This window comes from Rutidosis leptorrhynchoides, chromosome 2 (genome assembly GCF_046630445.1).
Source record: "Rutidosis leptorrhynchoides isolate AG116_Rl617_1_P2 chromosome 2, CSIRO_AGI_Rlap_v1, whole genome shotgun sequence".
In the NCBI taxonomy this organism is placed as follows: domain Eukaryota; kingdom Viridiplantae; phylum Streptophyta; class Magnoliopsida; order Asterales; family Asteraceae; genus Rutidosis; species Rutidosis leptorrhynchoides.
In genome coordinates this window covers 423104039-423176127 of record NC_092334.1, presented here as the reverse complement: position 1 = coordinate 423176127, position 72089 = coordinate 423104039, and the positions used below count along the sequence as shown (strand labels likewise).

Genomic DNA, 72089 nt, shown 5'->3' with positions numbered 1-72089 from the left:
AGACAAACTTTCTTTACATCGAAAATTGACAGCATGCATACCATTTCATAATATATCCAACTATAATTGACTTAATAATAATCTTGATGAACTCAACGACTCGAATGCAACGTCTTTTGAAATATGTCATGAATGACTCCAAGTAATATCTCTAAAATGAGCAAATGCACAGCGGAAGATTTCTTTAATACCTGAGAATAAACATGCTTTCAAGTGTCAACCAAAAGGTTGGTGAGTTTATAGGTTTAATCATAAGCAATAAAATTCATCATTTTTGATAGACCACAAGATTTAAATACAGTACACATATCTCGTGTACGAAACCATTTTTCATAATGCTTAGCAGAGTAGGTTCGTATCCTTTTCTCTCCCGTAGGTTGCCTCACGATTTTTAAATAATCGTGCACATATCTCGTGCACAAAACTAATACACATAACCTGTGTATAAAAATCATTCTCTCGATACATAACATTCATTTTACTTTCATAACTTGGCTTGGTAACCGACCTTAACATATAATGCGCATCAATAATATCCCCAAAAACAGAATATCTCGTCTGTATAATATATAAACTTCGAAGTACTAAACACCACGCCCACTAGCCCTTCCGTCTAGTTAACATTCTGGGTGGGGGTGTTAAACCTTGTAGCTACCTTTATGATTCGCGTGAATTAGGGCCATACCCGTTTCTAATTCTTAGGTTACCAAGCAATAATAATCAGGGGAAATATTCACAACAATTATAGGCAATTATAACGTCCAACTAATTTAAAAATAATCCACAGAACTTCTGTCTGTATAATAATTCATTCGAAGAATGTTTTGCTTGTGTCTATCTCGTCAAACATTTATAAAAGCAATTCATGTATTCTCAGTTCAAAATATATTTCAAAAGTATTTAATAAAGCAGTGGTAAAAATAGCGCATGTATTCTCAGTCCCAAAAATGTAAAGAGTAAAAGGGAGCAAATGAACTCACACTATTGTATTTTGTAGTAAAAATACATATGACGACATTGAACAAGTGTAGGGTTGGCCTCGGATTCACGAACCTATATCATTTTAAAATATATATTAACATACGTAATTGTAATCGAACAAATATATGTATCATTATTAATGATGTAATTTATATATATAGTAAATTAATAAGTTTCATTATATGTATTTTCATTTTATATATGGAAATATTAATATAGTTAAGTTATGTAATTTAAATATATTTTTATATATGTATATATCATTTGTTTGTTAAAAATAGTAATGATATTAATATTACTAAATAAGGTATTATTGTTAATAATTATATTAATGATATTAAAAATGATATTTATAATAATAACTGTAAAATATAAATTTTTTCGGTTAATGATACTTTTAATAATGATTTTAGTAATTACATATTAATAACACTCATTATAATATAAATAATCATACTTATAATGATAATAATAATAATAATGATTATGATACTTATAATGATAATTGTATTACTAATAATAATTATAATACTAGTAATAATACTAATAATAATGTTATCATTCATAAAATGATACAAGTATTAATTTTTAATGATAGAAATATTAATGATAATAATAATAATCATAATCCTAATAATGATATTAATACTAAATTAATAATAATAATAATAATAATAATAATAATAATAATAATAATAATAATAATAATACTTATTAATACTAATGATAATATTGTCCCTAAAGTTTATATATAATTATGTTATTAGTAGTAATAATAATTATAATACTTAACAATAACAATAACAACAACAACAACAACAACAACAATAATAATAATAATAATAATAATAATAATAATAATAATAATAATAATAATAATAATAATAATAATAATAATAATAATAATAATAGAAATAAAAATAAAAGTGTATATACCTTTTTGAAAGTTTTTATAAAAATAAATGCCCTAGACCGGACTCGAACCCGCGACCTCTCGAAAACACGTCACCATACCCAAACCATCCATCTGTTTTTTGTTTATCTGATATAGTTGGTATCCTTTTGTTTTTAACCCATATTGATTTTCTTTTCCTTTTCTTCCTTCTTCCTCAAAGGTTATACGACCAATGTTTTAAATCATAATCACAATTAATACAAGACTTGAATTACTTCGTAAATTTGAATATTAAACAACCTGTGATGATTGTTTATATTTATAGAAAAACGGAATTAAAATAAAAAATATACATAAATGAACAAAAACAATTACGCGTAGAACACCATTGAACTTCAACTTTGATTTTGATTTTTAAAAGGTATTAGATCATAAGTCCTACATGAAATAAGTTTTAAATCCCTCATAGAAACTTTTTGGATAATCAATTTCATCAGAAACCTAAAAACGAACACGAATTTCCTCAAAAACAAATTGGTTGACTTTTTGAAAACAAACTTTGACTTCGAAATTCAAACTCAATTCGAAAAATTGAAGGTTGAAACTTTACAGAAAGTTCTAATATAAGTTTCCAAGCATATCTGCATTTATAGATTTTTCAATTTGATTTGAAAACAAGCTTTTTAATTTTTGAGCACAAGAACAGGGTGTTGACGGGTTGCTTCTATTTTTGTTTTAAATTTGACGAGTACAGATAGTTGAAAACAGAAAATGATTGATGAAGAAGGTGGAAATCGAATGATTTAATCAATATCATTGTGTAATTTGTTTGATTTATAGTAAAAAGAGTCGACAGGATTAATTCATTCGTACAGAAAAAATAAAATAAAACAAAAGCCTGATATTGACGCCAAACAGATTTTGGATTATTGTTTTAATTAAGACGTGATTGGTACTGGAATTTGACAATCAAAAATAGTGTGAAAGTTATCTTAAACAGATTTTGATTCCCATTTGTACGTATGATAATAGATTAATAATTAATAATTATAATTATAATAATAATTAAAATTCAAATAATATTAATAATAGAATTAGTATTAATAATATTAATGTTATCAAATAATACTATTAATAATATTATTAATGATAAATATAATAAATTGGATTATTTTCTAATAAATATAACAATATTAATACTAATAATAATAATAATATTGATGAAAAAAAACACAAGTAATCATAATAACTTAAATTTAAAATTTTATTACTAATTATAATAATAATGATATTGGTAATGATAACGATAATATTAGTGATATTAATAGTAATTAAATATATTAAACTTTATATTTATATCTTATATGGTAACATTAGTGATACTGATATAATATTAATATCAATATTTATTTTTAATCATAATGGAAGTAATAATAATCATAATATTTATAATTCTTAATAATAGTTATACTAACAATAATTATAATACAAATACATAATGATAACAATTATAATAACTGATAATAGTTAGATTACAATTATAATAAAAACTGATATTGATTTTGATATTAGTATTAGTAAAGTAATAACATGGTTATTATAACGACTATAATCTTAACTTGTATTTACACTTTATATATACGATTTATTAATTATGTATTATTTAATAATTATATATATAGTAGCTTACATTGAGTATTAAATTCTTACATATATACATATTATAATAATTATCTATAGAAATCATACATATATATAAATTCATTTTAAGTACAACTTAATTATTTTATATCTTATTTTACATATTCAATTTTAAATGTTTAAATTATATTTTATAATATCAAATTATTATATATATTACATTTATGTATATATACATATTTATTTACAAATAATTGTTCGTGAATCGTCGAGGACAGTCAAAGGTATAAATGAATCTATGTAAACAGTTCAGAGTTTTCGAGACTCAATTTAATAGACTTTGCTTATCCTATCGAAACCATATAAAGATTAAGTTTAAATTTGATCGGAAATTTCCCGGTCGTCACAGTAGCTTGGTTCAATGATTTGTTTTTCTGTTCTGGCATTTAAGCTACCGTCAAATTGACATGGAAGCTTAATTTTCGGTAGATGATTGAAGCTTAAAACGAGTGTATTGATTTTGGATCTACACCGTTAGCTCTGATACCATGTTAGAATATGAATATGATCGTGTATTGAATTATAATCAGTTTGATACAATTGTATTGTGTTTATTTACAAAGGCTAAGTGTTGTTATTATACTAAAACAACTCTAACAGCTATTTCTAGTTTTGGTTAGGCTCCATTTGTATTTTTGGAACCACCATTTACAATAAAGTAACGGTGCAGATTCCTTGTGATCACTTTGCTGGCTAGTATCCGTTTGATTGTCTTGACTTACTGACTTTTGATCTTGTGACTTGTCTAAATTGGGAAAGGATGAAACTAGGTTTCTGATCCCAAAGTCAACTTACCTAAAATAATAAGTTGACCATTTGTTGAGTTATTCTAACAGGTTTCCAGTAGCATCCCAATTAAAATGGATAACCTAACTAACTTGTTGTAAGTCGAAGATAGTAGTTCGATCCGGAACTCGAATATAATAAGCTTCGTGTATTTACTAGGAGGGCAAACTAAATTAATTTGAGTGGTATGTTCGAAATGGAGAAAAGCTCTCAACTAGGAACATGTATATTGTTAAAATATATGATGACCAACTTGAATGTATGTTTCGTATGGTGCTTGTTTAATTTGAATTGAATTTGATAGGAATTGATTGATAAAGATTTTAGGGTTTCAAGCTAGATGTTATTGGGAATGGTAAAATGCAGAATCAAAGGGGTGAGTTAAAAATTTACCCTCACATGCAAAAACATGTGACGGGATTTAACCAAAAAAGTTAATGATCGCTAGTCGAATGCACTATATAACAAAACAAAAACAAAAAACAAAAAAAAAGATGAGGACCAAACCAGCAGTTTTTAAAAAAGTTAACAATCCTTGTGATAGGATGTTTTGTTATCTAGTTTCAAGTTTAGCCATTTATGGTATGGTGTTTTGGTTTCTTTCATTTTTCGTTGAAAGGTTCATTGTGATATAGTTATTCTTTTTTTTCTTGAAGAAAGAGAAAAAAAAAACTTTCCGAGTTTTTGTGACCATGTGAACATGTAATTTAAAAAGGATAGAAGGTTGGAAATTAGCTCTAAGATAATTATGTAGTGTTACAATACAAATTAATTCGAAGCCTATACTTTAGGGACTCACACTTTTCTAGTCATAGTTCATCGTTCTGATATCTTGAACTATTTCTGCATACCTGTGATGACCCGTCCAAATTCATTTGGACGAATACATCATTCATTGATTTCATAGTGAGATTTTGACCTCTATATGATACGTTTTGTAAACATTGCATTCTTTTGAAAAGGCACACCATAAATGAATATATAAATCCAAGGTTTTCGACATCTGATGATTTCTACGTATAGACAATCACCGTATATAATAGTTTTTAACAATACATCCGTTGAGAATACAGTCAAATAAGATACATGATGATGATTTTGTGAATGCAAAGTTTTCTTGAATAAAGCATGTATGACCCATACACATAGCTTGTATAACGTATAAGCAAACAGCGAAAGACTTCTAGGAACCTGAGAATAAACATGCTTAAAAGTGTCAACACAAAGGTTGGTGAGTTCATAGTTTTAATGTTGCGCATAATCTGTATATAAAGGTGGATCACAAGATTTCAGTTGTTTCATCCGAAACGCTTATCAAAATATTCTATGAAATTGAGCATCTTGGTAACTAAGCTTTAACGTTATAATAAGTACCCCTGTTTTAACATACATGCAACCAACATGTACAATACACGCAATCTAACATGTACTAAACTCAAATAGCATACATCTGTTTTATAGTTCAGGCTAGGGTTTCTATACCTAGAACAGACGGGGATGTCAAGCCCTATGGATCCATATATAACTACTCGCGCCCACCAGTTCTTATAACTGGCAGTTACTAGTTACCAAAGCTAAGGGATTTTTGGTTCAAACTCGGTGTAGAATTTAATATGTACTTGTATCCATTGCGTTTAAAATAAAGTGCATGTATTCTCAGCCCAAAAATATAGATTGAAAAAGCAATTAAAAAGGGAGCAAATGAAACTCACCTTAGCAGCACATAAGGTCATTCACCGAAATGTGACCGAAACTCGAAAAGCAAAATGATCGTAGATCTCAGCCTAGAGAACATATGTTGGTCAATACATGTCTAACAAACTAGGTCATGTCATAGTGTATCACAATCCTAATGCTCGAGACCGACATGCAAAAGCTAACAAAAGTCATCTCAAAAGTCAACCTGACCCAATATGATCTTTAAATCTATACGTGTTTATTAACATAGTATAAGTCTTGATAATTGAACGAATTTATAGTTTATCCAACTCAAAATATTATTTATTTCAAGAGCTATATTATATTTGAATTATCATGGCAATCGAAAATATTTTATTATTTCACATAGCTTTTCAATACTTGTAAAATCAGATTATAGTGTTTATAAAGCTTTAAAACATGATAAGACAGTCAACTTTAACAATTGTTCAACAAAACGAGACGTGCCTTATATAGAAATTCATTTATCCGATTAGTAATATCTAAAAATCCAATTTATCAATCTCATAGACAAGTTGTTTTAATTTTCAGTTTCAAACACAATTTCAATTACCGTCAAACATAATTCAGTTGACCATATCTTTTAATCCGTTCATCGAAATCACGCGATTTCTAAATGAAAAGTTAATAATTTTTCGCCAGCTTTTCAATAACATGCATATCATATACTTTATATCAGTAGTATATGTATTAAATTCGTGATTCATCATAAAACTATCTAATGACAAAATTTAGTGTAACGACCCGTCAAAATCACTATTGATGCGGCACGTTAATCATTGATTCCACAGTGAGGTTTTGACCTCTATATGATACGTTTTGATAAAATATTGCATTCATTAAAATAAGTGACTTTCTAAACATAGAAAGTTATAAGCATGTGGGTGAGTACTTAGGTATAAGCAAATCCCCAAAATACATAAGTCTTTATTTTACAGGTTGACATCATAGTTAAATTATTTATTACACAACGTAGTTTTGTTTCGAATACAATAAACTTTATACAAAGCATGTGAGACTCCATGCAGGCAACAAGCACATCATAGTGGAAGCAATATAAGGACCTGAGAATAAAACATGCTAAAAAGTCAACACGAATGTTGGTGAGTTATATGTTTAATTGCTCGAGTCATAAATATATATAAAGATGCACCACAAGATTTCATCAAAAGTTTATCAATAGATTCTACGTAACAGAGCACCCTGGTAACTAAACTTAACGCTATAATGATAATTACCCTATTTGTTTTAATACACCCAAACCAACGTGTCATCACATTTCATAATACAACCATAAAACTTCTCATTCATTATAAATCGTCCACACAATTTTTACTATCTAATAACTATTCATTATTATTACAAACAAGGAAAGGATGCCTCTCGGGGCATCTGAGAATGATTCGAACCGTATGATACGTCCGTTAAAAGGCTAGCGCTCTAGCTCGGATGGGAATGTCAAGCCCTATGGATCCATATACAATTATTCGCGCCCACCAGTTCATATCCTATGTACTGGCAGCTACTAGTTACCAAAGCTAAGGGATTTTTGGTTTAACTCAATGTAGAATTAAGTATGTACTTGTATCCATTGCGTTTAAAATAAATTGAATGTATTCTCAGCCCAAAAATATTTAAAGCATTTTAAAAAGGGATCTATAAACTCACTGTTCAATATTGAGGTTCAATATTGTAGGCAAATTACGTAGACGTAAAGATAGTGGATGACTGTATGGTTGGTCTTGGATTCACGAACAATACCCCGAATAATACCCAATATTTCCTTGGCTTAAAACGGTTTGAAACTCAAATTAAAACACCCTCGTATATACCTTATTATTTTTAAACTTAAATTAAAATTATAATTATAAAATAAATATTAATATATTGATAGATTGAGAGATTCAGAAAGAAAGAAAAGTGTACATAATTCATCGATAAGAGGCTGGCTTTTATAGGCATTTTTGATTTTTACAGCTCCGCGATCGTGGAGCTTTTGTGCCTTACCGCTCCGCGATTGCGAAGGTGCGCATTTCCAGCTCACACATTTTTGTTCACTAGCTTGTCGACATAATTTTATATTTATATATAATATATATAATTTATTTTAATTAATTATATATTATATTATATTCTCATGCATAGTTGCCTTGTAACAATTGCTCCATTGTCTTGTACGTTGATGCCCGATTTATATCCCGGTTCCGGTTTTTCGAACGTCCTTTCGTACGCTTAGAAAACTTGCACTTTACATTTCGCGATAAATACCTTTATCAATAATTAGACTTATTTGCCAATAAATTATCTTATTTGAAATGTAACTTATACACTTTAATATTTTGGTCATTTGCTTCATTAAATCTGTGACGACCCGGAGATTTCCGACCAAATTTAAACTTAATCTTTATATATGATTTCGACACGATAAGAAAAGTCTATAATGTTGAGTCTCAAAAACATTGAACTGTGTTCATGTATACATTTGACCTTTGACTATTATATATATATATATATATATATATATATATATATATATATATATATATATATATATATATATATATATATATATATATATATATATATATATATATATATATATTCACACAAATATAAATATAAGAATATTTATAATATTTTAAAAATTAATAAAGTATACTTTAATCATTTGAAATAAAATATAAAATAATATATAGAGTAATTAAGTTGTTATTGAAATAAATATTATATGAATTATATGTATAATTAATATTACATGTATATGGTAAAATACATAAAATGCATATATATTAAATATAAAAGACATGTTAAAAATTAAATAATTAATAAATATTAATATTAATATATCAAATGTAAATACAAGTTAAAATATATTTATAAATATTATTATTATTATTACTTTCATAAATATTAATATAAATATATGTATTATGATTATTATTAATCTAATATAATATGTAGATATAAAATTTGATACAATTAAATTGTTATACTATTAAGGTTATTAAAAATAACCATTTCTATTTAAAAATTATTATCATTATTACTTTTATCATAAATTTTATTATTAATTTTTGTTATTTCGATATAATTATGATTATTAATTCTAATATTGTTTTATTAGTAATATTTTGATTATAAATGGTATTATTATTATTTATGATATTAATAATACTAATATTTTTTTGTAAATGTATTATTATTAGTTATTATTATTAGAATTATTATTATTAATATAATTATAATTATTAAATAATAGTATTACTTATATAAAAATTATATATATATATATGAATGGAAATCTAAATCAGTTTCCTATGGCTTTCTCACTGTGATTGATTGTTACTTTATATCTAGCTAGTACAAATTAAGATCCAAAACAGTAGAATAATCCAAAATCCGTTTAACATCGTTATCAATTTCTGTATTTATTCATTTGTTCTTGTCTGATTATATGATAACTGGATCGATGGGGATTAGCTATAACACAAGCTTTCACTCTATTTTTTTTTTTTTTGAAAAACTCATTCCATTCCTTACTTACTTTATCAATTACGATTACTAATTATCTGATTATTTGAAGAATTAAACTAAAAAAATAGAAACTGAACCAAGTAGTCTGTTCGTTACATCTTATTTTTTTCAAACCTCAAATTCGAGTCGTATTTCAAAAACCTTAAATGTAGTGTTGTTATAAATTCCCTACTCAAATTTCTGCAAAATTACAACCTCCAATTCATTCTAACGAGTGTGAATTTTCGAGGTCAAAGTTTTAATTTAAAAAGTCAAAAGTTTTGTTTATGAAGAAATTCGAAGTTGTTTATAAGTTTCTGTTTCAATTGGGTAATTAGAAAGTTTCTAAGATGGATTTGAAACCTACTTCATGAAGAAACTTGAGTCTAAAACGTTATTAATTTTGAAATTGGGTTTAGAGTGTTCATCGTGACTTAAAATTACTGCTGCTTCGTTTTTTTTTTATTTATTTTTTCTGTTAAATCAATTCAAGGGTAACTGATTGTTTCCATTGTAATTTCACATCTTAATCCATCCTTTAAAAGTATTACACTGATTGATAAATGGGTTTCTTGATCGATTGTTTTGAGAAGAAGGAGAAGAAAAGGGAAACCAAAAAAACTGAGTTAAATAAAATTCTGTGGTGTTTATAATCAGAAAAACTGAAGCAGTCGAATGGTTTGTGAGTGTGTCGGGGTAGCGAGGGGTCTCGAGTTCGAGCCATGGCAGCGTCACTTTATCTGTTTTTGGGCCGATTTTTATGAGGTAGCTTCCTTAATATTATTATTACTACTATTATTAGTATTATTATTATTATTATTATTATTATTATTATTATTATTATTATTATTATTATTATTATTATTTATAAATTGCTATTTTTATGTTAAAAATTAGGATATGATTATTATTATTACCATTTTAGTTAATAATAAGTAATATCACTAAATATTATTATTATTATTATTATTATTATTATTATTATTATTATTATTATTATTATTATTATTATTGCTATAAGTATTATTAATATGCTGATTATTGTTAAATTGTATCATTTATGAAATATAGATATTGCTACTAATATATGTATTAATATTATTATGATTAGGGTTATTATTATTACGGGATATAATACAAGTTATCATTTTTCTCATTAATATTAGTACTAGTATCACTTTTATAACTATTAGTATTATTATTATTAAACAAAGGTATCATTATTAACAATATCTTTATTAATATTATCATTTTTAACAAAGTTATTATCATTATTATTAGTAAATCATTAATATCATAACTACCAAAAACAATAAAATTAGTATTGTTACAAGTACTATTATTAATATCATTGTTATTATCATTAATAGGGTTATTATTAACATATGTATATTATTAAGGATATTATCATTATTTATTTTTACTAATATTAACTTAGTATAATAGAACTACTGTTTTGATAAACAAATTATATACATACATAAAAATATATATTTAACACATAAAACAAAACAAAATTTAATATTTTTATATATAAACAAAATGAACATATAAAACTTATATATATATTATTAACATAAAAATGATATAACTAATACATACATACATATATATATATATATATATATATATATATATATATATATATATATATATATATATATATATATGTGTGTGTGTGTGTGTGTGTGTGTGTGTGTGTGTGTGTGTGTGTGTGTGTGTGTGTATGTACAATTACAACTATGAATATTAATAAATACACAAATGATATAGGTTCGTGAATTCGAGGCCAACCCTGCATTGTTCAATATATTCATATGTATTTTTACTACAAAATACATTAGGTGAGTTTCATTTGCTCTCTTTTTAAATGCTTTTGCAATATATATTTTTGGGACTGAGAATACATGCGCTGCTTTTATAAATGTTTTACGAAATAGACACAAGTACTTAAATTACATTCTATGGTTGGATTATTAACCGAATATCGCCCTTCAAGTCTGGTAACCTACGAATTTAGGGAAATGGCCCCTGATTGATGCGAATCCTAAAGATAGATCTATGGACCTTGACAAGTCCCATTCGGGGTACGAATACTTTAGTACTTCCAGATTATTATACAAATGAGAGGTTCTGTTTTTGGGATATTCTATGCATTAAGTTAACGTCGGTTACCAGGTGTTCAATCCATATGAATGATTTTTATCTCTATGCAGTTTGCGAAATGCGTGATACGAGAATGATGTTTATGAAAATGAAATCTTATGGTCTATTATACTATCTGAAATGATTATTTATGATAAACTAATGAACTCACCAACCTTTTGGTTGACACTTTAAAGCATGTTTATTCTCAGGTATGAAAGAAATATTCCGCTGTGCATTTGCTCATATTAGAGATATTACTTGGAGTCATTCATGACATATTTCAAAAGACGTTGCATTCGAGTCGTTGAGTTCATCAATATTATTACTAGGTCAATTATAGTTGGATATATTATGAAATGGTATGCATGCCGTCAACTTTCGATGTAATGAAAGATTGTCTTTTCAAAAACGAATGCAATGTTTGTAAAATGTATCATATAGAGGTCAATCACCTCGCGATGTAACCAAATGTAATGTATTCGTCCAGATGGATTAGGACGGGTCACTTCAAAATTGTCTTCTTATTATTTACTACAATATAATTAATAGTATTTTAAATCAAAACGTTTTATATCAAAGTTAATATTATATTTAATAACATTGTAAAATATACATATATTTTCGTTTAGAAATATATTAATTTGTACATCTTATGATATATATTTATATATATCGATTAACATATAATTGTTCGTGAATCGTCGAGAGTGATCAAAGGTTACTTGAACGTGTAAACTAGTTCAAAAAGTTTTAAGGCTCAACATAATAGGTCGGTTATCGTGTCGGACACATTCTATCCTATAATTAATTTATTAATGCAAAATTTTCTGGGTCATCACAGTACCCCACCGTTAAAGAAAATTTCGTCCCGAAATTTTGAGTAATACCTGTTTTATGAGCGATATCAGTGAACAAATGTGGATACTTTTGCATCATTTGATCTTCACGTTCCCAAGTAAACTCGGGTCCTCATCTAGCGTTCCAACGAACTCTAACTATCGGTATTTTACTTTATTTTAATTGTTTGACCTCACAGTCCATGATTTCAACAGGTTCTTCGATAAAATGGAGTTTTTCATTGATTCGTATTTCTTCAAGAGGAATTACGACATCCTCTTCAGCTAAACATTTCTTTAAATTTGACACGTGAAATGTGTCGTGAACACTACTAAGTTCTTGCGGTAGCTTTAATCGATAAGCAACTGCTCTAATTCTTTCGGTGATTTCAAAGGGTCCTACATAACTAGGACTTAGCTTTCCTCATTTACCGAATCGTACAACGCCTTTCTAGGGTGACACTTTCATCATGACTTTGTCGCCCATTTGAATTTATAGCGGTTTTCTTCTTACATCAGCATAACTCTTTTAGCGACTCATGGCCGTTTTCAATCGCTGTTGTATTTGAATGATCTTTTCGGTGGTTTCGTGAATAATTTCTGGTCCGGTAAGTTGTCTTTCTCCTACTTCACTCCAACAAATAGGAGATCTGCACTTTCTACCATAAAGTGCTTCAAATGGCGCTGCGTTGATGCTCGTATGATAGCTGTTATTGTATAAAAATTCTGCCAACGGTAAGTGTCGATCCCAACTGGTTCCAAAGTCAATCACGCATGCTCGTAACATGTCTTCCAATGTTTGTATTATTCTTTCACTTTGACCATCTGTCTATGGGTGATAAGCGGTGCTCATATCTAATCGAGTTCCCAATGCTTTTTGTAATGACTGCCAAAAACGTGATGTGAATCGGGTGTCGCGATCAGATATGATGGAGATAGGTACACCATGCCTGGAAACTACTTCCTTCAAATATAGGCGTGCTAATTTCTCCATACTGCCCGTCTCCTTTATTGGTAGAAAGTGAGCTGATTTAGTTAGACGATCAACTATCACCCAAATAGTATCATGACCACTTGCAGTCCTTGGCAATTTCGTAATGAAATCCATGGTTATTCTTTCCCATTTTCACTGCGGAATTTCTGGTTGTTGCAGTAATCCTGACGGCTTTTGGTGCTCAGCTTTGACCTTGGCACATGTCAAACATTTGCTTACATAAGTAGCAATTTCTGTCTTCATATTAGGCCACCAATAGAACTTCTTAAGATCGTGGTACATTTTCCCGTTTCATGGGTGAATTGAGTACCTCATTTTGTGTGCTTCATCTAGTACTAGTTGCCTTAGGTTACCATGTCTTGGTACCCATATCCTACCAGCAAAATACAGGGTTCCATCGGCTTTTACTTCAAGCTGTTTTTCTAACCCTCTGCACATTTCGTCTTTTTCATTTTCTTCTTTTAAAGCCTCTAACTGTGCTGCTTGAATTTGCTTTGTGAGATCAGTACGAATTGTAATATTCAAAGCTCGGACCCTAAGAGGTTTTACTCTCTCTTTCCTGCTTAGAGCGTCAGCTACAACATTAGCCTTTCCGGGGTGGTAACGTATTTCACAATCGTAATCGTTTAACAACTCTACCCAGCAACGTTGCCTCATTTTGAGTTGTTTTTGATCAAAAATACGCTGAAGACTCTTATGGTCGGTGTACACTGTAACTTGGTGCCATATAGATAGTGTCTCCATATTTTGAGTGCAAAAACTACTGCTCCAAGTTCCAAATCCTGCATCGTATAGTTCTTTTCATGAATTTTTAGTTGTCGTGAGGCATATGCGATAACTTTTGTGAGTTGCATTAATACACATCCTAAACCTTGGCGCGAAGCATCACAATAGATCATGAAATCATCATTTCCTTCTGGTAATGACAAAATGGGTGTAGACGTTAACTTCTTCTTTAATAACTGGAATGAGGATTCCTGTTCCGTGGACCAATCATACTTCTTTCCCTTTTGAGTCAATGCAGTTAAGGATTTGGTGATTTTAGAGAAATCTTGAATGAATCTTCGGTAGTAACCAGCAAGACCTAAAAATTGGCGGATTTGTGTTGGAGCCTTCGGTGTTTCCCATTTACTAATGGCTTCGATCTTCGCAGGGTCAACTTTAATTCCATGTTTACTGATAACATGGCCCAAAAACTGTACTTCTTGTAACCAGAAATCACACTTCGAAAATTTTGCGTACATTTCTTCTTTCTTGAGTACCTCCAGTACCAGTCTTAAGTGTTGCTCATGTTCTTCCTTGTTCTTTGAGTAAATCAATATGCCGTTGATAAAAACAATGACAAATTTGTCTAAATACGATCTACAGATGCGATTTATTAGATCCATGAATACTGCTGGAGCATTAGTCAATCCAAAAGGCATGACTAAAAATTCATAGTGACCGTAACGGGTTCTGAACGCGGTTTTAGGAACATCTTCTTCCTTCACTCTCAGCTGATGATATCCGGAGCGTAGATCAATCTTAGAATAAACACTTGATCCTTGCAATTAATCAAACAAATCATCAATCCTCGGTAATGGGTAACGATTTTTGATCGTTAATTTATTTAATTCTCGGTAATCTATGCACATTCTCATAGATCCATCCTTCTTCTTGACGAACTGAATAGGAGCCCCCCAAGGTGAAAAACTGGGATGAATAAATTCACGGTCCGATAATTCTTGCAACTGGTTTTGTAATTCTTGCATTTCTGAAGGTGCAAGTCTATATGGGGATCGGACTACAGGTGCAGCTCCTGGTACGAGATCAATCTGGAATTCTACACATCTGTGTGGAGGTAGCCCCGGTAATTCTTCTGGAAATACTCCGGGATATTCTCTTACAACCGGCATGTCATCAATGCTTCTTTCTTCAGTATAGATCTTCTTTACGTGTCCCATAATAGCATAACAACCTTTTCTTATAGGTTTCTGGGCCTTCATACAGCTGATAAGGTTCAGCTTCGAGTTGTTTTTCTCCCCATAAATCATTAATGACGTTTCATCCTTACGAGGGATGCGGATTGCTTTCTCAGCGCAAACAACTTCCGCTCTTGTTTTGGACATCCAGTCCATGCCAACGATTACGTCAAAACTTCCTAATTCTATGGGTATTAAATCGATTTTGAAGGTTTCACCAGCGAGATTTATTTCGCAACCATGGCAAATTTTATCGGCTTTTATCAGTTTACCATTAGCTAATTCAATAGTATATTTATCGTCTAGAGGCAATGATGCACATTTTAGTTTAGAACTAAAGTCTTTACACATATAACTTCTATCAGCACCCGTATCAAACATAATAGAAGCTAGTTGATTATTAACGGTAAACGTACCCGTGACAAGATCAGGATCCTCACGTGCTTCACTGGCACTAACATTAAATGCCCTCCCACGTGCGGGTTCTTTGTTCTTCTCCTTATCAGGGCATTGATTTATAAAGTGACCAGGCTTCCCGCATCGAAAACATTTCTTGACATCGGTCGGTTTTGTCTTTACTTCAGAAACGGTGGCATAACAATCTTTCGCCACATGTCCTTTCTTGTTGCACTTATCATAGGCCACTTGGCAATAACCTGCATGATGTGTGTAACATCTTTTGCAGAACGGATGGGGTCCCTTATAGTTTGGACTAGCAGTTTCCCCATCTTGTTTACCTTTAAAAGTTTCTCGCTTCTTCAGGTGAGTACTTTTGCCCTTATAATCTTCCCATTTCCTCTTTCCTTTAGTTGTCTTGACTTCGGTAATTGGTGCCTTATCGAACTCTCTATGATCTGGTCCATGAGTTGGTGTGCCACTGTCATGGCTTCCTGCATCGTATTCAGTTTGGACGATGTAACATTTCCTTTGATATTGATCAATAAACCGTTAATATACATTTCTATCTTTCGTTTCTCGTTTGGCACCAATTCGGGACACAACAAGGCTAGTTCCATGAAATGCTTTACATAGTTATTGAGATTCGCGCCGAAAACCTTCAGATTACGTAACTCAGATTCCATTTTTCTGATCTCGTTTTGAGGACAGTACTCCTCGATTAGCATCTTTTTCAGTTCTTCCCAAGAGATATCATATGCCGTATCTACTCCTTCTGCTTTAGCATAATTGTTCCGTCAAGTAAGTGCACCGTCTTGCAACGTGCACGAAGCATATTTTGACTTGTCTCCATCTGCACAATTACTGATTTTGAAAACGGACTCCATCTTTTCAAACCATCGGGTTAGACCGACTGGTCCCTCGGTCCCACTAAACGTCTGTGGTTTGCATCCTTGAAAAGTTTTGTATGAGCATCCGTTTCGTGAGTTTGTGTTCACGGTTGCAGCTTTGGCTGCTGCTTCAGTTGCTGCTTTTGCTGCCTCGGCTGCAGAAATTCTTTCATTCACACGTTTTTCGACTAGTTCCTCAAACTCAGCATCCGACATTTGAGACATGTTTCTTCAATAAACATATAAGATAATTTAGTCACGTAGAATATTATAAATGTAGCGAGTAATTATGGTACATCGTGGCATATTAATAATATGAACCAATTATTATAAAAGCTTTTTCTTCTTATTAGCGTTTTATAATTATTTCTTAGGGTATTACCTACCCGTTAATGTAGTTACCCGGGAATTTCCGACCAAATTTAAATTTTAATCTTTATATGTTTCCGACACGATAAGCAAAATCTGTAATGTTGAGTCTCGAAAAGTTTGAAACTATATTCATGTAATCAATTACCCTTTGACCTTAACTATTCCCGACTATTCATGAACCATTAATTGTAAATAGATATGTGTATATATATATATATATACAAATGGAAACTGGAATTATAAATTTGTAATATTATGCTGTAATATATATATATATATATATATATATATATATATATATATATATATATATATATATATATATATATATATATATATCATTAATAATAAATATTAAAAATTCTATATATTATATAAATGGTGAATAGTAATAAATTGTAATATATTAAATTTAATTACAAGTTTGAAGATAAATATCATTACTTTCATTATTAATATTACTAATGATAATATTAATATTAAAATTTGTATTATTAGTATTATTATATAAAATGAAATTTGATTATTGTTATTATTATTATTGACATTAACAATATTAAGTAGTGTTATTAATATCACTATTAATAATAATATTGTTATCATTCTCATAATGATTATTATTATTAAAGTTATTAAAAATTATCATTTTTTTATTACTATTAATGATATATTTAATATTATTATTATTATTATTATTATTGATATTATTATCAGTATAATTACTTTTATTATTACAGTTATGACTAGTAGTAATATTATTATTAAAATATGTATATATTACTAATACAGAATACAAACAAATACAGATGCATACATAAAATTTCTGTTATATATATAAACAGATAAACTGATATACAGATATTTAAATATATGAACACCGTATATACTTATATAATTACATCAAGGAACGTATTCTGTTTCCTATCACAATCAACTTTTACAAAATTCTTTATCTCCTGCAAGAGTGTACTATATCAGATTCAATTCAATGTCCATTCAGATATACAAAATAAAATGTGTCAGAAATAAAAATCATAGATTGTACTCCAATATCTTTCTGCTGTATATTATTGTGTCTTCTTCTTCTTGGCTAGAATATTAGCTGTCGACAACCTTCATTTACTACGAATCAATCAACCCATCTACAGGATGAAATCTACTTTCTGTTAGCTATCAATATCTATCACCATCTATACAATTACATATACACTTATGGATACAAAGAAAAACAAACTTAAAAAGAACACATACCCATCGAATCATCACCACCCTACGACTCTGTTTGGTACCAAGGTTTGAACCCCATTCGTTCGCTTCTGTTTTCTATTTCTTCAACCTTTACAAGAAACCAATAAACCATAAAACCCCATTGTTGAGTTATTGTTGCAACCGGTTATTCTTCTCTGATTAAACAAACAAACACCACCCTTGAAGCCACACCACAAACCTACGGGAATCACCAACCACTACGGGAATCACCACCACTGTGATCCTCACCACCAGCTTGAATTTTTCTGTTTCGATTTAACAACCAACACCACCACCTCTCTATCCATCTCACTTTCGCTCCTCTTTTCTATATATAATCACGGCATAAAACCCATAACCATCATGAGCTGTGGACTGAAACTTTTTGTTCATCTTTTCTGTTTCAATCAGACTTAATCACCATCCTTTAATATTTTTTTTCTATCTTGTGTTCCCCACTTAATGGACAGCAATAATTATTTTTTTCTTTATTGCTGGACAACACATGGTAAAAGCGTTTTCTTGTATTAATATATTACGCCACCATCAGGCTTTTCTTTTATTAGTTTACAACTCCATCGAATAATTTAAATGGGGAGAACTCTTTTTTTTTTAAACCATCCCATAATGCGTTGATCTATTACAGTATTTATTTATTTATTTTCGTGGAATCTGCCCATCAAACTAAACGAAGCCCAAACCGTATTCACTTGTGAAATATCAATCCATTTAACGGGCCATTAAGTGGCCCAATACAATCACCACACACCAAAGTATCGGTTGCTAAAGGCTCGCTGTGTTCTTGTTTTGACTCTATTAAACAACGATGATAGGGAGGACTATGTTACAGTGATGATAGATGTTACATTTATAATGATAATGATCGATGTGAAAAGAAGATGATGAAGATTAACGATGTATGTACGATACATATTAACGAATAAGTCATGTTGATAATGTTCGTGACTATGATCATGATAGTGGAATAAGGATTATAATGTTATGATACTAATTACGATCATAATAAATTAATGATAAACATTAATAATAACGATACAACAAGATAGAATCGTGATGATGATCTGATGAAATTATCACGATGACTATAATTGTGATTAGGTTACGTTGTTATATGATTAGGGTGAAGAAGATGAAAAGGGAAAACAGGAATATAATCAGGTTAAATATATATGGGTTACACACTAAAACAGAAAAACAGTAGACAGATCCATGGTTTGAGTGTGTATCAGATTAGCGAGAGGTCGCGGGTTCGAGCCCGGTTTGGAGCGTTTCTTTTTAGAACACTTTTTGAGGTAGCTTTTAATTTCAAAAAGTATTATTATTATTATTATTATTATTATTATTATTATTGTTATTATTATTATTATCATTATTTTGATAATATTATAATAAACAAATAGTATTTATATATATATATATATATATATATATATATATATATATATATTTTTACATATATCCTAAGTATACTAATATTTAACTAAAATGTTATTATTATAAAATATTAATTAAGATATAAATAATAGATAAATATATTTTTATTATAATCATATATATAATTATCTAAAATATATAAAATAGTTATAATTAAACTATTTATTAATATAACATACAAATTATAAAGCATATTATTAATAATATATAAAACTTGTTTAAATGTTATTATATGTGTTAATATATATATATATATATATATATATATATATATATACACATACATACATACATATACATCCATACAAAAGGAGTAGTGCAACCTTATTTATGAATGTACATATACTTACATAATAATGGATGACTCGGATGAACAGGGAAGGACACGAAATTAGGAATGACGGAATTATCACATATGATCATCGATGGTCGCTAGATACAAAGGAAATAGGACTATTTCACAATATAATACCACTATTTCACATAAGTTTATTTTACATAAAACATATGTAAGATAAAGTAAAGCACACTAATTAATATTATACACTGCTTGAAGTGATGTCGTAGCGGAAATGGTTTTTAAAAGCGGCGAGGCTTCTTGTTATCAGGTACTGGAATATCGCTTATTCGAGCGGTAGGTTTATATTTTTGTTGAGGTTCTGAGGTACTTGATACCTCAATAAAGTTGGTAAGAGAAGGGTGATTGGGGGTAGCAATATTAGGAGTAACAATTGCTTTATTAATTTTTGGATTTGGCAATTCTGGATTGGTGACTACAGGTTCCTTTTCTTTGTTAACTTCTTTTTCTGTGATCTCCTTTACTTCCTCCTCCTCCTCACTGATCTCACCTAATGAAATGTCTGAGTCATGTGTAGGAGAATATGTACTGGTGGTCGTGAACCGATATCTGCCAGGCATAATCGGCACAACCCGCCCGTCGGCAGTGTATCTGGCCCAATGTCCATGTTCGTTTAGAAATGGACGGTTCTCGTTTATTTCAGGGATCACGGTACCATCGAAATGATACCGTGGCTCTGAAAAACCAGGGATGGGTGGAGCTGGGACCTTCTCTGGGTTTACCTGGAGTTGAGATTCCCCGGCTAACACAATTTCTTCTTTAATAGGTGTTGGAACGTCCTTTTCAGTTGTGGGTAGAATAGATTTAGTTTCTGATTCCGAGTCGTACAAAATGATAGGATTAGAAGAAGTCATCTATCACATAATTGAAACAACAATTACGTTAGCATATAAATATATCATATATAGTGTTTTTGACAAGATGATAAGCAAAATCGGTAAAAACATGTATGGTCATAGTCCAAACTCACTAATGCATCCTAACAATTACCAGTTAAACACACTAATGCAAATTCTGATTCCCTATGACCTCAAGCTCTTATACCAACTGTAACGACCCGTCAAAATCGCTATTGACGCGGCACGTTAATCATTGATTCCACAGAGAGGTTTTGACCTCTATATGATACGTTTTGATAAAATATTGCATTCATTAAAATAAGTGACTTTCTAAACATAGAAAGTTATAAGCATGTGGGCGAGTGCTTAGGTATAAGCAAATCCCCAAAATACATAAGTCTTCATTTTACAAGTTGATATCACAGTCAAATTATTTATTACACAACGTAGTTTTGTTTCGAATGCAATAAACTTTATACAAAGCATGAGAGACTCCATGCAGGCAACAAGCACATCACATCAGAAGCAGTCTAAGGACCTGAGAATAAAACATGCTAAAAAGTCAACACGAATGTTGGGTGAGTTATAGGTTTAATTGCTCGAGTCATAAATACATATAAAGATGGACCACAAGATTTCATCAAAAGTTTATCAATAGATTTTACGTAACAGAGCACCCTGGTAACTAAACTTAACGCTATAATGATATTTACCCTATTCGTTTTAATACACGCAAACCAACGTGTCATAAACTCAAATAACATACGTCCGTTAAAAGGCTAGCTGTGACACCGCTGATTTTTTTATATACGTGGCGGAAGCATTTATTATTTTATTACAAAATAACATTAACTATGTTAATACGACCAGTGTCACGTGTCATTACAAAATACAAGTTTACAAAAGATTATTGTTCAAACAAAGCAAGACAACGTCAGAGTTTCTTCATTGTCAAACATAACATCACCATGTCCTTCTGCTCCCCAAAACACGATATCTACAAAAGCTAATAACCTGCATGAAGGAGATGGAGGGGAATTAGCACAAAGCTAAGTGAGTACGACTAACTACAGGCCATAGCATACATAACTGTCATACTAATCATGTCACATAGTCTAACACACAAACATCACCCAAGTGCCGTCTACAGAGACTCTGGCGGCTCGGCCAAATCATTAACCACCAGCTGATCAGACTGGGGCTTACCAGAAGTTCCTCCACCACCGTATGTATATACATAATCCACACGCGACGGACGCGTCATTCACATATATATACACCACGGCTGTCTAGGCTACCACAGAGGAACCCAACTCGCAGGTTGATCTCTCCTACCGAGGCTAACACACAATAGGGACGCACTGGGCTCCAGCAGACAAGCATCAACTAACATGCAGTCATCACAAGAACTAACTAACCACAACAATAAGTATATCTAACAAGCATGGAAATCATAATATAACATGCTTCTATATACTATATTCTCCAGTTAGTCCCACTCACCAAATACCAGCAACCAGCTCAGATAATTTACTACTGAGCGGCTTCCTTATCTTTTTCACCTGAACATAAGGCAAATCAAGTTAGTTATTGTCTATTCACACCAAATAACACAATATATAAATTTTTGTCAGAAAAAGTATCCGCTAAAAATTTTTGCTTAACACTTGTGCACTTTCAAAAATTACATCAATATCAAAATTTACATCAATATCATCAAAATACAAACGGGCAGCATAACGGCTAAAACTCAACACTTAGCAAAAATTTCTACAGCATAGACCATCGATCGATCGTCAGGGACGGTCGGCCGATCGTCAGGGACGGTCGGCCGATCGTCACTACACCATCGGCCGATCGACCACACTATCGGTCGATCGTTAAAATTACAACCGTTGGTCGAATGACTTCCACCATCGGTCGATAGTCTAGTCCATTGACCGATCGTCACACACAATCGGTCGGTGGTCAGAGACCATCGGCCGATGGTAGTTCATCTGCAGCAGCAGCTACCAAAGTTACGGGTTTCTCACCAAACTCACCAATTCTCGATCTAGAGCTCGTTTTTAACCTCAAAACTTACCAAATCGAAGACACTAAACATGTAGGAACATAAACCCACAAGATTTGGACTCAAACAACATCAAATCTAACTCTTTTGACCCAAAATACACACTTTGTAAAAACTAACACAAAAACTCCATTTTCTCAAAAGATTAAAGCATGAAAACTTGTGATTCTTACCTTGATAGAATCAGTAAAACACAAGGAACAAGATAATGTAAATGATTCGAGCTCTAAAACAAGGATTAGAAATTAGGGTTTGATTGTAGGTGAAAGGGAAGGTACGGGAGTGTTTGGTGAATTTTCTAGAAATGGTAAGAAGAAGACACAGACTAGTCACTTAATTGGGTTAAATTCCCACACTGCAACACACGGGTATTTATCAGTTATTTGATATCTTTCGTACATCATTTGGCAACCCAAACGAAGTCCAAATTAAATAAACAAACCTGTTCTGTAACCCTTGTCACAAACTGATCCTAACCACAATATTATTTAATAATAAATATTAAATAAAAATAAAAGCATATAATAACACAATACTAACTTAAGGGCACTTTAGTAATCTTACATCTAGGCCCGATTGAGAATGTTACAAATCTATCCCCCTTAAGAAGATTCCGTTCTCGGAATCTGGTCAAGGTCAAACAACTGGGGATAGCGCGCCCTCATTAACTCCTCGGTTTCCCACGTCATGTTAGAACCTAAACTGTGTCGCCACTCTATTAATACCATTGGAATCTGCTTCTTTCTTAACTTGGTGACTTTCCTATCTACTATTCGAATTGGCTCTTCTATTAACTTCTTACTTAAATCCACTTTCAAGTCTTTCAGCGGAAGAATCAAACTTTCATCGTCTACTTTACACTTTCTTAAATAACACACATTGAACGTGTTGTGAATTCCTGCTAATTCTGAAGGAAGATCTAAAACAACAGTCTGATCGTTCAGAATTTCTATGATCGAAAATGGCTCAATAAACCTCGGAGCTAGTTTTCCACATTTACCAAATCTGATTACCCCCTTCCACGGTGAAACTTTCAAGTATACACGATCACCTATTTTAAATGTTACCGGACGTCTGCGCGGATCAGCATACATCTTTTGTCGGTCTCTGGCTGCTTTCAATTTCTCACGTACAATTTCGACCTTTTCTGCGGTTATCTGAACAATTTCGGGACCTGCAAATTGTTTCTCACCTGCTTCTAACCAACATGTAGGAGTTCTGCATTTTCGACCATACAACATTTCATTCGGCGGCATCCCAATACTCGAATGATACGAATTTTTGTAAGCAAACTCTATTAATGGAAGATGTGTATCCCAAGAACCACCGTATTCTAAGACACACGCTCTCAACATGTCTTCTAAAGTCTGAATCGTTCGTTCACTCTGGCCGTCTGTCTGTGGATGATAAGCCGTACTCAGATTCACAAGCGTACCCAGATTCTGTTGTAAACTGTTCCAGAAGTTCGATACAAACCTAGTATCTCTGTCGGAAACTATAGACAATGGTACACCATGTCGACTAACTATCTCTTTTAAGTACAACTCTTTCCAAATCACTTAGCGAGGTGGTTTCACGTGTAGCTAAAAAGTGAGCACTCTTTGTCAGATGATCCACTATCACCCAGATCATGTCGTGACCTTTCTGGGTTTGGGGTAACTTAGTTACAAAATCCATCGTTATATGATCCCATTTCCACTGAGGAATTTCTAACTGTCGTAGAGATCCATATGGTTTCTGATGTTCTGCCTTAACTTGCGCACATATATGACACTTTTCGACGAAACCTGCAACATCTGTCTTCATTGTCGGTCACCAATACAATGTTTTCAAATCTTTGTACATCTTTGTACTACCCGGATGCACTGTCAATCTCGATTTATGCGCTTCAGTAAGGATTAAATCCCTCAAATCTCCAAGCAAAGGCACCCAAATACGGTCATTATAGGTCTTTAATCCTTTAGAATCATTGTATAGGTCAAATTTTCTTTTAGTCATGAGCTCAGTCTTTAGATTTTCATCATTCAATGCTACTAACTGAACTGTTTTCAATCGATCGATCAAGTCTGAAACTATATTAATTCTCATAAATCTAACGTTTTCAACTGTTTTTTTGTGACTCAGAGCATCTGCGACCACATTTACTTTACCCGGATGGTACTTAATCTCACAATCGTAGTCTTTAATCAATTCTAAACATCGACGTTGACGCATATTTAATTCTTTCTGCAAAAAGATATACTGAAGGCTCTTATGATCTGTATAGATTTCACAATGTGTGCCATACAAATAGTGTCTCCAAAGCTTCAAAGCAAACACAACTGCAGTTAACTCTAAATCATGAGTAGGGTAGTTTCGTTCATGATTTTTCAACTGTCGTGAAGCATACGCTATGACTTTATTTCTTTCATCAAAACACAACCCAGACCTGCACGTGACGCATCGCAGTAGACTACAAAATCTTCTGTTCCCTCTGGTAAAGCTAAAACCGGTGCTTGACATAACAACTGTTTAAGGGTCTGAAAAGCCTTTTCTTGTTCATCAGTCCATCGAAAGGCTACATCTTTTCTGGTTAACTTATTTAACGGACCTGCTATTTTAGAAAAGTCTTTAATAAATCTGCGGTAATAACCTGCTAAACCCAGAAAACTCTTAATTTCTGCCGACGTTTTCGGCGAGTTCCAATTCATTACAGCTTCTATCTTAGACTGATCTACTTTGATACCATGTTCACAAATCACATGACCCAGAAACTGTACTTCCCGCAACCAAAATTCACATTTGGAGAACTTAGCGTATAATTGTTCCTGTTTCAGAAGTTCTAACACCAACCTCAGATGCGTAGCATGATCTTTCTCGGTTTTCGAATATATCAAGATATCATCTATGAAGACAATCACAAACTTGTCAAGATACTGATGACACACCCTGTTCATTAAATCCATAAACACTGCTGGCGCGTTTGTTAACCCAAATGGCATGACTAAAAATTCATAATGACCATATCTAGTTCTAAACGTTGTTTTCGGTATGTCGGTCTCTGCAACACGTACCTGATGATACCCTGAACGTAAATCAATCTTTGAAAAGTAAGAAGCACCCTGTAACTGATCAAATAAATCATCTATTCTTGGTAACGGATACTTATTTTTGATTATTCTCTTATTCAAATCACGATAATCTATACACATACGAAGCGACCCATCTTTCTTTTTCACAAACAACACAGGAGCACCCCATGGTGAAGAACTTGGTCGAATAAACCCCTTATCTAACAATTCCTGAATCTGAGACATCATTTCTTGGATTTCTAATGGAGGTAATCTGTAAGGAGCTTTTGCAACTGGTGAAGCACCCGGAACTAAATCGATTTTATACTCTACTTCACGTACTAGAGGTAACCCTGGTAAATCATCTGGAAACACTTCGGGAAATTCTGACACAACGGGAATATCGGTCACCTGCTTATTTTCTTTCTTAACATCGATCACGTAGTCTAAGAACGAATCACACCCCTTCGATATCGCCTTCTGAGCTTTCATTAGGAAAACCATAGGAAAGTTAAATCCACTGCGCTCTCCCCTAGCTATCACTCGGGATCCATCGGCCAAACGGAAAGAAATCATATTCTTATCACACTTAATATTAGCCCTATTAGCTCTTAACTAATTCATGTCTATGACTACATCAAAGCTAGGTATAGGCATCAACAAACAGGTTAAAGGAAAGGAATGGCCATCGATTTCGATGGTAATTCCAGACACAGATGATGTGCATGGAACCATTTTACCATCAGCTACTTCTATTTCCAAAGGCGCATCTAACATCCTAACAGGCAACTTCAACTTATCATAGAAGCCTAAGGACATAAATGAATGATTTGCTCCAGAATCAAATAACACACGAGCTGGCAAGGAATTAACCAAGAACATACCGGTAATGACATCATCGGTAGCGGTTGCAGCGTCTACCATCATTTGAAACACTCTTGCCTCTGCTGTTGGAGGATTCTTTCTCTTCTGCCCGGTAGTAGAAGCAGAAGATCCCCCAGAAGTTACTGACCTCGCCCCTGACCCTGCCTCAGAACCGGCTCTTGACGCAGATGGACAATTTACAGATCTATGCCCCTCTTGATGGCAACTCCAACAAACATTAGACTTAAAAGAACAAGTTATTGATTCATGACCTAGCACTCCACATTTCAAACACCTTCTGGTCATTGGAGAACATGGATCGGTATGGGTTGACTTACAAATATTACACCACCCGGACTGACTTGAACCCGATCCACTTATACCAGACTTATTTTCTGTTTAAACCCGCCTGACTTCTTACCACGAAAACCAGATTGCTTACTCGACTGCTGAGTCGACTGTCCACCTGATTGACTTTCTGATTTTCATCCAAATGATCCATCTCTCGAACTTTCTTTTTTCGCTTCCATTACATCACCTTCAGTAACCTTAGCCATCTCATGAGCCTGCACCAAGGATGTTGCAAATCTCACAATGGTTCTGTACTCTGGCTTAATCACCCGCATGAAATGCTGGATTTTATCCTTTTCAGTCGGTACCCATTGTTGAACAAACCTTAACTTCGATGTGAAATCTCTAAAAACTTCATCAATCGTCATACTTTCCGTCATCTTCATACTCAGAAACTCAGTTTTCAATCTTTCCATCTCATACTCAGAACAATACTACTCACGAACCTTAGCAGCAAATTGTTCCCAGGTAATCTGGCTGATCTGTTCCTTGGGTAAATATGTAGTAATAGAATCCCACCATTCCATTGCTTCACCCTTGAGAAGTCTACTTGCAAACAGTACCATAGATTCAGGTTCACAGAAACATGCTTCAAACGCTCGCTCTACTTCTCTTAACCAATTGAGTGTCACTGTAGGGTTTGAGTGACCGTGATATTCTGGAGGTTTGCAATTGATAGTGTTCCAAATGAACATATATTTAATAGCAATATCCTTCCAATATGTAAAGTTTTCAGTTTCAATTGTTCTATTTCAAGTAATATTCGTTTATATTAAATAAGTGCGAAGACAAAAGGCGAAAACGAAGATTTGAAGACGCAAACGTCCAAAAAGCTCAAATGTACAAGATACAATCCAAGTGGTTCAATTTATTGGTAAGAAACGTCTAAAAATGACAAGAGTACAAGTTGCAGAACGCAAAGTACAAGATATTAAATTATACGAAAGGACGTTCGGAAATCCGGAACCGGGACCTGAGCCAACTATCAACGCCCGACGCAACGGACTAAAAATTATGAGTCAACTATGCACAAGAATATAATATAATATTTAAATAATTATACAAATTATTTATATATTATATATATTTAAATAAAACGTCGACAAGCAAATGGCCAAAAATTTGTGAGCTGGATATCGGACCTCCGCACTCGTGGAGCTCTGAAGGCTTAAACCTCCACGATCGCGGAGCACACCAGGATCAAAATTTCCTATAAATTCAACGAGCTTCTGCCGAGTTTTATACATAAGAAAATAATAATAATAATACTCGTCTGTAATAATATATATATATATATATATATATATATATATATATATATATATATATATATATATATATATATATATATATATATATATATAGTATAGTTTTATATTAGATTAGTTTTGGGTTATGCAAAGGTTATTTTACGGGTTTTAAAGTCGGAGCTCTGTCCGTGTAACACTACGCGATAAATAATCAATGTAAGCTATGTTCTCCTTTTTAAATTAATGTTTCGTACTTAAGTTATTATTATGCTTATTTAAGACGAAGTAATCATGATGTTGGGCTAAAATACTAAAATTGGGTAATTGGGCTTTGTACCATAATTGGGGTTTAGACAAAAGAACGACACTTTTGGAAATTAGACTATGGGCTATTAATGGGCTTTATATTTGTTTAAATAAATGATAGTTTGTTAATTTTAATATAAAGAATTACAATTGGACGTACCTATAAATAACCATATACACTCAATCGGACACGATGGGCGGGATATTTATATGTACGAATAATTGTTCATTTAACCGGACACGGGAATGAATTAATAGTCACTAGAATTATTAAAACAGGGGTGAAATTATGTACAAGGACACTTGGCATAATTGATAACAAAGTATTAAAACCTTGGGTTACACGCAGTCGATATCCTGGTGTAATTATTAAACAAAGTATTAAGACCTTGTTACAGTTTAAGTCCCCAATTAGTTGGAATATTTGACTTCGGGTATAAGGATAATTTGACTAGGACACTCGCATTTTATATTTATGACTGATGGACTGTTATGGACAAAAACCAGACGGACATATTAAATAATCCAGGACAAAGGACAATTAACCCATGGGAATAAACTAAAATCAACACGTCGAACATCATGATTACGGAAGTTTAAATAAGTATAATTCTTTTATTTTCATATTTAATTGCACTTTTAATTATCGTACATTTATTTATTGTCATTGTATTTAATTGCACTTTAATTATCGTACTTTTTAATTTTCTCGCACTTTTATTTATCGCAATTTCATTATCGTTATTTACTTTACGTTTTAAATTAAGTTGTATTTATTTTTAATATTTTACATTAGGTTTTAACTGCGACTAAAGTTTTAAAATTGACAAACCAGTCATTAAACGGTAAACCCCCTTTTTATATATTATTATATATTATTATATATTATTATATATATTTTGTACAAATATAGTTATTTAAAATATAGTGTGAAATAAGCCATCTCCCTGTGGAACGAACCGGACTTACTAAAAACTATACTACTCTACGATTAGGTACACTGCCTATAGTGTTGTAGCAAGGTTTAGGTATATCCCATCTATAAATAAATAATTAAAACTTGTGTAATTTGTAACGTATTTCGTAGTAAAAAATAATAGTATTTCTGTACCCCCACGCTACGACATCAGCAATCAAGAAACTGTTTATAGGTACACTTCTTTTTCGTCTCGGGAACTTGAAATGGGTATATCATCAGATTCGGAAATGCCTGGTTAAACGGGAATGGCATTTGGAGGTTTTGGTAGGTGTTTTGAGGAAAATGTGATCGGGAATTGCCACCGGCTTGATTATAAAAGTTAGGAGGAAATGTTGTGTTTAACGCAGTGGTATTTGGGTTCCATTGCGCCGTTCTTGTTCCAATTTCTTAATTTTCTCCTGAGCTTCTAATAATCGGCTTTGAAGGTTTATAACTTCCTATGAGGTTTCCTCTTCCGATGATACATGTACATATTCATCGGGAGCTCGAAAGGTTCCAGTTCTAGGGGCGGCAGGGCCAGTAGCGTTAGCTTCGTTATCTGCCATTAATGCACTACCACAACACTCACACAAAGGCTTAGTATAAACTTTGTTAGTACTAACAACTAACACATAACCTGTCCTAATACTCACTTAACCCATCCCCAACATGTTATGTTTGACATGACTCTTCTATGTTTGGGAACATGACATGTAGATCACAATGCACATGCTGCCAAACTCAGCTCTGATACCAACTTGTGACACCGCTGATTTTTTTTATACGTGGCGGAAGCATTTATTATTTTATTACAAAATAACATTAACTATGTTAATACGACCAGTGTCACGTGTCATTACAAAATACAAGTTTACAAAATATTATTGTTCAAACAAAGCAAGACAACGTCAGAGTTTCTTCATTGTCAAACATAACATCACCATGTCCTTCTGCTCCCCAAAATACGATATCTACAAAAGCTAATAACCTGCATGAAGGAGATGGAGGGGAATTAGCACAAATCTAAGTGAGTACGACTAACTACAGGCCATAGCATACATAACTGTTATACTAATCATGTCACATAGTCTAACACACAAACATCACCCAAGTGCCATCTACAGAGACTCTGGCGGCTCGGCCAAATCATTAACCACCAGCTGATCGGACTGGGGCTTACCAGAAGTTCCTCCACCACCGTATGTATATACATAATCCACACGCGACAGACGCGTCATTCACATATATATACACCACGGCTGTCTAGGCTACCACAGAGGAACCCAACCCGCAGGTTGATCTCTCCTACCGAGGCTAACACACAATAGGGACGCACTGGGCTCCAACAGACAAGCATCAACTAACATGCAGTAATCACAAGAACTAACTAACCACAACAATAAGTATATCTAACAAGCATGGCAATCATAATATAACATGCTTCTATATACTATATTCTCTAGTTAGTCCCACTCACCAAATACCAGCAACCAGCTCAGATAATTTACTACTGAGCGGTTTCCTTATCTTTTTCACCTGAACATAAGGCAAATCAAGTTAGTTATTGTCTATTCACACCAAATAACACAATATATAAATTTTTGTCAGAAAAAGTAACCGCTAAAAATTTTTGCTTAACACTCAATATCAAAATTTACATCAATATCATCAAAATACAAACGGGCAGCATAACGGCAAAAACTCAACACTTAGCAAAAATTTCTACAGCATAGACCATCGGTCGATCGTCAAGGACGGTCGGCCGATCGTCACTACACCATCGGCCGATCGACCACACTATCGGTCGATCGTTAAAATTACAACCATTGGTCGAATGACTTCCACCATCGGTCGATAGTCTAGTCCATCGACCGATCGTCACACACCATCGGTCGGTGGTCAGAGACCATCGGCCGATGGTAGTTCATCTGCAGCAGCAGCTACCAAAGTGACGGGTTTCTCACCAAACTCACCAATTCTCGATCTAGAGCTCGTTTTTAACCTCAAAACTTACCAAATCGAAGACACTAAACATGTAGGAACATAAACCCACAAGATTTGGACTCAAACAACATCAAATCTAACTCTTTTGACCCAAAATACACACTTTGTAAAACTAACACAAAAACTCCATTTTCTCAAAAATTAAAGCATGAAAACTTGTGATTCTTACCTTGATAGAATCAGTAAAACACAAGGAACAAGATAATGTAAATGATTCGAGCTCTAAAACAAGGATTAGAAATTAGGGTTTGATTGTAGGTGAAAGGGAAGGTACGGGAGTGTTTGGTGAATTTTCTAGAAATGGTAAGAAGAAGACACAGACTAGTCACTTAATTGGGTTAAATTCCCACACTGTGCAACACACGGGTATTTATCAGTTATCTGATATCTTTCGTACATCATTTGGCAACCCAAACGAAGTCCAAATTAAATAAACAAATCTGTTCTGTGACCCTTGTCACAAACTGATCCTAACCACAATATTATTTAATAATAAATATTAAATTAAAATAAAAGCATATAATAACACAATACTAACTTAAGGGCACTTTAGTAATCTTACATCTAGGCCCGATTGAGGATGTTACACTAGCGCTCTAGCTCGGACGGGGATGTCAAGCCCTATGGATCCATATACAATTATTCGCGCCCACCATTCCATATCCTATGTACTGGCAGCTACTAGTTACTAAAGCTAAGGGATTTTCGGTTTAACTCAGTGTAGAATTAAGTATGTACTTGTATCCATTGCGTTTAAAATAAATTGCATGTATTCTCAGCTCAAAAATATTTAAAGCATTTTAAAAAGGGATCTAAAAACTCACTATTCAATATTGAGGTTCAATATTGTAGGCAAATTACGTAGACTTAAAGATAGTGGATGACTGTATGGTTGGTCTTGGATTCACGAACAATACCCCGAACAATACCCAATATTTCCTTAGCTTAAAACGGTTTAAAACTCGAATTAAAACACCCTCGTATATACCTTATTATTATTAAACTTAAATTAAAATTAAAATTATAAATTAAATATTAATATATTGATAGATTGAGAGATTCGAAAAGAAAGAAAAATGTACATAATTCGTCGATAAGAGGCTGGCTTTTATAGGCATTTTTGATTTTTTAAGCTCCGCGATCGTAGAGCTTTTGTGCCTTACAGCTCTGCGATTGCGAAGGTGCGCATTTCCAGCTCACACATTTTTATTCACTAGCTTGTCGACATAATTTTATATTTATATATAATATATATAATTTATTTTAATTAATTATATATTATATTTTATTCTCGTGCATAGTTGACTTGTAACAATAGCTCCGTTGTCTTGTATGTTGATGCCCGGTTTATATCCCTGTTTCGGTTTTTCGAACGTCCTTTTGTACGCTTAGAAAACTTGCACTTTACGTTTCACGATAAATACCTTTATCAATAATTAGACTTATTTGCCAATACATTATCTTATTTGAAATGTAACTTATACATTTAATATTTTGGTCATTTGCTTCATTAAATCGTCTTCTTATTATTTACTACAATATAATTAATAGTATTTTAAATCAAAACGTTTTATATCAAAGTTAATATTATTTTTAATAACATTGTAAAATATACATATATTTTCGTTTAGAAATATATTAATTTGTACATCTTGTGATATATATTTATATATATCGATTAACATATAATTGTTCGTGAATCGTCAAGAGTGATCAAAGGTTACTTGAACGTGTAAACTAGTTCAAAAAGTTTTAAGGCTCAACATAATAGGTTCGCTTATCGTGTCGGACACATTCTATCCTATAATTAATTTATTAATGCAAAATTTTCTGGGTCATCACATTTAGCATACAAGCTGTCACAATATACATATAATAATAATAATGTGTAGAATATATATGTATAATATACATATAATAATAATAATGTATATATATATATATATATATATATATATATATATATATATATATATATATATATATATGTATCTATTTACAAATAGTTGTTCGTGAATCGTCAGAAATGGTCGAAGTCAAATGAATGTACGAAAATAGTTCAAAAATTTTGAGATGCCACATAACGGACTTTGCTAATCATGTCAGAATTATGAAATCGTATCGAGAGTTTGATTTAAAATTATTCAAAATTTTCCAGGTCATCACACAAGCATGCATAAACATATATAATTGAGCACTAGACATGGATACACTATTAATATATAAAAGATAAGATATGAATGCTCACGTATCAATATTGTGATTCAATATTGCAGGAAAGTATGTAGACGCAATCGGAAATGATAAACGCTAGGTTGACCTTTGACTCATGATCATAACCCATAACCTCCTTAGCAATAATCCATAATTTCCTTAGATTTGACTTACTCGAAGACTTGTTTTGAAATCATTTGGGCATAACCTCATTGTAATATTTTATGTATAATACTAATAATAATAATACTACTAATAATAATAAGATTAATAATAATAATAATAATCTTAATAATAATAATAATAATGATAATAATAATAATAATAATAATAATTATAATAATAATAATAATAATAATAATAATAATAATAATAATAATAATAATAATAATAATAATAATAATAATAATAATAATAATAATAATAATATAATATAGAGCAAAGAAATTGAGAGAGGGGTAAATGGATTCTCAGAAAATGATTGAGCTTTATAGAACTTTTCCTGACCCAGACTGCCATGCGATCGCATGGCTTCAAAGGGTATTTCCCATGCGATCGCATGGGATGCTCTTCCATCTCACACTCGTTTATTATTTAGTTTGTCGACATAATTTTATAATATATATAATATATATTAATTAATTATATATTATATTATATTCACGTGCATAGTTGACTTGTAATTTTTGTTCCGAGGACTTGTACGTTGACGCTCGACTTATGTCTCAGTTTCGGTTTTTCGAACGTTACTTCGTATGCTTTAATAACTTGTACTTTACGTTTCGCGACGTGTACCTTTGTCAAAATATAGACTTACCTTACCAATAACTATATTACCCGAAGTGTATCTTGTACGTTTGAGTGTTTTGGTCATTTGCTTCTATAAATTAACGTCTTAACATATAATAATATTATTTTAAATCAAAACGTTTTATATCTAAGTTAATATTATATTTTATAACATTTGTAAAATATACATACATTTTCATTTTGAAATAGTGTTTTATTGTAGCAAAATGATTTTTACTGTAGCAAATAGTGTTTTTCGAAAACACTATAGCTTTTCGGGTACTGTAGCAATTCGAAAATACTGTAGCAATTTAGTGTTTTACTTGTTTATCTTAAACGTTTTAGTTAACTTATCTAAATTTCAATCGAAATAATAAACGAATGTTACTATCGTTTACTAAATAACTTGAAATTATATATATGTATATATCTTTATTTAATATACATACATCAGTTTTTAAATACACATTGCAAGTTATTTATAATTAATTTTAATAATTAATATTCCAACTTATTATATATATATATATATATATATATATATATATATATATATATATATATATATATATATATACAAATAAATGTTCATGAATCGTCGGTCAATAGTCAAAGGTTAACTGAATATATAACATTAGTTCAAATATTTTGAGAATCAATATTACAGACTTTGCTTATCTTGTCGAAGTCATATAAAGATTAAGTTTTAAATTTGGTCGGAAATTTTCGAGTCGTCACAGTACCTACCCGTTAAAGAAATTTCGTCCCGAAATTTGATTAAGATCATCATGGTTGACAATAAGTATGTTTTCATGACTCATATGAGTTGAAAATTAGAGTTTTATCATCATTGAATAATATGAATAAAACAATTCGTTTATGTGAAGAGTACGAGTGAAGCTATCGCAAAAGAGTGAAGATGAGTAAATACATGTTCGCCTTAACTAGTGACGTAGTCACGGTTGATTTCCGGAATTCAAGGGATTTAGAGAAAATCTTCGTAATAAGATTTGGTTCTTCGGTAATTAAGAAAATTAGGATCTTCTTTGGTTAAATGCAATAATATGTTTCGATTGCTCTGTCGGATATTTTACTATAAATCCACTCCCTTCGTTTCCTTATTTCCACAGCTCACATCTTCTATTCTTTCTCCCTCAATTCATACTTTAAAGTATTCGTTAATATGCTCCATCTAGTTCTGATTCTTGATATACTCCTAACATTCATATCTGTCATTCTTCTTTTTCATCTACCGCCGGAAGAATCTATTTACTTCTACTATACTCTTGGTTTTATAGTGTTTTTAGTCCTCCCCTGTCTTTATATTGCTATATGTATCGATATATACGGTTTGTAATTTCTGGGTTGTTGTTGGGTTTTATATCTTCCCTTATATTTCGGAGTCCCCGTTTCTGTCTTTCTATAATCATTGACATCCACAGTTAATGCTCTCTTCTATTTGCTGCGATTTATACTCCCATTTCTATTTCGAAGCTTCATGCTTTTGTTTTATCTTCGCAAGTAATGGTCCAGAATTCGTAGGTATGGAGTTTCGAATGAACATGGCTAATGTTTTAAGAGAGTAATTGTAATAGCATGATCTTGATTGGTTAAATTACCAGAATTCAAGAGAAAAGATAGAACTATCAAGAAATTATGTTCTTGATATGTTTATATACTAGATAGAGTGTATGAGTCGTGTAACATGGCACATGATGACGTTATGATCTGTGAATCGTCACGTTCCATTAGAAACTCAGTATGACTTACTGTAATATAATCATGTTGATCAAGTGTCATTATATTATACTAACTCATGCTTCAGTTCCCAACACTACTTTAATAACATTCATAATTTAAGTTCAAACTTTTCAGAATATAGAAACTAAAACAGTTTCCTTTCTGATGTAACTCTGATATCGCAAAGAGATAAATGATTTCAGATAAGAATAGTTATGAAAATATCTTCAGAAATATCAAGGATATTTATAATGAAATATACGATGATATCTTAGAATTTCTAATATCGAAGGATGATGAAGAAGTTTTGTCTGTAAAGGTTTAGAGTCAGGAACAAGGTATTCGCTAATGACTTCAGCAGATACTGAATCATTTGGATTCTTTGAAGGCAGGTTTAGTATTTGTGATTTGTCAACAGTCTCCTTCATAGTTTGCTCAATCCGTTTTTTAGTTCCAAATCTGAGCTTTTTCAACACACCACACTTTATTATCAAACTTTTGGCTGTTAAGGTCGTTTACAGTTTTTGCTGCTTCATCAGCATTTTTCCAAAATTCGGAGAACTAGTTCGCAGTTTGGGCGTTTTTCAGAAACTTCACATTCGAAGTATGTAAGTCTAGGAGATAGACGTTATATGTATATATATATAATTGTTGGCATAGAATTGTTGCGAAATTCAAGAATAATGACTAAAGCTTTTTGATATGGCAACTATCGTTACAAGATGCAGATGGACATATGATGGGGTTTCGATAAATATAATGATTTTCGGAAAGTCAAAGATCAACAAAATTGTTGGTATGTTTCCTGCTAATGTGGTGGGACATAAACGGTTCCCCGGTAACGACGACGAAAAGGGCTAACGTATATATCAAGGTTACAATGAGGTTAATCCGAATGAAAAAGTCAAAGTTGATTTGCAGGAGGTGTGACAAAGTTGGCTAATTTGGAAAGAGATTGCAAAGTTATTTTCAGTAATAACAACGCCAATGGATCATAGATTCGTGTTAAACTTCTACTTAAATTCCAAGAGTTTTCCAGGTGCATGACTATATGCATAAGTCTTTCCTTTCATAGGTAACGTGTGGTTGGATCATCCTCTTAGTTGTTTCTTAATTGAGATGTTTTCAAGAATCAAGGAGGGTTTGAACACAGATTGTAATCGTCATATGATGTTCTAGAATTTTGAATAACATAATTATTTTTCTGGGTTTTATGAATAGGAGTGATGTTCTAGCACAGTTTTGAAATCAAAGTGCAGCTTTGAAAGATGTAGGGATCTAAGAGTGATGATATCGATTATATCTCGACTTGGATTCTGATATGTTAAAATCAGAATATGTAATTGAATTTGAATGAGTATGGTTGTTTTGATTTCTATGAAAGAATATATCTTGTTGTAAAAGTAGTGAGTATAGTTGATGATTTGTTGAATCAGAATCGAAGAATGTAACATATTAATTGTGAGTTTATATATCTCTCGGGTATTACCTACCCGTTAAAATATTCTCACCATTAATAGTTTGTACAAAAGAATTTTTAATTACAATCTTTATGAAAATATACCTACATATATATTTTCTTTAGATGTAATCATGGATTTAATGAGTTAACATAATATTAATCTCATCTGGTTTTCGATTAGGACTAGAATATATAATCTCTAAAAATTTAGATATTACATAATCGTCGTAGAATATTTCTTCAATGAAGTTATGAATTAATACTTCATCGTTTGTTGTTGTTGGTATTCCTTGGTATCTACAGGGCGTATGACGTTGATGCTCAAGGTACAGATTGTGATGTTGAGGCATGTGATGCAGACGTTGTTGTTGGTGGTGCTAATGGTACTTTTGGTGTAGATGATGGTGGTACTGTTGATGCCGGTGATGTTGCTGGTGCTTGTAATCTTTGCACCATATTCTCCAAAGCCACTACCCGAGCGCGAAGCTCGTTGACTTCTTCTACTACACCGGGATGATTGGTGGTTCGGACGAGCGGATGAATAAGATCTAGAATTTGAGATAGTATATAATCATGACGAGATACTCTGGAAATGAGAGAGAAAATAGCATTACGAACAGGTTCGCCGATAAGTGATTCAGGTTCTTCGTCAAGAGGTGAATATGGTGGATGGAAGGGATCACCTTCTTCTTGTCTCCAATGATTAAGTAGATTACGAACCCATCCCCAATTCATCCAGAATAGGTGATGGCTAATTGGTTGATCCATTCCGGTTACGCTGCTTTCGGAGCTCAGGTTGAATTCCATATCGGAATAGTTGTCGGAATCTGAGGAATTCGAACTAGATGCGGAATCCATCTTGTACGATCAGGGAAATGAATTTTGATATGTAATAGATTATAGAATTTAGATTGGTACTCTTCAATACATAATTTACATATGTATATATAATACCAAAATTCCATAAATCACGGAGGAATTTTCGGAAGATGTCAAACAAAGTTTACAGTAATAGATATGCTAAGATATGAATTCTTCTGTACACTATGTATGTAATAAATGCAGAAAACGTGTCTAGACTTAAGAATGATAAGCATGTAATTTTCGACAAGAAATGATAAGTAAAAAAATCGGTAAAAACATATACGGTCATAGTCCAGACTTACTAATGCATCCTAACAATTACCAGTTAAACACACTAATGCAAATTCTGGTTCCCTATGACCTCAGGCCCTGATGCCAATTGTGATAACCCGTCCAAATCCATTTGAACGAATACATCATTCATTGATTTCATAGTGAGGTTTTGACCTCTATATGATACGTTTTGTAAACATTGCATTCTTTTGAAAAGGCACACCATAAATGAATATATAAATCCAAGGTTTTCGACATCTGATGATTTCTACGTATAGAAAATCACCGTATATAATAGTTTTTAAAAATACATCCGTTGAGAATACAGTCAAATAAGATACATGGTGATGATTTTGTGAATGCAAAGTTTTCTTGAATAAAGCATGTATGACTCCATGCACATATCTTGTATAACGTATAAGCAAACAGCGGAAGACTTCTAGGAACCTGAGAATAAACATGCTTAAAAGTGTCAATACAAATGTTGGTGAGTTCATAGTTTTAATGTTGCGCATAATCTGTATATAAAGGTGGATCCCAAGATTTCAGTTGTTTCATCCGAAACGTTTATCAAAATATTCTATGAAATTGAGCACCCTGGTAACTAAGCTTTAACGTTATAATAAGTACCCCTGTTTTAACATACATGCAACCAACATGTATAATACACGCAATCCAACGTGTACTAAACTCAAATAGTATACGTCTGTTTTATAGTTCAGGCTAGGGTTTCTATACCTGGAACAGACGGGGATGTCAAGCCCTATGGATCCATATATAACTACTCGCGCCCACCAGTTCTTATAACTGGCAGTTACTAGTTACCAAAGCTAAGGGATTTTCGGTTCAAACTCGGTGTAGAATTTAATATGTACTTGTATCCATTGCGTTTAAAATAAAGTGCATGTATTCTCAGCCTAAAAAATATAGATTGCAACAGCAATTAAAAAGGGAGCAAATGAAACTCACCTTAGCAGGGCTGGACGAGTGGAATGAGGGAGAGCGGCTCGATCGACAAAAAAGAATAGTAGCCCCCTAGAACTGAAGAAAAAGTAAAAAAGTATAGCGCGCCCCTTTTCTTTCCACTTTCTCTTAGTCAAATCACCTTAGCAGCACATAAGGTCATTCACCGAAATGTGACCGAAACTCGGAAAGCAAAATGATCGTAGATCTCAACCTAGAGAACATATGTTGGTCAATACATGTCTAACAAACTAGGTCATGTCATAGTGTATCACAATCCTAATGCTCGAGACCGACATGCAAAAGTTAACAAAAGTCATCTCAAAAGTCAACCTGACCCAATATGATCTTTAAATCTATACGTGTTTATTAACATAGTATAAGTCTTGATAATTGAACGAGTTTATAGTTTATCCAACTCAAAATATTATTTATTTCAAGAGCTATATTATATTTGAATTATCATGGCAATCAAAAATATTTTATTATTTCACATAGCTTTTCAATACTTGTAAAATCAGATTATAATGTTTATAAAGCTTTAAAACATGATAAGACAGTCAACTTTGACAATTGTTCAACAAAACGAGACGTGCCTTATATAGAAATTCATTTACCCGATTAGTAATATCTAAAAATCCAATTTATCAATCTCATAGACAAGTTGTTTTAATTTGCAGTTTCAAACACAATTTCAATTGCTGTCAAACATAATTCAGTTGACCATATCTTTTAATTCGTTCATCGAAATCACGCGATTTCTAAATGAAAAGTTAATAATTTTTCGCCAGCTTTCCAATAACATGCATATCATATACTTTATATCAGTAGTATATGTATTAAATTCGTGATTCATCATAAAACTATCTAAACACGAAATTTAGCATACAAGCTGTCAGAATATACATATAATAATAATTATGTATAGAATATATATATATATATATATATATATATATATATATATATATATATATATATATATATATATATATATATATATATATATATATATATATATATATATATATATATATATATATATATGTATCTATTTACAAATAGTTGTTCATGAATCGTTGGAAATGGTCGAAGTCAAATGAATGTATGAAAATAGTTCAAAAATTTTGAGACGCCACATAACGGACTTTGCTTATCATGTCAGAATTATGAAATCGTATCGAGAGTTTGATTTAAAATTAGTCAATATTTTCCAGGTCGTCAGACAAGCATGCATAAACATATATACTCGAGCACTAGACATGGATACACTATTAATATATAAAAGATAAGATATGAATGCTCACGTATCAATATTGTGATTCAAATTGCAGGAAAGTATGTAGACGCAATCGGAAATGATAGACACTAGATTGACCTTTGACTCATGATCATAACCCATAACCTCCTTAGCAATAATCCATAATTTCCTTAGATTTGACTTACTTGAAGACTTGTTTTGAAATCGTTTGGGCATAACCTCGTTGTAATATTTTATGTATAATATTGTATAATACTAATAATAATAATACTACTAATAATAATAAGATTAATAATAATAATAATAATAATAATAATAATAATAATAATAATAATAATAATAATAATAATAATAATAATAATAATAATACAATATAGAGCAGAGAAATTGAGAGAGGGGTAAATGGATTCGCTGGAAAATGATCGAGCTTTATAGAACTTTTCCTGACCCAGACTGCCATGCGATCGCATGGCTTCAAAGGGTATTTCCCATGCGATCACATGGGATGCTCTTCCAGCTCACACTCGTTTGTTATTTAGTTTGTCGACATAATTTTATAATATATATAATATATTTAATATATATTAATTAATTATATATTATATTATATTCACGTGCATAGTTGACTTGTAATTTTTGTTCCGAGGACTTGTACGTTGACGCTCGACTTATGTCTCAGTTTCGATTTTTCGAACGTTACTTTGTATGCTTTAATAACTTGTACTTTACGTTTTACAACGTGTACCTTTGTCAAAATATAGACTTACCTTACCAATAACTATATTACCCGAAGTGTATCTTGTACGTTCGAGTGTTTTGGTCATTTGCTTCTATAAATTAACGTCTTAACATATAATAATATAATTTTAAATCAAAACGTTTTATATCTAAGTTAATATTATATTTTATAACATTTGTAAAATATACATACATTTTCATTTTGAAATAGTGTTTTATTGTAGCAAAATAATTTTTACTGTAGCAAATAGTGTTTTTCGAAAACACTATAGCTTTTCGGGTACTGTAGCAATTCGAAAATACTGTAGCAATTTAGTGTTTTACTTGTTTATCTTAAACGTTTTAGTTAACTTATCTAAATTTCAATCGAATTAATAAACGAATGTTACTATCGTTTACTAAATAACTTGAAATTATATATATGTATATATCTTTATTTAATATACATAAATCAGTTTTTAAATATACATTGCAAGTTATTTATAATTAATTTTAATAATTAATATTCCAACTTATTTTATATATATATATATATATATATATATATATATATAAATATATATATATATATATATATATATATATATATATATATATATTTACAAATAGATGTTCGTGAATCGTCGGTCAATAGTCAAAGGTTAACTGAATATATAACATTAGTTCAAAAATTTTGAGAATCAATATTACAGACTTTGCTTATCTTGTCGAAATCATATAAAGATTAAGTTTTAAATTTGGTCGGAAATTTTCGGGTCGTCACAATACTCCACTACAATACAAAATCAAGTTTACCACACGAGCAGTGGCGAGTTTACTTGGATACCCGTGGGGTCACGGGACATCACTACTTTAAAAATTTTATGTAGAAATTACTTTTAAAATTTTGTATGACACCACTAAATTTAATTACACGACCCATATATTTTTCGAATTTATAGTTTTTCTTTAAATTGTATAGGACTCCGCTAAATTTAACTACTCGAGTCACATATATTTTTCAAATTTGTAGTTTTTTTTAAGATAAATGACCACTAAAATAACATTCAAATATAATTTATACTGGAAAAAAAATTGGGACCTCATTGATCTATGCACTGTTGTAAAAAACCCGTTTAATCCCCGATTAATCCCCAATTACTCATTTTTAGGAGCAATCCATTTCGTTTTTCCAAAATCCGTTTAATTAGTCGGTCAACGTAGATTGATGACTTAAAATCGAATTTGGTAGTCAAAGTCAAATTTGGTCAACATTTTAACATGAATACAAACTAATACTTTAGAGTTTTTGAATAAAATGAATAATTTTAGACAATTATGTTAAAATTTATGTTTATGTTTATGGTTTTCATCTATATTTAAACATAAAATTCTAAAATTTATCATTTAATTGTGTAAAGTACAATCCGATTAATCCCCGATTAATCTCCGAATTTCCGATTAATCCTTTCAAAGTCCCGACCGATTAATCCCAGAATAGCAAATTTTGCAACCTTGGATCTATGTTCCCGGAATCGCCACTGCACACGAGTTAGATGTTACCGAAGACAAAGGGGCTGTGCTGTGCCCCGCCCCTATCATTTGAGTTATTGGTTTATAGTACGAGTAATACATAAAATAAAATATGTAAATATAAAAAAAAAAAAAAAAATTCTCCGTCCAAGTGTGTGTGTGTGTGTGTGTGTTTCTTTTTTTTAGACAATTAAATAGAGACCGAGGGAGTACATTACCTCAAAATTACAGCCTTTAGCCACGCTATCTATTTCGCCAAAAAAAAACCTTCTAGTTCAGCCATGGTTACCACCAGTGTTGTAAAAGTCGGCCGACTTAGCCGACGCGTCGGCTGATGCGTCATTTTTTTTTGGTTCTCCGTCCCCTTTTTTCTGAAAACGACTCAAAAGACGGTCAAAGCTAAAAGTTCGGTCTGTAAGTAACTAGAGGGGGGTGAATAGTTACTTAATACGTTTTTAACAATTTTTCGATTGATCACCAAATTCGATTTTACTTTGATCAACCAACTCAACTCAAACTTGATGTGTGTAGTGTATATGTTCAAAATGATAAATGAAGTAATGTAAAGAACATAGACACAAGGATTTATAGTGGTTCGGGTGGATGTTAACTAATCCACCTTAATCCACTACCCGATTACACTAATTGGGATTTGTTGCTTCACTAAGCACTTTTCTCCAAACCCGGTGGAGATCCGATTTACAAGTCTTCAATCTTCTTTAGTAGACAACAAACCTAATCTTTCTATCCCTTTGAAAGATCAACTCCAACCTAGATCAACTTGTCTTCACCTTGGATAAGTATTAATCTCCAAATAAGATTAATCAACTTCCTAAGTCCCTTTAAGGAAGTAGATCACTAAGCTAGCCTATGCTTTCACTAATTGAAGTTACAAGACTTATACACTCTGCAATGATGATCCTAACTCAATACTATGACACACATTACATTAAGTAAACTCACAAGATAAATGATTTTGATTGGTAAGTTTACAACAACCTAATTCTATATCTATAAGATCATAGAATCTTCTCTTGCTTGATCACATTTGAGTAGTAGTTGATGCACTTGTGATCACTGGAGATAAGCCTTTGAAATGTGCAAGAGGGTCAGCTTCAAATGCACTTAAATGTTTGTCTTTTATAGTGGGATTCAAAAAATAGCCGTTGACACACAGTTGCTTGCACGGTCGACCGTGCGTGCTCCAGTCCAAAATTGGTATCCGTTGTATAGTCGTTTGACTCAGATTTGAACACCACATTTTGGCACCTTTACTCCTTCTAGCACCTGCAAAAGAAACCAAACATCCTATACAAGTACTATATGCATTAAGTGTGTGAGATTTGGTCTTATTGCATGAAAGTGACTAATCATTCCAAAAGTGACAAACCCAACATTCTTGGAGAAGTGTCTTGATTGATATTTAGGGAAATTTCAGTTTGGTCAAGACTTAGTTAGTCACATTAATGCTCTTGGTTCAATTCTAAAGGCTAGTCACTATATCATTAACTTCCTAGTTCCAATTAATCACAAGTCATGTTTCATTTGAGTTTAGTTAGGGATTAATTGAATAATATCTCTATAAGATAATTATGAAGTATGTAGAGACATTAAGGTTAAGTTATTCTTGATCAAGCAATCACACTTAGTTACTTAGACTAGACCAAATAGACAATTGACTATAGTTTCATTGTGAACCATTTTACACTTAATCTATTGGAGTAGGTTAGTTACTTGAATCCTAACTAATGAGCACATGGCAAACATATTAATCAAGTTGACAAGTTTATGAGTATTAAGCATTATTAGCAAGTAGCAAGTAATACTCACATAGCAAGAGATAGTTATTCTAGGATCAATCATATAGATACTTGCACAACTTATAATTCAAGCACTTAATAAGTTTAATGTGCACATTACATGATTAATGTGTAAGCACACATTAATGTCCAACACATGCACAAGGGAAGAACAATCTCTAGTTGGGACTTGGTGACCATCCTAAACGTATCTAAGTGTGTTTTAGGATTACAAGTCATTTCTAGTTTAACCTTGAGAGCATTGTTCTTCATTTAGCCTTAATTAATCACCAAGTCATTTCTAATAGCAATTATTGTTCTAGCGATATTGGCTTAAGTGTGTTGGTACTTGATGATCATGCTAAGGATGTCTAGATAAGAATTAAGATCAAAAGTTGTTGATTAATACTTATGTGTTATGCCTAATCTTGATTAATTTGTCATTAAGATGTCATTAGGCGTAATTAATCACAATTAGTGTTTTTATGACCAAAACTCAATTGGGTATGGAGAAGGCATCTATTCTAAGCATGTTGAGAAAGGTTTCACGAATTATAGATGTCGGGAACTAGTCAAACTTTATTTGGTCAAAAACGGTGACAGAAGAAACTGCGGCCGAACTGCGGTTGACCGTGGTGGTGACCATGCAACTTGTTTTCACAAAACTGCGTTGCAATTCAGTTTGGGGTTTCACGGTTGACTATACGGTCGACCGTACCTCGACCGTGTGCTTACCTGAACTTTTAGTTTCATTCTTAATCCTATGTTTGACTTGGTCGTTTGCAAGATAAAGTATGGATTATTGACCTTGCGTGTTTTATGTTAAGATGTCAGTCATCACTTATGCATATGTATGTGTCATCATCAAAACATATTCTTTGGTTAATTACACTTTGGTTAATCATACTTAAGTTTATCGTTTAGTGTATTAACCCACATTCAACCAACACGGTCAAAGACGGTCAAAGTTGGTCAAAAACGGTCAAAATCATTCAAATTTTCGTCAAGATGTGATATGTTTTAAAATTAGGATTTGTTTTCATTTTTTAGGTCGCTCTTTTCTCTGTGTCCTTACTGATTATATACTCGGTAACATTAATTAAGTTTGAAGTTTGATTGTATTTAAGTTCAAGTTCTTATTTAACAAATTTATAGTACATAATCAACTATTTTCTACACATATAAATATATATTTAAGAAATTATCAATAAAGTCAACGTTGGTCAACGACCAATGCGTCCCCTACTTGGCCGACGCGTCCTTTTTAGGTCTCGACCGATGCGTCTCCGACTCGCGACTTTGACAACCTCGGTTACCACAGATTATGTAATACCCCATCCCACATTGATTTGCATAAGTAAGTTTGAGTCCTTTAAAGGTAACTCTCATCCTTACCAGGCACAACGCGTTTTGAGGCTACAAACACAGCGGATCCCGTCAGAACTATGCAGTAAGCATACATTGATTTGCATAAGTTATATAGTACTAGGATAGGTGACCTATATTGTGTTACAGATTATGTTCACAAATTCATTGATATTACAAGTGTCAAATTCATTATTTGTAACTTATGTTTTTATATAAGCTTCCTAATACAAAGGTAAGTTTCGTGATATAGAAAGGTAAGCTTCGAGATACCAAGATAAGTTACGAGCTCTGCAAAATTCTCTTTCATGTTTAAGGCATTTAGACTGCAAAATTAATTAAGACCAAAGATTATGCGTTAATTTAAAATGTGTCGCTTTAGACGAAATAAAAGCTACAAACATGTCCAACACCAAACAGTTTCAAAACAAAGTAGCAGCAAGTTCAGACACTTCTGAAGCAACTTGATCGTATTCTGCTTTCAACTTTTGTTGTTCTTCTGCCGCAAGCTCACCTTTTGTTGGTTTGGTTAGAACCAAAACACAACATGTTGGTCTCTTAGTGGCACCTGCATTCGCAAGATCCTGCAACAGACAAATGTTTATCAAAAACTCGGATTGAATTGTTTATTCAAGTGTTATAAATCAAATACCTTTTAAGAATTTAAAACACTTCCTAAAGTAGTATAGATCACTAATTGACCAAACAAATCTGATACTAAAAGTCCAAAACCGACATGAAAGCACATTGGACAATGGAATAAGAATTGGACACCGAACACAAATAATAAATCGAACTTACCTCTTTTGATGTAACATAAACATATGGTATCTCAGCCTCCTCGCACAATATCGGAACATGCGTTATCACATCAATTGGGGTAATGTTCCCAGCAATTACACACACCCTGCATTCACCCAAACAAATGAATAATGATAAAAAAGATTTATCTAATGACGGCCCTAAATCGGTCGTTAAGGTGCATAAAACTCTTGAACAACTTTATAACCGTCACTTTAAATTAGATATATATAACCACTACGTACAATACATGAGTTTTATGCACCTTAACGACAACCTTTTGGGTCGCTGTTGGAAAAATCCAAAAAAAAAAAAAAATGATGCATTTAACCACCACCAAACATAAACTATCTCATGCTCTTGTTTTCAATCACTAGCGCTTATCAGTTTATCAAAACATGAAAAATCAACAAGATCATGTTTTAGGATTGCGAGTTCATCAACAAGAGCTAATTGTTACTGAAATTTGAGAAAGCAGTTAAATTCATTTTTTTAGCTCATTTAACTTAATAACAGTCCTCAACATAGCGCAGGCACCCTAATAATACAGCAATAAACAACCACTGCTGTTCTACCATAAGCACCCACTAAAAAGTAAAAATGAGCACTAATCACCCACTAAACACTATATATAAGCATAATAGTTCTACCATATAACAGTCCTCAACATAGAGCAGTCACCATAATAATAAATAAATAAATAAATAATAAATTCAAATACAAGTATATAGGCATATCGCTATAAATAAACTGACCCTTTATTACCGCGTCTGATACTTTTGACAACCTCCTTAACCCCTCTTTTCAAACACTTGTGTTCAGCAGCTGCATTCAATTGAACATTGAACATACAATTATAACAAAATTTGTACTCGAAATCAATAAATAAGTTAAATAACAAAAAAAAAAAAAGGTCGATTTCAAAAAGAACAATCACCTTTGCGAACGAGTTTGAGTGTGCGTTTCGAAAGCTTTTTACCGGCGAGAGGTTTAGCGATCGGGGATAATGCTAACAGCTTTTTCTTCTCTTTTTCCTTATGCGCTGATCGTTCTCCTTCGCTATCACTACCTCCCATTTTTACAACTTTTTTAAAACACGCTTTTTAGAGAGAGAAAAAAAAAGGGGCGAAAACAGAGTAGCTGTTTATGATAGTTTTGGTTTTTAGGGTTTAAGAAGATGAGGTAAGAGGTAGTTGTGATTGTCACGTGCTAGAGCCTGGAGTTGTATCTTGAGTATTGGGCCGGCTCATTAAATTGGAATTTAAATATTATTAACTCAAAGCCCACAGGCCCATATATCTCAACACAACATATTTCGGAGTTTTATAGGGTAAAAGTTTCGTTAGACGAAAAAGTAATAACTTTTTTTAGTAATTTTGATGGCGTTTGAATAACCTTGATGTAAAACATACTTATTATCGGGCAGTTTCACAAATTTGCTTGCATACTTTAAATGAATGGATCATAGAGTAATTTCCTGCAATATGTATCATGTATTCATGTTCCAATATATCTATCTATTCATGTTTTTATTTTTATTCATTTTAAAATAAATATAAATATGCATTATAAATTTAGTCACTCAAAAAGTATATATGTATGTAGAAGTTTTTTGGTTATGAGATAATGGCTTTCGTATTATACTACTATATTTATCCAATTATCCTTATAGAGAGTATCATAATATCCCATTTTCTACATCGTAAATGGAGAAATTACGTGAAATTCGATTTAAAAACTATTGAGCTAAATTTACTAACATATATATTTCGGCTTTTTCTGAAAATAGAAATATGGTGTACAGTGTTAGTTACTAGTGACGCCGGTCGATATATAAAACCGCAATATGTTTCATTCAAATACATTGAATATGAGACCCTACTAATCACGAGGCGACAAATATCTTTGCAAGTTATTGGGAGTCATGCATGGTGAACCTCAGTGGGCGCAGGGGGGCAATTCACTTTGCGAATAGATTTACACACAATAGCGATTTCAGGATTATAACTTCATGGGGTCCTGAAATTTTTTCAGTACCAATAATATTTGAATGATATTTTAGTGATAATTTACCTTTAAATAACTAGAATTTTGAAAAATGTTTGTGATCCGATTAATTAAATTTGATAGTGTTCTATACAATTTTAAAAAAGAAAAATTATAAATTTGAAAAAATATATAAGGTTATTTAGTTATGCAGTTAATCTAGTGGTGTCACATACAATTTACAGAATATTTTCTGTTAAAAATTTTTAAACGAGTGGTGTCATGTGACCCTACGGGTCAACACATAGATTCGCCTCTGTTTACACATTCTCATGGCTGAATCCGTCGAGTAATTAACCCTATTGTAAGACCCAGGACGCCATTCTGCTACCCCGTGCGGTTATATGTAGCATTAGTATACCTTGGTAAATGATATGCTTTCCGAAGGCGTGTCGTACGGATATGGAACTATGACTTACCGCCCCGGGACGAGATCATGTTTATGTTCAGTTGACTTGATTAATAAATGACTTATGATTCTCTTACATCATTAACACACATCTTTATTATGTGTAACGACTCTACAAAATGGACAGAAGATATTATTGATAATTCTTCATTTCGATTCCGCAAATGACATCAATTATGAAGAGGGGTCAAGCAGGCTGCCAAAAAAAGAAAAGAAAAGCTGTAGGCATAGTTGTGGATTCGAAAAAACTCTCAAAAAGGCCGAATGACAGGTACAATGATTTGCCTCTATCAAGTTGAGTTTTTGTCTAACGATCAGAATTGGACCACAAACGTTTGTGAAATATATTCCATCTCGACAAGTTCGTTCTTATAGTAATCGATATGCCTCTAATCACAATCTAGACAAGCTATTCGTGTGGAAGCAATTATCCAATATGGCAATTGTTGGAAGCTTCGACGAGCCCAACACACCCACTATAGAGGATCTAGTCTATACTAGACTCACTACACCAACACTTTGACGTTGGTTAGCCTTTAATTTTATAAATTCTTAGTGCACAATGTACTTAGGTGACAGTGTCGACCATATATCTTTAGGCGGTATAACCGACCATGTATTACTTAGGCGGCAGAGCCGACCATATAATAAGAACAACAAAAGTGCACTAAGAACTTAAACATAAACTAAGGCTTGATCGGGAAACTTAACAAAAACACTTATATTAAATTACAATTACAATATTACTTACAAGCTTTATCTTCTCTACTTTCGCTAACTCACACTCTTCTTCTCTTCTTCACAACTCACTTCTTATTTCACTCTCACAACTTCACACAACACAAATGAAATCTCCTCCCATATTTATACTACTCCATGGAACATTCTAGAACCTAGATATTTCCATGGATATATAAATATCTAGATATTTCTACAACCTACAAATATCTAGATTTTTCTTTTACATTTCAATTTCTAGATTTTTCTCTCATATTCTAATATCTAGATATTTTCTTATACATATTAATATCTAGATATTTTACCCATATACATTTACTAATTCCATATTATTCTAAATTTGCATTGTATTTTAACACTCCCCCTCAATGCAAATTTCCTTCCAACGATGTCTTGCAGACCATTCCAAGTGCTTCTCTAAATTTTTCAAACTTTGATTTACTTAGGCTCTTAGTGAATATATCTGCAACCTGTTCATCTGTCTTTGTTGGCACCATCTTGATTTTTCCTTCAAGGACCTTCTCACGAACATAGTGATAGTGCACTTCTATATGTTTTGTTCTCGCATGAAAGACTGGATTTTCTGCTAGACGTATAGCTGATAGGTTATCGCAGAAAAGCTTTACTTGATAATCTGTTGATTGATGAAGATCTTCCATTAGTTGCTTCAACCACATAATTTCTTGTGTTGCTGATGCTGCCGATCGATATTCTGCTTCAGTGCTTGACAAGGATACTGTTGGTTGTCTCTTGCTGCACCATGATATTACTCCCGATCCAAGACTAAACATGTATCCAGTTGTTGACCGTCGTGTATCATAGTCTCCAGCGTAATCGGCGTCACAATATCCAGTCACGTGACATTCTTTTGTTTTCTTGTATAAAATACCAAAGTTAATAGTGCCTTTAACATACCTTAAGATGCATCGTACAACATCAAGGTGAGGCTTCTTCGGATTGCTCATGTATCGACTAACCACTCCAACTGCATAAGATATATCTGGCCGGCTTATTGTGAGATAAATAAGACTTCCGACCACCTTTCGATACATGGTAACATCTTGAAGACTTTTTCCTTCATCTGCTCGTAGTTTTGTATTCGGATCCATCGGAGTTGAGATAGGTTTGCAATTAAGCATTCCGTACTTTTGTAAAAGATCTCGCGCATATTTCTGTTGTCCCAGAAATAATCCTTCTCTTTTCTGCTCTATTTCGAGTCCAAGAAAATGTTTGAGTTCTCCAAGCTCCTTCATATGAAATCTGATAGACAAATTCTCTCTTGTTCTTTGGATCTCCTCATAGTGATCTCCCGTGATGATTAAGTCATCCACATATACTAGCACTATGGCTAGTTTTCCTTGATCTTGTTTCACAAATAAACTAGAATCTGAAGGAGCAACTGTGAAACCACTTTTTACTAAAAACTCGCCAATCTTCCCGTACCAAGCTCTTGGAGCCTGCTTCAAGCCGTATAGTGCTTTCTTTAATTTGCAGACATGGTCAGGATGGGACTTGTTCTCAAAGCCTCTTGGTTGCTCCATATAAATTTCTTTGTCAAGTTCTCCATGTAAGAAAGCGTTCTTGACATCCATCTGCCACAGCTTCCAAGATTTGCTAGCGGCTAAAGCTAGTAGAGCTCGAATTGTTGTGATCTTCGCCACTGGACTAAACGTTTCTTCATAATCCAGCCCATATTGTTGAGAAAAACCTCTAGCAACAAGTCGAGCTTTATACCTTTCAATGGAGCCATCTGATCGAGTCTTCACCTTGTAAACCCATTTACAAGATATTGGTTTTACATCTTTTGGCTTTGGAACTAAACTCCATGTCTGGTTTTCTTTTAGTGCATTAATTTCTTCTTCCATCGCTTTCTGCCATTCTTGACTTTGTGCTGCTTCTTCATAAGTGGAAGGCTCAATATGTATTAATTCATCCACATGAGCAGCATTGGCATACCTCGGATTAGGTTGCCTCGACCTTGTTGATCTCCGTAATTCTTGCACATGCTCCTCGGCATCCATTTGGCTTGGACGAACCTCTTCGAATGTAGATTGATGTACCCCAGTTTTCCATGGACTCGTTTCCTTAGAGTACGATCCATCTCCTTCTTTAATTGGATCCGATATGTGCTCTTTATGTTCTTCTTTCTCTTCTGGAACTTCTTCTAATCCATGAGATTCTGGAAGCTCTATCTTTTGAGGTGACCACCATGAAGAAGCTTCATCAAATACCACATTTCTTGAAGTATGACACTTCCCAGTATTTGGATCACAACATCTCCATCCTTTTCTTGATTCATCATAACCGACAAAAATGCACCGAATTGCCTTCTTATCAAATTTGCTTCGTAGATGATCTGGTACGAAGACGTAGCATACACATCCAAAAACCTTGAGATGGTTGACGGTTGGCTTGATCTTCCATAATCTTTCATATGGTGAAATATATCCCAACTTTGTTTGTGGGAGTCTGTTAATCACGTATGAAGCCGTCCTCATACATTCGGCCCAAAATTTTCCTGGTACATTCTTACCATGAAGCATACTTCGACAGGTTTCAGCAAGATGACGATTCTTACGTTCTGCCACTCTATTCTGTTGTGGAGTATTAGGGCAAGTTAATTGCCTTCTGATCTTGTGCTTCTTAAGATAGATATTGAACTCGGTTGATAAATATTCTCCTCCATTATCTGTGCGTAAGCATCGAATCTTAGTATTGAGCTCACTTTTTACCTTGTTCTTGAACTCTTTAAACTTCAGAAAAGTCTCCGATTTCTCCTTCATGAAGTAAACCCACACATATCTTGAGAAGTCATCAATGAATGTCACCATATATTTCATACCTCCAAGTGATGTTTGTTTCACTGGGCCGAAAACATCTGAGTGTATGAGCTCTAGTGGTGTCTTGGACTGATGCGCTGACTCCTTGAATGGCAATTGGTGAGCTTTGCCAAATTGACATCCAGCACATATTGTATCTGTTCGGATATCAATTTGAGGAAGCCCATTTACTATGCGTTTTACCATCATCTCCTTTAACTTGTTGTAGCCCACATGCCCAAGACGTTCATACCAAAGATCAGCCGTCTCATTTTTTCGAGTCTTATCCACATAAGCTGTTTCGGCAGATAATACATAGACCGATTCTATTCTTCTTCCATGCATAACTGGATTGCCAACCACCTTTACTCTCTTGAATACGGACACATCTTCTGGTCCAAAGAGCACATAGTTCCCTTCTGCTGTCAATTGTGGTACTGACAGTAAATTCTTCTTTAGGCCAGGGACAAGATACACCTTCTCGAGTTGGAGCTTATGAGAGTCGCCTTCATTTGGAATTATTGTCTTTCCAATGTGAGAAATAGACAACCTTGAATTGTCGGCTGTCAACACGACTCTCTTTCCTTTGTAATCCTCCATTTCTTGCAGCTTCGTCTCATCATTGGTCATATGATTTGAGCACCCAGAATCAATGATCCAATCATCTTTGTAGTTTATTTTTGACTTTAAGGTTGCTGCAAGAGCTTGATCATCCATGTCAGCTTCAACGGAGAGTCCTGCTTCTGCATCCCATGTTTCCTCATTAATGGTTGCTTCGAATGTGACCTATTTCTTCTCATCTCTTGCGGCGGCCACATTTCCTTCGAAAGTTCGCCTTCTGGGGAATCTACATTCTCGAGCAAAATGACCCTTCTTGCCACAATTGAAGCATTCACCATTCTTTCTCTTATCATTTTTCCCGTATTGTTGGCGATGATCTCTTCTTCCTTGTTGAGCTCCCCCTGAAGCGTTGCCTTTTGATTTTGGGTGACCCTTCCACCCATATGTCTTACTTTCTTTCATCGCCTCTTGTCTTCGAGATGTTGCTTTCTTTTTATTGGTGAAGAGTGCATCTTCTCCGTCTTTTACGGTTACTTCATTCATCTGCTTGGCTAATGCCTCTTGATTTGCCAATAGATTCTCCAGCTCTATTAATGATGGTTGAGTAGGCCATCCTCTCACAGCGGCTATAAATCCATTATACTCGGATCTTAAGCCGTGGATGATAATTCTCTTCATCCTTGCATCACTCACTTTCTCTTCAGGAGCAAGTTGAGATATCTCACGGCAAATTGATTTCACCTTGGTGAAGTACTGAGAAATAGACAGACTTCCTTGTGAGATACCCGCGAGCTCATTTTCCAAGAGCTGGAGGCGTGCTTCATTCTTCTTTGAAAATAATTTTTCAAAAGTTTCCCAAGCTGCCTTTGGTGTTTTCTCGTCACGGATGTGCTCCAATAGATCCTCCTCGATTGTAGTCTTCAATATAAATAAAGCCTTCCCGGCCTTGATGTTCCATTTTCTCAAGGCTTCAGCATTTTCTTTCGGTGGAGGCGTTGTGTCACTGCCAGCAACTATTTCCCATAAATCATGTCCTTGTAGGTAGGATTCTATGCAAGTCCGCCAATAACCATAGTTGTGGTTATTGAGACTCTTGATTCCACTGCTCGTACTTGCAAGATCTGCCATCATGACGTCCAACGTCCAATAAGCTTGGTCCCTGACCGATGAGCTTTCACAGTTCCTAACTGTGCTCCGACAGAATCTTCCTTAGAGCCTTGGTGAAAACAAGCCGATGTAAACGTCCAACGTTTACCGATTTCCTCCACTAGAAATGGTCCCGAACGACCCGCTCTGATACCAATTGTTGGAAGCTTCGACAAGCCCAACACACCCACTATAGAGGATCTAGTCTATACTAGACTCACTACACCAACACTTTGACGTTGGTTAGCCTTTAATTTTATAAATCCTTAGTGCACAATGTACTTAGGCGACAGTGTCGACCATATATCTTTAGGCGGTATAACCGATCATGTATTACTTAGGCGGCAGAGCCGACCATATAACAAGAACAACAAAAGTGCACTAAGAACTTAAACACAAACTAAGGCTTGATCGGGAAACTTAACAAAAACACTTATATTAAATTACAATTACAATATTATTTACAAGCTTTATCTTCTCTACTTTCGCTAACTCACACTCTTCTTCTCTTCTTCACAACTCACTTCTTATTTCACTCTCACAACTTCACACAACACAAATGAAATCTCCTCCCATATTTATACTACTCCATGGAACATTCTAGAACCTAGATATTTCCATGGATATATAAATATCTAGATATTTCTACAACCTACAAATATCTAGATTTTTCTTTTACATTTCAATTTCTAGATTTTTCTCTCATATTCTAATATCTAGATATTTTCTTATACATATTAATATCTAGATATTTTACCCATATACATTTACTAATTCTATATTATTCTAAATTTGCATTGTATTTTAACAGCAATATGGTCGATAAGTGGCCGGGACCGATGGCGCTTCAAGAGTTATTGCATTTAATATAGCAAAGTTCATTGATCTTTTCCTAAGTGAAGATGTGGTGTTTTTGTTGTCCAACTTGATAATGGCTCTTTCAAGATCGAGTATGTCTCTGATTTATTTTGATGTGTTATGGAAGTTTTAGTTATGGTTAGTTTAAGATCAATCTCCTCAGCTTCATTCCTTTTTAGGGACTTTCGAAGTCTTTACTCTTTAGGTTAGAGGTTCAATTGTTAGTGCTAGCAAATCGCCTGCATATATAGCTTCAGACTTGATGTATCCAATGGGGTGGTACACCTTCGTTTAATTTTTGTACTTAGCTTTTCATCAATTGATAAAAAGTTCAAATTAATCTAATTTCCTTGTTTTTTCGCAAAAAAAAAAAAAAAAAAAAAAAAAAAAAAAAAAAAAAAAAAAAACCATCGACCTTACAAAAAATATTAATGAGCAGTGAATTGGTTTATGATGTCATAAACATCATTATTCCAGGATACTACATGATTATCTATAAAATTACCAATCACAATGTTAGCGTGTAACTCTCTAAAATCACTACAACTATGCATCTCATAGAGTCGAACGCTAGCATTTTTCTAACATATTTACTACGATCAATCGTCTTAACCGATCTTGACTTGGCTAATCTCAAAAGAATTCACAATTCTTAATTGGAAGGTTGAAGACGAATCGCCAATAAATTATCCACAAATCACCTTACATTGAAATCATACATAGCATACATGTCTATAAATAGAAGTATTTGTATACTCTTCTTTTCATAGCTCCCTTCACATATCCAAATATGGCAACCCCAATAACACTAGCATCCTTACTTTCTTTTTATGTTGCACTTCTATCTGTTTCCTGCTTAGTTGTTTCTGGTGATTATGTAAACTTCAGTAAGTACGTATTACCTCAAGGGGTCTTCGGCCCTGAATCAGCCGCATTTCGAACAGTAGGAGTGCTTGTCTCTGAAGGTCCCTATACAACCACCACTGATGGTAGGATTTTTAGATGGCAAGGCTCCAACATCGGTTTTGTGGAGTTCGCATATACCTCCCCTCACAGGTCATTTCCTACTTCCTATATAAAATTATGTATATTAACTATAATTGAAAATGAAACTTCTGTCAGCAGCCTTACAGTATATAATTGGCTCCAACAAAACGTGATTAGAGCACGATGAGCAAATAAGGTTTATTTTCAGTGTTAAGGTGAAACACCTAACGCGAAAAAGTTAATGGTTAGATTTTAGTGTTCAGATTAGTGTTCGAGAGTTAATCTGAGCCAACAAAAATACTAGTTTTTAACCAATAAAGAAAAAGGGGAAAAAGAAAAAAAAGAAATGGAAAAGTTGGGTTTTACTTGGAACTCCGAGATGGAACACTAAATGAAACACCGAGTCCGGGGTTCCAATACTGAACACTGGCTAGTGGAATGGAATACTAACATGAAATAGCTGTAATTTACTAGTGTATTTAAGTATTTAACCATCTCAAGATAGCCCAGTGATTGAGGTGTAGAAGGTTCAGGAAACGGTCACAGACTATTCCGAATAGACCGCGTACATCATAGTTAAAAATACTCGTCCTCCCGATAACCGAAACAAGAAAAACCTTATAACTAGTTGTAATGTACTATTTGAAGTAGACACCAACTTTAAGACGACTAAACTAAAATAAAATGGTGTTTAGTCAGTTAAGGAATCAATTAGTAGTATCTTTAAAAGTTATTGTTGAGATGTTTTCTTCAGGACAAGGCGATTTTGTGATGGCAATACAGATCCTGAAAAGAGTCCGATATGTGGATGGCCAATGGCTCTTAGCTTTCACCAAGCAACTGGCCTTCTCTACATCGCTGATGCGTTTTACGGACTTCTAGTTGTAGGCCCGCTAGGCGGCCTTGCTACTCAGCTTGCTAGTGGTTTCAAATTTACTCCTGGCCTTGACGTTGACTTGTTAACGGGCAATGTTTATTTTGCCGTTGCAAGTACAACATACGATATTAGGTAACTAATTTGGTTTCATGTGTACTTGTGTTTTTGTTTCAAACAGAACTCGTTATTAAAGTGTCCATTATGGTACACAGAAATATCTCACAACCGGGATTCAAGGGTGATTCAACGGGGATGTTATTGCGTTACAACCCATTTAACAGACAAGTAACAGTTTTGTTAACTGGTCTGGCTGGCTCAAGTGGTCCCGCAGTAAGTAGTGACGGTAGGTTTGTTCTTGTACCGGAGCTTCTTGCTAAGCGAATTCAAAAATATTGGCTTGTGGGGCCTAAAGCGAATACGGCGGAAGTTTTCCTAACTTTGGATGGGAACCCGAATAAAGTAAAGCGGGCAGCAAACTTTGGAGAGTTTTGGGTGGCGGTTTCAGTTGGATTCATACCACCAGCACCTATCATTGTACCTAAAGGAGTGCGGTTTAATTCGAATGGGGTTGCGTTGCAAACAGTGCCATTTGCTACACAGTTTTATAATAAAACTATTTCAATTGTTCAGGAGCAGAATAATAAGCTTTATGTGGGCTCTCGCCGTACCAATTTCATTGGCATTTACTCCAATTAAGATATATGTACCTCTGATAAATGATAAATAAGGTTGATATGATATAATATCAACAATATGAAACCATTATTGTGATGTTATGTTAGGAGATAACCTGCGAAAATAATCACACACACAATAGCCGAAAAAGAATAAAACACAGAAAAATAATAAAGACACGAGAATTATAGTGGTTCAGTTTCGATGTGAAACCTACATCCACTTTGGAACTAGAGAGTATTTTATTAATTTTGGAGGTGATAATTTACAAGTACAATTGAGAGACTATATATAGACTTAGGACCCTCAATAAAAACGGCCCAAACAATTAGGGTTGGCCAAACCCTAACTTGGTCACCAAGTAAACTCCTGGCCCGTTTTTCTTGGGCTTAAACTACCGAAGCCTACACCTCAACAATCTCCCACTTGGAGGCTTCGAATACCATCGATCTGCACTCTTGTACTTCTGCAATGCAAGACTCAGCTCATCTCTTCTCTCTCTAGTTCCTGCCTTCTCTTCAATGTTCCTGAAGGCCAGTTGAAGCTATGCACAGCTTCAACTTATCCAGCATTACTGGTTTGGTGAACATATATGCTGGATTCTTTGAACCTGGAATGCTCTCCAGATTAAATGTTCCTTTGCTTATCCGTTCTCTGATAAAGTGATACTTCATGCCAATGTGCTTCGTCTTAGCATGATAGACTGGATTCTTCGCTAACTTGATTGCGCTCTCATTATCACAATATAAGACAAATTCTGTGTCTGTTTGCTACCCAGTTCTTTCACGAATGTCTTCAACCACACTAGTTCTTTACTGGCTTCAGTCAAGGCCATATATTCTGTTTCAGTAGTAGATAGAGCCACGCTCTTTTGAAGCCTAGACATCCAACTCACTGCTGTTCCTCCTATAGTGAATACATACCCGGTGGTGCTCTTGAAGGTATTATTGCATCTACCCAGATCTGCATCAGAATAACCCCTGAGAGTAGTATCCCTGCCCTTGAAACATAACCCAACTTTGGGAGTACCCTTTAAATACCGCAGTATCCACTTCACTGCTTCCCAATGTTCTTTCCCCGGAGCTGACATAAAGCGACTAACCATCCCAACTGCATGTGCTATATCAGGTCTTGTACACACCATAGCGTACATTAGACTACCCACTGCGGATGCATAAGGAACCTTAGCCATTTCTGCTTTTTCTACTTCAGTTTTAGGAGACTGATGTTTAGAAAGCTTTAGATGACTTCCCAACAGCGTGTTTCTTGGCTTTGTAGACTCACCATTGATTCTGAACTTTTCAAGAACCTTGCGAATATACTTTTCTTGAGATAAAGAAACTGACCCATCTTTATTCATGCATATACTCATACCGAGAATCTGCTTAGCTGGCCCGAGATCCTTCATTTCAAATTCTCTAGATAATTGCTTCTTCAAATTGCGTATTTCAACCATATCAGAACCTGCAATTAACATATCATCGACATAAAGAAGCAATATAATATAGGAGCTCTTGAACTTCTTCAAATAACAGCAATGATCTGTAGAACTTCTCACGAATCCTACCTTCTCCATGAAATTATCAAATTTCAAGTACCACTGTCTGGGAGCTTGTTTCAAACCATACAAGCTTCTCTTTAGATTACACACAAGACTCTCCTTTCCTTTGACACGAAACCCCTCTGGTTGAGACATGTAAATGTCTTATTCAATGTCGCCATGCAGGAAGGCTGTTTTAACATCCAACTGTTCTAAGTGTAACTTCTCGGTTGCAACCATACTTAGAACCAATCTGATAGTCGTCATCTTCACTACTGGAGAAAAGATTTCAGCATAGTCGACTCCTTTCTTTTGTTGAAATCCTTTGACAACTAATCTTGCTTTGTATCGTTTAGAACTATCCCCTTCATCTTTGACTGTGAAAACCCATTTATTCTGTAAGACCCTTTTTCCTGGTGGTAACTTGGTCAACTTCCAAGTTTGATTTTTCAATAAAGATTCCATCTCGCTTTTCATAGCCTGCTCCCACTGGAACGAATCTTTCACCTTCATTGCCTCAGAATAGCTTTCTGGTTCCCCATTTTCTGTCAAAAGAAGATAGTTAACTGTTGGACTAAACCTAACTGGCTGTCTTGTGACTCGTGTAGATCTCCTGACCCAATTGAACTGGTCAGATTGTGGCGGGGACTGTGGGGTCTGCTCATCATCAGACTTTGAGCTCCCACTATCTGAAGTCTGCTCGTGATCAGACTCCGAGCTTTCACTGTTAGGAACTCCCACTGGAACTTCAGTTTCATCCTCTGGAGTTTCCCTTTCATCTTCTCTGGTTGTCTCTGTGTCAACCTCAAATTCAACTGATTCTTTTTCTTTTGGTGTTGAGTTGAAATCCTTGTACAATTCTACTTCATTGAAGGTGGCATGTTTACTTCTGATAACATGTTTTCCCTTGTTATCCCATAACCTGTAACCCATGTCGTCTCCCCCATAACCAATGAACACGTACTTCTTTGCTTTTGCATCAAGTTTGTCACCTTCTTTATTAATATCATATGCACTGCACCCAAAGATTTTTAGATGCTCATAACTGATTGATTTACCTCTCCATTCTTCTTCGGGTATTTTGAAATCAAGCGGAGTTGATGGAGAACGGTTGATCAAATAAGCGGCAGTGCTTACTGCATCAGCCCATAGAGTCTTTGGTAGCCCACAATTAAGTCTCATGCTACGTGCTCTCTCATTTAAAGTACGATTCATTCTTTCTGCAACTCCGTTTTGTTGTGGAGTACCTGGAACCGTCTTGATCATCCGAATGCCATGATCAGCACAATAGTTAACGAATTCGGTGCTGATGTATTCTCCTCCATTATCCGACTTCAAGCATCTTACCTTCAAATCACAAGATAATTCAACAGCAGATTTCCATTTCTTAAAAGCTTCAAATACATCAGATTTATTTTTAAGAAAGTAAACCCATACCTTGCGTGTTGAATCGTCAATGAAAGTAACATAATAGCGTGCTCCTCCCAATGAAGAAACAGGAGTAGGCCCGAACACATCCGTGTGTACTAGCTCCAACTTCCGAGCCTTTAAAGTTCTGCCTGCTTTTGCAAAAGTGACCTTCTTCTTCTTTCCTAGAACACATGACTCGCAAAAGTCCGATTCAACTCTCTTTAGACCAGGAATTTTACCATTAGACACTAGCATTTTTATTCCTTTGTCACTCATGTGACCTAAACGTTGGTGCCACTGACTGGTTAAGCTACGATCATTGGAAACTGCATTTACTTCATTAGCTGGAACTTCTGTCATATAAAGAGTGCCTCTCTTCTTACCCTTGGCTATTACTAAGTTCCCCTTTATTAATTTCCACTGACCTTCACCAAATAGCACACTATATCCTTGATCATCAAGCTGTCCAACAGAGATTAGTTTCTTCTTTAGGCCAGGAATAACTCGGACATTTTCCAAGGTCCAATTAGTGCCCAAAGAGGTCGTTAACTCTAAGTCTCCAATCCCTGTAATGTCAAGACAATGATCATTAGCCAAACGAACTTTACCAAGGTTACCTGTTCGTAGATTCTTCATCAAATGTGGACTTGGGGTAGCATGAAACGATGCTCCTGAATCCATAACCCATGCATCAATTGTATTCTCAATGCAGCAAACAAGGACGTTATCATAATCATCTGTTACAATTACAGCATTAACTTCCTTTGGCTTTGATGATGTTACTGGCTTAGTGCACTGGTTTCTGAAGTGTCCAGTCTCCTGACAATTCCAACATTTAATATCATTCCTCGTTCTCGACACACTCCTCCTTCTTGACTTTGACCTGCCCCTGGTAGTGTTACTTCTGCCTTTTCTCCTACCCCTCTCTTCTGTGCTCAGCAAGTTTCCTGATGGTTCTCCTGAACTCTTTCTTCTTATATCTTCTCCAAGAATAAAATCACGAATGCTCTCAAACTTGAGCTTTGATGACTCTGTAGATCCACTGATAGCTGTGACTGATCCTGACCAGCTTTCAGGTAACGAAGATAATAATAGATGAGCTTTGACTTCGTCATCGAACTTGATATCAACTGACAGTAACCGAGAGATAATATTGTTGAAGTTATTAACATGATTTGTTACTGAAGCACCTTCTTTCAACCTGGTGTTTACCAACTGTCTGATCAAAAACACCTTGCTAGAAGCAGACGGCTTCTCATACATATTTGCCAAGGTCTTCATTAAACCATGTGTAGTGGTTTCGTTCACAATGTTAAAGGCAACACTTTTTGTCAACGTGAGCCTGACAACAGCTAGGGCTTTCCTGTCAAGCGTCTTCCATTCATCGTCTTTCAATTTTTCTGGTTTATTCTCATTCAAAGCATCTATCAGATCCTTCTGACATAACAAGTCTTCAACCTGCATCTTCCACCACCCAAAATCTTGCCCATCAAACTTATCGATTTTAATCCTTCATTCTTCTGCCATTGTAAAAGCTTTATTAGATCTAGTGGACAGCAGCAAAGAAAACAATCCTGTGAAATAGTAGCAGTTGTGATGACCAGAAAAAAAATGGCGGCAGCCGTGATCTGCTGCAGGGGGCTTAATCGTAACAGCAACAGCTGTTGGTGACGGCTAGGGTTTGACCTGTAAACGGCTGTAATCAGCTATGGTTCCTGAGCAGCGGCTGTTAGAACAAAAAAAAAGGAACAACAGGTCTGGATCAGCTGTTAGGGCTGCTATAATTAACGGCTAGGGCTTAACCTAGATTAAAAAAAATAGCAGCAGCAGATCGAACTGATCTGTAACAACATCAGCAGTAGACTCGGTCTGTAATAGCAGCAACAGACCTAATGCAATCGGCTAGTGTTTAGAACCTGGCTCTAGATACCAGTTGTTAGGAGATAACCTGCGAAAATAATCACACACACACACACACAATAGCCGAAAAAGAATAAAACACAGAAAAATAATAAAGACACGAGAATTATAGTGGTTCAGTTTCGATGTGAAACCTACATCCACTTTGGAACTAGAGAGTATTTTATTAATTTTGGAGGTGATAATTTACAAGTACAATTGAGAGACTATATATAGACTTAGGACCCTCAATAAAAACGGCCCAAACAATTAGGGTTGGCCAAACCCTAACTTGGTCACCAAGTAAACTCCTGGCCCGTTTTTCTTGGGCTTAAACTACCGAAGCCTACACCTCAACATGTTAGTAGTCTAAAAGTCTTCACTATAGAATCAGTCGTGTATTAGGTTCATTACTACAAGTGAATCAAGTGTAACATTATGATATTTTCTCTATTATATTCTAGGCTTATATAAGTACCAAAAAAGCTATTAATAGATATATCTTTTGTCTAAAGATAGGGTGAAACTCATTCGAGATGTAGTTGTAGAACATGGCAAACCTCACAGGCCGGCCAGCCATCTATTTTCGTACATGTACATAAACATTGCTTTTTTCAACAACAGTACGGGATCACTTAGCAACTGTTGCCCTAGAGGAAACCCGGCCCAATCCGAGGACATGGGCTGTAAAACCCCCCTCCTCCACTGTCCCCACAACGCAATGTGCGGAAGGCACCCTTAAGTGGAATTCAAGGGTAAAAGGGCAATCTTATGTGCAATGCTGCACCCCACGGGAGTCGAACTCCTGACCTCTCGTTGAGGTAGGCCACTACGGCACTACCACATGAGACAACACTAAACAAACATTGGTCACACTAATCCTTTGCTCCTTTCATATATATACATATCCAGATATGGCTAATAAACCAATCTAGGATATGTTGTTTTGTTTGTTACATCCTTTGTGTTCTCAGCACGGTTACATGTCACCAAGTTGTAAGCTTTTCTAATTGGATAATATGAGTGCCTCCATTCAAGAAAGGAATATCTTACCAAGTTACCTCTGTCTGTAAGCAATCAATACAAAATCCTAATAATTTTGATGGTCACCAGATTAAAGTATTTTAGATATTTTCCAAATACTTATAAGCTTCCATCTTTCAAACACATAAAACAAGTAATAGACAAAGGAGAATTTTTACATTGCTATAACAAGCTTGCCGAACTTCACCACCGGACTATCAGTAACTAACTGATGTTCACCGAGTGTTCAAACATGCAGCAACAAAAAAGCGTTCAATTTCTTCTGGCTTTGCATTTGAGAGTACTGCATCATATTACAGAAGCATTTTATTTTACTTGCAAATGAATATGTATATGTATCCACTTCAACAGACACTAGAATAATTAAGATCAAAAAAATCAATAGACATTTTTTTATAATACTCCGTAAAACATATATCTTACCATTTTCACCAATCATCTTTAACATGTCTCCATCCAATAAGCGCATTCTCTCCATCCTAGCACGTTGAATTTCCTGACCCCTTTCAGTCTTTAGCTTTTCAGATTTTGTATGTAATTCTGTTGCAAGTTTTTGCAGTTCTGCAAAAATCAATATTATGCTCAAAAAGTTAATGCATAACATCATACTAGTTGTTATTTATTATTACAACATAGTATCCAAGATCGCATAAACTATTTAAATAAATCAAATTATTTACTTAAGTACATCTCTTTGTCCATTAAGGAAGTCAAATACCTAAAACTCTAAATGCTATTTTGATCAACTTGGTTGATGACAGTATACCAAATAGCCATAAACTATTTTAATAAATTCATATTCATATTAAGATCAAAACTTGATGCTTAAGGTCAGGCTTATGAGATTGACCTAAGTTATACTAATTTGGTCAACAGGTACGCTGTACACGTGCATTGTGGCCAGAGTTAGTCTTCAATAATTCACAGGGTTAGTCTCAATCAAGTAAATTGTTTGATCAAGGGGGCAAGACCATATACAACCACTATCTATGACTTTGTACAGAACATCAATCACAACAACAACAAAAGCAAAGGATCCCATGGAATTGGTACGCTTAAACACTTCTATCAATCGTTTTTTTTTTAATCTTCTAGTTATTGCTACGCTTGTCCAAGGTTGGAGAACTTGGTCGGAAATTTTTGGGGAGATCCCGAGTTGGGGAGAACTCGGATGTCGGCTTCCGTTGACTTTTTAGGTTTAAATATAAATATATATGTTCTAATATAAATTCTAATAGACTTTGACCAATTTACGGAGTTTTTGACCAAGTTTCCGAATTTTTTTCCAAGTTTCCAAGTTTTTGACCGAGTTAGCCGAGTTGACCAAGAACTCCCCAATTTTCGCTGAGTTGACCAAGAATCCACGAGTTGGCCGACAAACTCGACTGTCGACCGAGTAACTCGGTCGTTGACCGAGTTGGACACCAAGAACTCGGCTGATGATCTAAACAGAGAACTCGGCCTAGTTGGCCGAGTTTTACAACACTGCGCTTGTCAACCAATTATCTACAAAAGACTTACACTCTGGAATGCCTCTTTTTAGACGGAATGTGTAATAGTCTGGGTGCCAAGTCATCAATTGATAGATAAAAAATGAAGAAAGCTTTCAAGTGTAATTTTAGATAGTATGTTGACTGACCGCATTGCAAATATTCTCACAACCACGAGTCATTAATCTAATACTGAGGCTCTACTTTGACTAATTACAAAGAAACATTGCTTATACGTCTAATGTTATTTATGCATATTATCTTCAGTACCTAGTAATACCTTTGAGTGCATCAGCCTCTAATATTTGTTCAGTTAACTTCATCAATTCATTATTTGAAACCGCTTGACGGTTATTTATAACCAATTGCTTCTCCAGTACTTTAATCTCTCTTTTCAATTCAGCAGACTCCTGTTGAGCCTGCACACAAGACACGCAAAACTTGTAATTTAACCAATAAAAACTAACTGCATACTATCACGACATTATTACCATAGAAACTTTTGTCCTCAAGGAATCCAGCTGTGCATCAAGATCAGAGTTAACAACACCATCAACATCCATTACATCGCCAGATCCTTCGTCCTATCAACCGATGATTTAACATATTAAAAGCTTTCGATTTCAAAATAATATCACACACACGTGTAAGTATATGAATCAAAACCTTTTACATACATACACTAATTGTATAACATCTATCTCCCAAATTAACTTATTCATATCATATTCAAGTAAAGGAACATACATCTTTTGGTAGCGAAAATCCATCTGGAACTGTGAAAATACCATGAAGACAATACTTCTCCCACATAGACAGCCGTTTATCCAGCGCAGATTGAATTAGTTTTCTTACATAATCCAAACCCTAACTCACATATTTCAATACAAAAACAAAACCATCAACATCAACTATACACAACCATATATATAAACAATTAAACACCAACAGACCTTAGTTAAATCTTCAGATTTATCCGAACCGTCGATTTTGAGTTGACTCAACGCTTCCCTGTAAATAACTCAGCGTAAACATATGTCGTAGAAACAAATTGTTACATTAAATATAAGATTAGAGAGACTAACTTATGAAGATGATCAAACGCGCCGTCAATTACATCGTCCACCGTATTTAGGGCAGCGTTGATGAACAGCTGAGGGTTTAAGTTTAACGAATCAAAAATAGCTTCGCTCTCAGTACCATCCATTTTCAAATTTCAGTTTTTTCAGATCTGAAAAAACACAGACGTAAGTTTCATGTTAATGATTGAAAATTGAATTCTGTTTAATGATAAAGAGTACAGTGTGATTTTAGGGTTTTAGCATTTGAGCAGGTGTTTTCGCCTAATTTAATTTGTAGAAGAGTAGATGAATGTTACTGAAACCCTAGAAAAGTGAAACAGGTGGAATGATAGATAATACAGCATAAGAAATACACATAAATTGGAGTAATAGACTTACAGATGAAGCAGATTTGTGGAATATGAGAAGTTAATTAAGAGAGTAACAAATTTTTGATTTGTTGGTGATGTTTTCCCGCCGGATGCAATCCAAATGTTTTTGGGGGTTTTGTTGACCGTTCAAAATGAAATGAAAATCAACAGAGTGGGGCTGCTTATCAGGGAAATTAATGGATATGACATTTTTCTACAAGTTAAATACAATATGTTATCAGATATTTTACAAAAAATACCACTGACTAGTGACTACACACTACGCACTAAGCCAATGTGTTACTCGGTGTGTGGTGCGTGTTTTTGTTCGTCGATTCATTTGAATGGCTTTGTTCAAAGTTACATGCAACTAGCACCACAAGCCAAGCACGGTGTGTGATGTTTGGTGTTTGCTTCTTAATCGCTGATTCATTTGAACGACATCGTTTAAGGTTACACGGTATTCGTACCACGCAACAAACACCTTATGTGTTGTTCGTGGTTGATGCAAGTTGCGTGTAACCTTGGACGATGTCGTTCAAATGAATCAAAAATCAAGGAACACAGTGTGGTGCATAGTCGGTGAACATTTCAGTAATTTCTTAATTTTAAGGACGTATCGTTAAAACGTTTAAAAGTTGTATCTATTAAATTCCATTAATATTATGAATTCAAAATTAAGTGGTTAGTCCAATTTGGTTTGTACTATATTGGATAAGTGACTCTTATGATGGTTACAATAGATAGGCAATTGATTCTCAACATAAAAAATGGTGTATCATAGGGGATACACACATAAAAACACCATTTTTATACAGAAAAATAGATCAAACAGTACAAAAGTTAACAAAATTTGGTGGTTTTTAGCATTTGCCGCCCAGTGTACAGCAGGTCGCCCAGCGTTATGCGTAAGCCCTGCAGACAGCTTCAATGCTTAAGCCCTTTTACTCAGCGCGTGAACGGCACGCAGCCACGTCAGCACACGCCACCGACCTTCCTGATACTTCGCATACCAAAATTAATCAGCGATTGACACGTGTATCCCGAGAATTTCGGACATTCTACGCCTATAAATAGACCCCCTTGGTCACCAGTCAGAGAGAAGTACACTTTCTCTCTCACACAGTTCTTTCTCACTCTAAACGCACATTAGCCGCTTAGCAGCAATACGCTAAACGGATCAATTACAGATTGATCTCCAGATTGATTGAGGCCACCCCACGAATCTCTCATCCGTGTTCCGGGTCTGCAGAGATTACTTCTCGAGAGCAAACATCAATCAACATTACACGCTACACGCTAGCTATTGTCTTGTACTGGTACCTTACAGCCGCTACACGGAAAATCGTACCAACAAAAGGCGCCATCCGTCTCAAAGACCAGCAAAAACACCAAGAGCATGAAGGCAACTGAGACAACCTCAGCAAAAGCAGCACTCGAACCAATTAACGAAAACATCATTGAGAATATACTAGTGGATCAGCTAACTCTTGAAGAAACTTCAATCGAAGAAGAAGATCAACCCAATACTGGTGTAACAAAAGAGATTGTGCATGAAACCATACCGCGATTGAAGAAACCATTGATGGAAAGTTCCAGTGGCAGAATGTGGAAGGCCAGGCGAGGAACACACAATGTTTCTTTTAAGAGAACAGCTGATGTGAATGCTAAGCACAATAACAAAGGAAAGTCAATTTCAAAATCGCAATTGTTCAAGCTATTCAATCGGTTGAATACTTTGGTTGATGATGCTGAGCGAGAACGCAATGATAAAGGTTTTGTGGAAGATGATTGGGACTTTGGGGAAGAAGAAGATCATTTCTTTATGACTGAGGAGATGGCAGGAAAGTTATTGGATGGGATTTTGACCAAGACGGCACCATCAAGATACAAGCAGAAGTTGGCACAGGCCGCCATCCGTGCAACGGCTGTACACAATTTTTTTTTGCTTTGATTACTGGAGATGAAGCTATCAAGCCACCAGCAATGGCAGAGCCAACCCAGTGTTTTATCCCTCAAATCGCAGAATATCCATTACCAAGAAATTTGGGAATTCCATCTATCGGTGTTTATGATGGAACAACTGACCCAGAAGACTTTCTTACTATGTTTGAAGGCGTTATGAGATTGCAGCATTGGGAAGATGAAACTGCGTGTCATATGTTTCCAATGGTGCTACAGAAAATGGCGAGAGAATGGTTTGCTAGTTTGCCACCAAAGAGTATTACCAGTTTTCTTGATTTAAGGGCAAAGTTTGTGATGCAATATCAAAGTTTGAGAAGCTGTACGTTGTCACATCTTGATGCACATGAAATAACAATGCACCAGAATGAGTCACTGAGTGATTTCATGAAATGTTATACCATTGAGTGTCAAAAGATACCAGACATACCAGAATCTCAGCTTGTTTCAGGGTTTATATTTTGTCTTGATCAGCGATGTTTTGCAAGATTAATTAATGCGTTGCGATATGATGTCCCAAAGACGTTACATCAAGCATTGTTGGTTGCACAGAAGCATTTACGGGCAAGTGAGATGGTATATCCAAGAGTTGATAATTATCAAAGAAATTTTAGACAGCAAGGCGGAGAACGGAACAAGAATGACAATTATCAGAGACAGCGTGGATATGAGAACAATTACCAGAAGCAGCAACATGGTTGGAGGGGGAATAATCATCCGAATGACAATTACCATCAGCGAAAACTACTAGACAGACATCCATTCATCATGGCTTTAACAAAAACTCCAAAGGAGATTTTGTTCACTGAACCTGTTAAGAAAACCTTTCACCCTCCACCACCAATGGAAGAGCGTCAAGGACCACAGAGTGATAAATGGTGTGATTTTCACGAAGCATATGGGCATGATACTGACAACAGTAAGTCATTGATGAGGGAAATCATTGCAAAGATTAAAGCCGGAGAGTTAAACCATCTGTTGTGACGACCCGGAAATTTTCGAACAAATTTAAACTCAATCTTATTATGATTTCGACACGAGTTTTGAAAAAGTGTGATCCATATATGGTGTAGTCCAATATGAAAACCTTTAATAAAATCAACTAACGGAGTTTTGAAAAACAAAACCTTTAAACGTTTGTTGTGACAATGTAAACGGAACGAAGTTCCTAGTAAATTTAGAGGTAGGTACAACGTGTACTATTTTGCACAAAACTATTTAACTTAAGTTGAATAACTCGATAAAGGAGCAATTTTTAAATAATTTGAAGATATAACTTAGTATATACTAACCAAAATAAGTAAAGGTAAATTTATGGACTTAATTATATACATACATATATGATTTTGTAAATCGCATAGGTGACAGAAAATTTTATTACTTTCATTTATCCATAAATCTCGTGAGGACCACACGAACAATCAACGTGTAAAAATCAACGTGTAAAAATTTTGATAAACATAGCTTTTCGTATTTCAGGGGTTGCGATTTGAAAAAGGTTGTGTGAAAAATCTTTGAATCATCGGGTGACCGGTTACTAGGTAAGGAAAACTAATGACATAAATTTAGTTTTAGTAATTATCAGGACACAAGTCTTTGGGCCAAAAATATTCACGTGCGAAGCCGTTGCTAAAAAGCGAGGTACGAAGGATAGTGCACGAGGATGAGAAGTTAATCGCTTCTTGAATTTGCAAAATGCCAAACAGGTCGTGACTAATAATGAGGTCAGAATACCGATGGTGTTAATGTTACTAAATGAGAGTTTCTTGGAATGAGTTAGGACTTAGAGTTATGTAAAAAAGAGCATTGTTCCAACAGGTGTGGTGAAATAAATCCATGGGGTAACGCAATAGTTTTGAATGGTTTAAGTGTTAGCGGATGCCCGAAGGCCTTGCATGACGTGGTAGTCAGTACCTTTATCACATACGCATGAATCTCTCGATTTCGACGTTTATAAAGCCTTTATGATGACTTGGATACGAATAACACGGAAAGTTTTATATAATAAGCAACGAAAGTTGTATAGAAATTGTTTATGGTGACAATGTAAGAGAAGAAACGAAGTTCTTGATAAATTAGGGTTATGTACAACTCGTACCGTTCAAAGTATAATATCCGTTGAATGAAAGATTTGATTTGTAAAAGTGAAAGTAAAGTTTCGCAAGTATTTGTCAAAATAAGTAATCATTTACTTTATTTTAAATAACATATGTGATTTCAAAATTTTGTACGATTGGCAAACGAAATAAATTTTACTTTTATAAAACCTTGAGAGGATTGCACAGTAAAATAGTGTGTGTAAAATTTTGGCAAACAAAATTTTTCATATTTCGGAGGTTACAAGTTGGAATAAAGATTGATGAGAATCGAGCAAAAGACTTTTGAAAGTTTCGAGTGATATTTGAGGTAATAAAAACCATTGAATTTCTATGTGATTGACGACTATTAGTAGGGCATAAGTCATTTGAC

At 33.9% G+C, this 72089-nt stretch overlaps 3 protein-coding genes across 3 annotated transcripts; 1 reads left to right on the top strand and 2 right to left on the bottom strand.

The window, feature by feature from the left end:
• Window positions 1–47208: 47208 nt before the first annotated feature.
• Window positions 47209–48826, bottom strand: LOC139892360 (H/ACA ribonucleoprotein complex subunit 2-like protein). The gene is made up of 4 exons (XM_071875428.1): window positions 48665–48826; window positions 48483–48552; window positions 47728–47833; window positions 47209–47510 (listed from the first exon to the last, which is right to left on the bottom strand). Exons 1-4 carry the CDS (start codon window positions 48801–48803, stop codon window positions 47349–47351), a joined length of 477 nt encoding a protein of 158 aa, XP_071731529.1. The 5' UTR covers window positions 48804–48826; the 3' UTR covers window positions 47209–47348.
• Window positions 48827–50346: 1520 nt separating this feature from the next.
• LOC139889197 (protein STRICTOSIDINE SYNTHASE-LIKE 12-like) lies at window positions 50347–58864 on the top strand. The gene is made up of 5 exons (XM_071872161.1): window positions 50347–50453; window positions 50501–50621; window positions 57047–57360; window positions 58046–58300; window positions 58381–58864. The coding sequence occupies exons 1-5, from the start codon at window positions 50347–50349 to the stop codon at window positions 58862–58864; spliced, it is 1281 nt and encodes a 426-aa protein (XP_071728262.1).
• A 5991-nt stretch (window positions 58865–64855) lies between these two features.
• Window positions 64856–67821, bottom strand: LOC139892359 (protein MIS12 homolog). Its single transcript, XM_071875427.1, has 8 exons — window positions 67687–67821; window positions 67312–67457; window positions 67180–67237; window positions 66974–67093; window positions 66718–66810; window positions 66507–66645; window positions 65160–65297; window positions 64856–65019 (listed from the first exon to the last, which is right to left on the bottom strand). The coding sequence occupies exons 2-8, from the start codon at window positions 67431–67433 to the stop codon at window positions 64952–64954; spliced, it is 738 nt and encodes a 245-aa protein (XP_071731528.1). The 5' UTR covers window positions 67434–67457; window positions 67687–67821; the 3' UTR covers window positions 64856–64951.
• Between the last annotated feature and the right edge of the window lie 4268 nt (window positions 67822–72089).

What these genes read in the sequence shown, in the direction of transcription:
- LOC139892360 (XM_071875428.1), bottom strand. Translation starts at nt 48,803, where the DNA reads ATGGGAGGTAGTGATAGCGAAGGAGAACGATCAGCGCATAAGGAAAAA. An exon ending in ACTCAAACTCGTTCGCAAAG is followed by an intron (nt 48,553 to 48,664) that starts GTGATTGTTCTT and finishes AATTGAATGCAG; the next exon opens with CTGCTGAACACAAGTGTTTG. An exon ending in TTTATGTTACATCAAAAGAG is followed by an intron (nt 47,511 to 47,727) that starts GTAAGTTCGATT and finishes TGTCTGTTGCAG; the next exon opens with GATCTTGCGAATGCAGGTGC.
- LOC139889197 (XM_071872161.1), top strand. Translation starts at nt 50,347, where the DNA reads ATGACATCAATTATGAAGAGGGGTCAAGCAGGCTGCCAAAAAAAGAAA. An exon ending in TCAAAAAGGCCGAATGACAG is followed by an intron (nt 50,454 to 50,500) that starts GTACAATGATTT and finishes TCTAACGATCAG; the next exon opens with AATTGGACCACAAACGTTTG. An exon ending in AGTACAACATACGATATTAG is followed by an intron (nt 58,301 to 58,380) that starts GTAACTAATTTG and finishes TATGGTACACAG; the next exon opens with AAATATCTCACAACCGGGAT.
- LOC139892359 (XM_071875427.1), bottom strand. Translation starts at nt 67,433, where the DNA reads ATGGATGGTACTGAGAGCGAAGCTATTTTTGATTCGTTAAACTTAAAC. An exon ending in GCGTTTGATCATCTTCATAA is followed by an intron (nt 67,238 to 67,311) that starts GTTAGTCTCTCT and finishes AGTTATTTACAG; the next exon opens with GGAAGCGTTGAGTCAACTCA. An exon ending in GATTTTCGCTACCAAAAGAT is followed by an intron (nt 66,811 to 66,973) that starts GTATGTTCCTTT and finishes ATCGGTTGATAG; the next exon opens with GACGAAGGATCTGGCGATGT.